The sequence below is a fragment of the Carya illinoinensis genome, chromosome 16, assembly GCF_018687715.1.
Source record: "Carya illinoinensis cultivar Pawnee chromosome 16, C.illinoinensisPawnee_v1, whole genome shotgun sequence".
Taxonomy (NCBI): domain Eukaryota; kingdom Viridiplantae; phylum Streptophyta; class Magnoliopsida; order Fagales; family Juglandaceae; genus Carya; species Carya illinoinensis.
In genome coordinates, this window is record NC_056767.1 from 5,306,931 (window position 1) to 5,378,640 (window position 71,710).

Consider the following 71,710-nt stretch of genomic DNA (forward strand, 5'->3'; position numbering starts at 1 on the left):
AACAGTTTATATATTTTTAATCATATCTACTGGCAGTTGCAATTCAAATTAAGCCATCCAAAGAAATAACATTAACAAATGGACCAATTGTAATTCAAGAAATTTATGTCATAGATCAGAGATAAGAAAATCTCTTAATTTGTGTTTCCAAAATTCTTTTTCAATTTGAGCTTTATAAGATTTCTATTAGTTCTTTTCTTTCATATATTATAGCTTAAATCCAGTTAGTTTAACTATGTGGGGGCGCTTTGTCAAAGATGAATGTCAAAAAATTTCTGAAATAATTGAAACAAAACCAATCATACTTGCAACAAAACTGAAAGTTTGATCATACAATGGTATCTTTAATAATTTTCATTGTTAAATATTTTTATAAATAATATATTTTTGAAATAATAATAATCAATATTTATAATATAGGTTTGTCCTTATTATCGCAGCCAACAAGTGTCTTTACAATTAATCATGTTCTTCCTGAGGCAGAGTAATTACAAAAATGGTAATTAATTTTTAAGCAATTTTTCATTAATTAATTTATTTATTAGTTTCTAACTTATAGTTCCCTTCCATTCATAAATTAACAAACAACAAACAATTGATATTTATTTATGTTAAAAATTCTTGATGTGCATATATTCAATGTTTAAATTATTTCTTTTTTCCTCTTACTAATTTACATTTTCTTTCTAAAGTTTAAGGGCAACAATTAATGATGCAATACTTGATAAAATTATTGCAAAATCATTAACATATCCACCTGCATCATTATCATCGATTGGTTTGTGAGAAATAACAAAAAATTATAATGTTGTTGCATTAATGAAGAGTTTACAATCAATGGAGGTAAAATACTCTTCTTTACTACCAATTTCAAATTTTTGCTCATATATGTTATCTAACATATTGTTTATTACATGATACAGAAAGCAAAATTCTGGATTAAAGCAAAAATAAACATCATCAACTTCCGCCAAATATTTTTTATATGTCTTGCATCAATTGTAATAAAGGAACTGGACATGACCATAATGAAAGTTTCCTCTGTTATCACTACAAACACCAAACTATTGCTCAACCACGGTATATATTTTTAAATTTTATCATCTAATAATTTATTCCAAAAATTTTAGATGTACTTCTTTTTATCAATCTTAACAAAAAATCATGCTCTAATTATTTATAGTTGTTGAGCATATAATGAACTTGATCATAGGACAGGAAAGTTAGCTGCAATGATGTTTGGTGAAATTGCTGCGGAAGCATTGTGTTATTCTACAATTGATTTCATGAATCACAATAGAGAGGTAAAGTTTTTTTATTTCTACAGTTTCTACATTTAACATAAAAAATTTATTTATTTTTATCATAATAAAATACTAATTATTTTTTTACTTTGTTTTTTTATGAATTAATTATTTACACATTTATTGATTCTCTAATCCCATTAAAGATATAACATATAGGAGTATTTACCGTTTATTGAGAATGTTGCAGTACAAGTTTCAGAAAAATAGTGGATACTCTAACTTACTGCAGATCTAGAAATATTCAATCAGTAACAATACAAAAATTTCAATATTCTCTCTATTGGTCCGGTGTAATATGGCCCATAACTACAATGATCATGGAAGAAAAAAACAAAATCCTGTTTATATTTTTGTTTTTTTGTTTAAATTTTGTTTGGACAAATTTTTGTATCAGGCAACAAAAACAAACAACTAAGCAAACATGCACAGCACGTTTATCCTCCACTAGTTATATATAAAAGCATAAATGTTTATATATATATATATAAAAGCATAAATATATGTTTATATATATATATATATATATAACTATAAATATATCTTTATATTTTACAATGTGTATATATAAATATATATATTACAATTTGTTAAATTTATTTACAAAGTATGTATTAGCAAATTTAAAAACTATATAATTTAAAACTACTACACTACAACTTATATAAAATATGCATTAGCAAATTTAAAAATTACATAATTTTTAAATTATAGTCATATTTACAAAATTTAAATTTATAATTTGGATCTAAAAATATATTTTTAATCACTTTTGAATTTAGAAATAATTTTTAAATTTAAAAAAAAAGTAATAGTTTTTTAAAGTGAAAATAAAGCAGGGAGGGGCAGGTATTCGATCTACATCCTATCCTTGGGATGAAAAAACCCCACCTCCGCACTATACGGGGCGGGGTGCCGGGAGGGGGCTACCCCGCTCGTATGGTGCGGGTAGCACCCTTACTATATACCACATTATATATAAATTTTTTTTCTTTTCAAATATGTAGTGTATAAATGATGAGTAGAAGAATTCATTTAATTTAATTTTTTTTTAAAAAGAAGGAAAAAAAAAAAAGGGAGGTCGTGCGGTGTAGAGATTATGTGTGGTGTCGGTTTGGTTGCGGTAGCACACGGGTCGGGTTATTAGCTCAGTCAGAAGAGAACCTAGTTGGATAACAAAAGATAGGGAGGATAAAGCATATCATGAACTCACTCGCGCTTTCCACACAACACAAACCTTCTCAGACCTTTTTCACGCATCATTAAACTGCTCCAACAATTCTGTCAGAAGAGTAGAACAAAGAGAGATAAGCTGATCAGGCAATGGGGTTCTCCTTCCTCTCTACTGTCCCTCGTCTGCTTACCATTGTTCCCGCTCCATCCCTAACCACAACCAGCACTGCTCCCGTTGCCCCCAGATACCCCTCTCATGCAGTAAGTTTGCCATACCTATCTGGGACTCGAGCGTTTAAAAAAGAGAAAAGAAATGGGAATGCAGCGTTTTCATGCTTGTGAGAATCGAGAAATGGGATACAGTTAAATCACTTAAACATGATTCTTGTTTCGTAGCTACGTTTGAAGCAGATTGTCTGACAACTACCTTCCTGCTTGTCCAGCCTCAGGTTTTAATTCGTTGTAATAAAATGGAAACTGATGTTGCCGCTGAGGATGATGATCAGTTCCGTCGAAGAGACATTCTTAAGTGTGTTGGTGTTACCATCGGTCTGGTTAGAGACTCTTCCTCTACTTACAAATAATTTTTTTTTTTTAATCAATTTACTTTTCGATTGTTTCGAGTTCCTTGGCCTTACGTGGTCTCAGATCCTTGAAATGGAAACTTTTGAACTTAGCAGTCTATTCGAATGAGATCTTGGAAAGAATGAGAATTATTTATGATATATTTTTGTGGATTGTAAATTGCATGATGTATGCATGCTAACTTGCCAGAATTGTTATGCTGACCATTATTCCATAAATCTGGGTCTGAGACCACTTTACCTTCACATCTACTTATTAAGCTCTAACAAATACTCACTTTGCTAAAGGAAGCCAGTATAGCCGTTTCTATGATTTTTTAGAAATTTAGTCGAACGCCATAAATCCTTACTCAGTGAATTGCAGTTTAAAAAATAGAATTGCCAAAAACAATGATGACTCTGATATCTATAAAAAAATCTGAACTAGATACTCTTTTCGTAGATGAGTCAATAATGAGTAGGTACACAAGAAACACATATTGAGATGGATACACAATGCTTTGACCTTAAATGATGTTTTGATTAGTTTTTACCATTTGAGATCTCTTTTTAGGAATTGATGGCAAGCTCAGGATCATTTGTCAAAAATGCTAGTGCTGCTGATTTGATACAACGGAGACAGCGTTCTGAGTTTCAATGTGAGTTCTTCAAACACTAGTTTTTTTATTCTGGAATGAGCTATTGATCCATATTCACATGTCCTTCTTTACAGCAAGTATCAAGGGAACCCTTTATACCGGTATAAAGGTAAATCCTGTCAACATGCACTCCTATTATGTAGAATAGTCTTGGTGTACTTCACAATTATGTTGTATTTAAAGCTTGAATATGATGCTTTCATGCTTTCTTATTAGATCTTGTCACATTTCCATGTATTGTTTCAGGGAAATCCAGATCTTATCTCACCCCTATTAACTTTGGCACTGAATGATGCCCTGACTTATGATAAGGTCAGACAAAATCCCTAATTGTTGAAATTTACGAATTCTGGATAAGTCGTTTGCTTTGTTAAACTGTTAAACGAGAAAAGGAAAGGACAGTGCTGATTTAGGTCTGAATTAACTTTGTAGGTTACAAAATCCGGGGGGCCAAATGGATCCATACGGTTCAGGTACATGTCACTTATGACATTACTCCTTTTAAGTGAAAGCATAACCCTTAAGACTTCTGAGTTTTGCCTCCTGAATTCTTAATTTAAACTTCTGGGGCCATGAGTTCCTATATGCAAGTTTAAATCAGTCCAAGTGTGATTACCTGCTTAAAAGTCAGAAATATATGTTCTTTCTAAGCCTACCTGTCAGCCGAAAATAAAAGATGTTTAGAATGCTTACTCTTTCCAGTTTGGGTCTCTTTTACCTGGTTAGTGAAGTGTCAAGGATTTTAGTGGTTGGGGCCTGACTTGGATGGGAAGGGTAATGTGCATATAATTCTAAGTTGTTAAATGTCTTATTTGGTTATGTTAAATATTGTCACTTTAAGATTCATCCCTCTTCGTTTGCTTCACTTTAAAGCATTCTTAGTTTTTTTTCTTGAAAACTCATCTTAATTTTCTTTTCTGTGTTTTTTCTTGCTTGAAGTTCAGAGTCAAGCAGGCCTGAAAACAAGGGGCTTTCTGTTGCTTTAAATTTCTTAGAGGAAGCAAAGAAAGAGATAGATTCATTTTCCAAGGGTGGACCCATTTCATATGCAGATCTCATCCAATATGCAGGTTCAAAATTTTAAATATCACCAAGTTCAAACTATGAACTGTATACATGACCATCATGCTTGTAGTGTGGCCCAGTGCAATGGCCAATAAAATAGGTTCCTAAGCATTCTTTTCATTATATCTCTTGCTTCTGCCCCTGACCAAAATACCTTCATTCCATGTAGCCCAAAGTGCCACTAAGGCTACATTTCTAGCTTCAGCCATTCGCAAATGTGGTGGGAATGAAGAGAAAGGGAACTTATTGTATTCTGCATATGGTTCAAATGGGCAGGTTTGTTACTTACTACTTGTGTCATTGCTGTCATACTCAATGTCATTAATAATTTGCATGCTACATATTGCTTAAAGGGGCAATTCATGATATTCAGTTACTTTATTTTACCATAATCAACTTTATGATTCATTAAATTTCTAAATGCCACTTGGTGAAGCATAAACTGGAGATTTCATATTCGTGGCCAATTTTTACCCTTGAGTAGCTGTTAATATGATAGTGATACTCAGAAAAAATGTTTATCTTTTCAATTTGTGCTAGTAGAAAAACCTGTATTTTCCTAGGGATTCGAGATTTAACTCTATGCAGAGATAGGCCTTGGAATAGAAGAATTTGTCTGCAAAGCATAACAGGAAGTGTGCAGCTACACCAGCCAAGGGATTTCTTCACTAATTGATTCGCCACATTTACTTACATAACAAGCTAACTCCCTTCCTCTCTCTCTTTTTCTGTTTCGCTTTTATACTCATGTAGTTTAAAATAGAGCAATTTTATTTAAGTTGACGTGAAGGGTTGAAAGAGAAACTAAGCATCTGCCTCAACTTCTTTGAGGCAAATATTGAATAGTGTAACCAAAAGTACACGGAAGCTTTGCAAATCCCTGGTGTTCCTCATTGAAGTTCCAATTCTGCTTATCTTCAAGTGCGTCTTTGAGTTCGATTCTCAAATGCATAGTTTTAGATCATGAGAATTTAAAGGATGTATAATACTCATAAGTTACTGAATGTATGCATAATTCTTGTTGCAGTCACTTTAATTTATCATTGAATACTTGTGCTATCTCGTCTCATAGTTTAATTTGGATGAATCATGTTACTATCCCCAAAGCTAGATCAACCTACAACCCATCAGTTAAGTGATCTAGCTTTGGGGATAGTAATTTTTGGTGAAACATCAAGCAACTGGATATGCAATAGACAGAGCTGGAATGTAAATTGATAGATTTTTCATAAAACCGTTATTGGGTACAGTGGGGCTTGTTCGACAGGCAGTTTGGAAGGGCAGATACCCAGGAGCCAGATCCAGAGGGGAGGGTTCCCCAATGGGACAAAGCAAGTGTTAAGGAAATGAAGGACAAGTTCTCAGCTATTGGCCTTGGTCCCCGCCAGGTATTGTATGAAACAATAATGCCTTTGCTGCTGCTGAGTGTAATTCAGGTCTTTTTTCTTTATCCAATAATGTGTCTATTTATAATCTGTGACCCAAAGCAAAGATCCTCAGATATGCAGCCCTCAGCTAAACGTGAAACAGTCACATAAAGTGAAAAAGGTTCTTTCCTTATTGAAATCATGGTGTAAGCTATGTTGTATATCCTGACCTGCAACTTGTAGGAGTTTTTCATCTTACTTAAACTTCTCGGTATTATAGGTTCCATGCTAGAGTGGCATCTTGGATGCATTATACATTCCTTATACATGAACAGTGCACATGGGTTTAAGCTTCCATTCAATAAACAACTCAAAATGGTACCGGAGTGGCTAAAAATTAACGAAATAATAACAGTGAAATTGAAGGGTATTGTAACATTCAAGTTAAAGCTAGCTTGAGGGAGTTTATTCCTTTATCATAGTTCTGATGTTTATTTGCTTGTTTGGTCAGCTAGCTGTGATGTCTGCATTTTTGGGGCCAGATCAGGCTGCAACCGAGACCTTACTGGCCACTGATCCTGATGTTTCTCCATGGGTTCAGAAATATCAACGTAGCAGAGAAACGGTATCTCAGACGGATTATGAGGTCAGAATCATTTTCTTGGATCAAGAACTTGAGGGCCTCTAGTCGTGTGTTTATTCCTCTCCCACTCAAGACGAGTTCGGGCAAGAACTTGAGGGAATTTTTTTTCACATTTTCTTACATACTTTTGCAGGAGGAAAATAAAAAGGATTTAACATGGGTTCTTGATTCTTTTTCAGGTAGATCTGATAACGGCTCTCACAAAACTAAGTACTTTGGGTCAGCAAATCAATTATGAGGCATATACTTATCCTGTCCAAAAAGTTGATCTGAGCAAACTCAAATTGTAGAGGAAGCAAAGAATAGCCTTTGGCAAAGCAGCAGCCTCAACTGCTGCATCGAGACTTATTTCTTCGAACGACTTTTCACTGAAACATGCGCTTGCTTTCAGTTTTTGTGAGGACTTCTGCAGAGTGGTTTGCTTCTAAAGATCAATGAAACTTAGGAACTTTAGTGTATCGAATTTTCTTCTTGTTCAATACCGTCATGTGCCAACTTAAATAAACAAAAGCAGGAGAGAAGGATGGGGTTACACATTTGACATTCCTGCGATCAGAACACTTTCCTAACAAGCAGTTTATGTTCTCTTTCCTGTTCTTACTTCTGCCAAAACTTTTCAGAAAACGATCTCTCAGGTTCTTACATGAATTTTAGCATCTTAAAACGAAGAGAAATAGATATATGGAGTTGGTTTTACTGTATTTATTGAGTACTTAATATTATCCTAAAAATAAGCACGAATATCAATAAATATTGTATGTTCTACTTCACGTGTTTCTCTTTCCACTTAAAGCCCTCAAGAACTGGAGGTGTTTATCAAAACTTTTTCATTTCTCATAGTCTCTTTAAAAGTTAGCAAGCCATTTAGAAAAATCAAACCCCCAATGCAGTAGATAACTTATGTTAATTTATAAAGGTAATATATAGGAAAAGTATTTATATTTGCAAATCGATACGGATGACGAGTAATGTTGTACATCACACAATCATCTTATTTGCATCATATTATATATGATGTAGTGCATTTACTACCAGTTGATGATAAATAATATTATATGATAATTTAATGATAGTAAATATGCCACATCTTATTTAGTAGGATGAAAGTGAGATAGTAGTATGATGTTTAGAATTTTTCATAAATCATGTTGCCCCTTACCAAAATGCATACAAGTTTGACTTGTTATCAAAATGTATAGAGAAATTATATTCGTAGTTTTAGATTGTACAAGTTATGTACACTTCCTTTAAAGAAAGTTGACAAATTTGAAACTCATGCTACTTTTTTTCAAAGAGAATATGAGACATACACATTCTAAAATTATATTTAGCATAACTCAAAATTAATTAATGATGTTGAATTAATCGGTCTAACTTTGAACTTACGTGCCTATGACTTAGCATAGTTATTTGTAAACGAGGAAGAATAAACCTGATGCATGTAGAGCATTTATCCTTTGTATTGGAAGTTTGCGTTTGTCTCTCTCTCTCTCTCAAATGCTGTCCATTCATTCCTCTTCATGATACGATTTAATATTTATGTATTGAATTTTTACCTGTTAAACTCGTTTATTAAAATATTATTCAAAATAAAATATCTTATTAATAGTTTTGGTATAAGTTGAAATGTTAACATATTATTTATAGTGGGATCTATTATAATTTAAAAAAAATTAAAAGATTAATAACTTGAATAATGTTATATATAATTATAAAGTGAGTAAACGTCGTGCAGTTACTTTGAAAAAAAGTGAGGTTCATTATTAAAAAATTAATTTTCTTTTCGTGTGAATCTTATATTTATTCACTTTTTTCAAAATAATTACATAGAATTTGCATACTCATGATTATAAATATCGTTTCTCATTAACTAAATATTCTCTCATATTAATCCCTCTAATATTTTTCTAAACACGATTTATTTTTCTTTAATTTTTTTTAAATACTTATGAAAGACAAATTTAAATATCTCAAAAGAAAATCCAGACCTAAACAAAGAAGAAGAAGAGGGAACAACTAAGTTAGAAGACCAATTTGTACAAGTTGATATTTCATGACTTGAAGGTCAGGAGTTCGAGTTAGGATCTTGTGGTAGTAAAGTCTGATATTTGGGCTATGGAATTGGTTTTGGAGTAGCTGAATATTTTGAGAGTGCGGGCTTGCCTTTTGGGCAGTAGCTATGACTCAATTGGACAGTAATTATAGTTTTTTTTTTTTTGAAGAAAATACCTCAAACTTTCATTTATATCAATCAGCTATTACAAAATTTTTCTTTCTGCAGTACATGTAGTATCTCTATCGGGCCCTCTTCAATCCAGACCCTCTCTGTTGTGTAATTAAAAGCATTTTTTGCAAGTATATGGGCAACATTATTTGCCTCTCTATGTATAAACTGTATCTTCCAAGATTCCCTCATTTTCAAAAAACCCCTTACCTCCTCCATTACATTTCCATAAGCCGTGTATAGCTCCTCCCTGTTGTTGGCTGCTTTCACTATGACTTGTGCATCCCCTTCAAGAACAACGTTAGAGAAGCCGAGCTCATCACAAAACTGCACTGCTCTTTTCAGTGCCAACGCTTCCCCTACAGAAGGATCATGCAGGCAGTCCACCACCTTACAAAGAGAAGCCAGAACCTCCCTCTCCTCATCCCTTACAACCACCCCGATGCCTACTTTATTCAGATCAATCCTTACTGCCGCATCCCAATTTACTTTAACCCATTGACCCACAGGTTTTGTCCACCTCTCTTCCCTATTACAACTCACAGTCTGCCGAAACATGCACCCCCTTTGTTCTTGGGCTGCTATATACTCCTTATATCCCTCCACTGCAGTCCTCATGACACATCTGGGCTCCCTAAAAATGTTTTCAAAAACCCAGTAGTTCCTCCTAAACCATATCCTACGCATTACACAAGCCATCAAGTCAACATCCTCACTTTTCAGACTTATGACTATTTTCCTCCATAAAGCTAAAAAGTTGGACTCGCTGGTGTTCCACTTCTACACTGGACTCCCTACCTCAACCCACACATCAGAAGCAGCAGGGCAAACCCATAGGACATGGACAATAGTTTCTGTATCCCTAAGACAGATAGGACATAGATTAGAATTAACCACTTTCTTCTTCCACAAGTTCTTTCTAGTAGGGAGTATATCAAGGCAGGCTTTCCAAATAAAATGCTTAACACTAGGCTGCACATTAAGACCCCATATCCTTTCCCAAAACTTTTCATTTTCTTCCCCCTTCGAAGTCTCTCCCCTCATCCTTTTACCACGCAAATACTCTAGGTGGTATGCATTCTTAACCGAGAAAATGCCATCATGGGAGAAACCCCAAACTCTCTTATCTTTTTGAAGGGGATCACTTAGCTGAATGCTTCTGATTTGTTCTACTTCATGACCTAAAAAAACTTCTGAAATTAGGTCCAGGTTCCCAGTTATCTTCATGAATCAGAGAACACACTTTGGCATCCCTACTCAGCTTATTTGTTGAAGACAAGATGCTGGAAAAGTTCTTCTTACTAGGTAACCATTTATCTTTCCATATACTTACCCTTTTGCCATCCCCCACTCTCCAAGCTACCCCTTCTCTAATTAAATCCAGTGATGACCAAAGGCTTCTCCATACATAAGATGGACCCCTCCCTAATTTTGCTTGTAGCAACTCCCAATTCTTAAAATACTTTTGCCTTATCACCGTAGCTACTAAGGATGAAGGATTTTGCAGAAACCTCTAGCACTGCTTTGCAAGCATTGCAGTGCTAAAAAACTCCAAGTCCCGGAAGCCCAACCCCCCACCCTTCTTACTCTCACTTATTTTCAGCCAACTTCTCCAATGAATCTTGCTACCATTCTGTTTGTGACCCCACCAAAACTTAGCTAAAAGGGAGTTAATATCAGCACACAACCTCTTGGGAAGTCTAAATACACTCATGGCAAAAGTGGGGATAGCTTGAGCTACAGCTTTCAGAAGAATTTCCTTACCTGCCTGTGAAAGAAAGGAGTTCTTCCAGTTATGGATCTTAGCCCACACCCTTTCCTTTAAGACCCTGAAAGTATTGAACTTGGATCTCCCAACCATGGCTGGCAGTCCAAGGTACTTTTCATAATTACCACAAATGGAAACCCCTGCTTCATTCTTTATAATCAATCTGGTAGTCATGCTTGTGTTGGAGCTGAAAAACATTGTAGTCTTCTCAAGATTCAAGCACTGCCCAGAAGCCTCTTCATATTCCTTTAACAGCCCCTGTATACACTTCCATTCCGTTAGCTTTGCTCTATCAAAGATCAGGCAATCATCTGCAAACAGCAGATGATTGACTCTAACTTTCCCTCTTGCTACAGCTACACCCTTCAAAGAACCAATAGCCTCAGCCCCATTAAGAAGAGACGAGAGACCCTCAGCACACAGGATAAAAAGGTAGGGGGAAATAGGATCCCCTTGCCTAAGACCCCTACTAGGTGTTAGCCATTTACCAGCAGTCCCATTAACCAACACAGAATAGGACACTGAAGATACACACATCATTATCCAGCCTATCCATTTCTGTCCAAAACCCATCCTCTTCATGATCTCCTTTAGATACCCCCACTCGATTCTATCATATGCTTTAGACATATCCAACTTCAAGGCCATACTACCCTTCTTGCCTTTCATTCTTGTTTTCATCGTGTGTAGGGTCTCATAAGCCACCATCACATTATCCGTGATAAGTCTTCCAAAAATGAAAGCACTTTGATTACTCGAGATAATGTGAGGCAGCACCTTTTTAAGCCTATTTGCAAGTACTTTCGAAACCAGCTTATAAAGTACATTACACAAACTAATAGGCCTAAAGTCATTTGCCACGGATGGATTAGCAACCTTTGGGATCAGGGCAATAAAGGTTTTATTAACCCCACTATCCAGCTCACCTTCACCATTAAGAAAGTTCAGCACAGCATCAGTGACATCCATACCCACCATATTCCAATAGGCCTTATAGAAGCAAGCCCCATACCCATCGGGGCCAGGGGATTTTAAGGGTGCCATTTGACTCAAGGCCAACTCCACTTCCTCTCTCAGGACCACTTTCTCTAGTTCTATGTTCATCTCAGCACTAACACTTGGATTTAGGTGTCTCAAACATACCTCAATAGCCCGAGACGATGGGTTACAGCTGCTGAACAGATTATCAAAATATTCATAGAACACCTCAGCGATATCCTCTTGATTCTCCACCTTATTGCCCCTTGGATCAAGTAGCTCAACTATCATATTTTTCTTCCTCCTCTGGTTTGCACAAGAGTGGAAGAACTTGGTATTTTTGTCACCCAAGTTGTACTAGTTTTTTTTGGCTCTTTGTCTCCATTTCAAATCTTCTTGTTCAAGGATAAGATCCACTTTTGTCTGTAACAACTTAATGACTTCCACATTGTTGCACCCTTCCCTTTCCTGCTCATCTTCAAGCTGTCTCAAGTGTTGCCTTAATGCCTTCTCATCTTCAACATTTTGTTTTCTGACCCAGCTCTTTAACCCCCTCTCACACCTACTGAGTTTTTCTTGGATACCTTTCAAGTGTCCTTCACTGCTTCCACCTCTTCCCCAAGCCCTTTCTACAACAGAAAGTCCCTCTTCATTTAAAGCCCAACTGGCCTCAAATCTGAACACTCTTCTCGGTGCACTTCTTCTATGGATCCTCTCATCTATATCCAGCAATAAAGCTTTTATGGTCTGACTGAGTAGCATTCACCACAGCAATGGATCTCTCCTTGAACATCTGAGTCCACCCCCCATTAGCAACCACCCTATCTAGCCTTTCTTTTGTAAATGTACTGTCCTGGTGTTTATTGCTCCAGGTAAACTTACATCCACTCCACCCCATATCAGCAAGAGAGTTTAAGACTAGAGCCTGTCGAAAATCTTCCATTTGAGACTCACTTCTTTGCTTACCTCCCTCTTTTTCAGTTTGAGACACCACTTCATTGAAGTCCCCTATCACGCACCAGGGCATATTTTCAGGGTTTAGTAAAGACAATAGCCTCCACGACTCCCTTCTCTTACTCACCTCTGGATGCCCATAAAACCCAGAAAAAAACCATAGGTTCTTCTTCTACAAAGAACACAGCCTTGCATTTATATGATGAAAAGAGAAATTCACTATTTCCAGATCCACCTCATTGCTCCATAGCAAAGCCAAACCACCACTCCTTCCCCTACAATCAACAGCAAAACAATTTCTCATTCCCAACTTCCATTTTATTCTATCTAGCCTATCACTTTGCAGCTTGGTTTCCATCAAAAAGATCACCATGGGCTTCTTTTCCTTCACTAAGAAGTGAGGGCTCTAAACTGTCCGAGGGTTCTCAAGCCCTCGGCAGTTCCAACTCAAGAGTTTCATAATACTTGGCGGGGCTGTCCAGCAGCCGCCGCCTCATTTTCAACAAATTCCACCTCTATATTTACTAATCTCCTCTTCCCTCTTTTTGACAAGCCCCTTTCAGGGGGTTCTCCTTCATTAACTTTTCTTTTTCTTGCTAGCAAAGTGTCCTCCATAGGTGTCCCTTACCTTCCTCTTGCCCTTCTCTTCCACCTTCTAAAACCTAGAGTTTCACTCAGCAAAAGCCCCTCCTCAGTCACACTCGGGTTAGCCAATTGTGCCCCTTCACCTCCCCCCCCCCCCTCCATAGATTCAGCAATAGCCACCTCGACAAGCTGTTCCACCTCAACCAATTGTTCCACCTCAGCTAAGCTTTCTTTTCTCCCTCTGACCTCTAAAGTTAGATTTTCATGCCCCAAATCTTCCTCACTAATTTTTTCTCCCCCCTCCCCCACACTAACCCTCTCCTCGGATTCCTCTCTCATTTTATTTTCTCTTCTCTCTATCAATGCTCCCCCCAACCTCACTACTGGACAACTCCTTGAGGAGGCATCCCAATTATCCTTTTCACTACTCCCTCTATCACCACCTTTCTCATGATTAAAACCATATGGACCCTTCCTCGCCTCCCCCCCTCTTCCCCTAGGACTAATCTGAGCCCTTAACCAACTCCCATATTGTAACTTACTTCCCTCCACCTCAACCCTCTGACAACCACCAACGTCATGTTTAATTCTACCACAATCAAAGCACAGTTTGGGTAGTTTCTCATAGGTCACTGGAACCCAAATGCGGCTGCCTAGGAGATTTGCAGTCCTTCCCCTCGCCATAGCCTTTCTGAGATCCATAATCACACGGATCCGAAGGTAGTTCCCCCATGCTATCCCATCCACTCCAGTTTCCACCTCCACTACCGTGCCCAGAGAATCCCCAATTTTCATCCCAATCTCCCTAGTCATACACGCCAACGGTAGGTTATGTAACCTAACCCAGAACAATTCAAAATCAAACACCATTTTCTGCGGTGGAGTGAGGCCATCAAAAGGCCGCATAGCTAGGAGATGGTTGTCGAACAACCAAGGTCTCCCATCAAGGATTTTCTCCTTATCAACACGACATTCAAAGGAAATGACAAATAAATTAGAGCATATTTCAAAGAAATCGAAAGACCCCTGAAGCTTCCAAATCTTTGCAAGCGTGGATCTAACAATATCCTTACTCACCTTTCTCACTTGAATTTATTTTGACAGTAATTATAGTTCAAACTAACATTTTACATCAGATAGAAGCTCTTATAATTACGTCCAACAAGGATTATTATGCTCGTCACTCTCACGTTCCCTTTAGCTTAGGAAAAAAAATATAAAAGAAGAAGAAGAGGGTCAAATTATTATAGTTGAATTTAATTATCCGTTGACTTAAAAAAAAATTAAAACAAAATCTTATTTACCAAAGTGAGGTGAAGCTCACCCGTTAATCGTTGGGAAAGGCACAGAGGACTTTTCTTTCGGTCTTCTGCAAATCCACCCAACAGGCACCAGCTTCTTCTTCTTCTTCTTCGTCTTCGCCGTGAAACCCACCCATGGCTCAGACCTTGGCTCACCTACTAGCCTCTGCGCTTCTCATCTTTTCTTCCTCCTTAATCGCTCTCTCCTCTGCCCTCGACGACTCCGATCCTGCCCTCCGGCCGCCGATGATGATTCTTCCTCTTTATCTCTCATCCCCTAACCCTAATATTTCCCGTCATAGTGAACTTCGTCGCCATCTCCAGAATTCGCCCCCCCCAAACGCTCGCATGAGACTCTACGACGATCTCCTCTCCCAAGGGTTGCTCTTCCTGACGCTTTCGCTCTTTTTTATTCTCTAACTCTTCTTGCATGACTTTTTTTGAAGTATTTTATCATAATTGAAGTGCTTTTGGATTTATGGTAGTTACTATACGACGCGGCTATGGATCGGGACACCCCCGCAGAAATTCGCGCTTATTGTAGATACGGGTAGTACTGTGACCTACGTTCCCTGCTCTAACTGTGGACACTGTGGGAAGCATCAGGTTCGGCTTCGCTTTTGATTGTTCTCTAGAGCTTGTAATTATTGTTTGGACAGCTTGCAATCTATAATTATGCATCGTCCTTTTTTTGTCATATAAAAAGTATCTTAATCTTCATAGACTAGCAAATCAGGAACTCTGAGAGGCTCTTACGAATACCTATAACTGGTTAATGTACGAGAAAATAATGTTTAATATCAAGATTGTTGGTTGCTGAGAATGTCGGCTAAGCAAAAATAAAAATTGTGACTTTTGTGTTTCTGTTATTAATTACGATGGAAATGGAAGGTCGCTGATGTCTTTATGATTCCTATTTTTCTATATCTGGTGAATGTTGGATTCAATGATATAGTTCTACTTGAATTACCCGAGGTGCACAAGTCAGAAACTCCTTGCTGAGGGGCTATGGCCCTGGGATTAGTCATTGCTTTCGGACACCCAGTGCCAATAAAAAAAATGATATTTTTCTCACTCAAGATTTAGCAGAGGATTGATTGAAGCTAATGTTATGTTGATGACATCCAGGACCCAAGGTTCCGGCCAGAATTGTCTAGCACATATCAACCAATGAAGTGCAGTATTAGTTGCAACTGTGATGAGGCTGGAGCTCAATGCACTTATGAGAGACGGTATGCTGAGATGAGCTCTAGCAGTGGCGTGCTTGGTGAGGACATAATTTCCTTTGGCAATGAAAGCAAGCTTATTCCCCAGCGTGCTGTTTTTGGTTGTGAAGACATGGAAACTGGTGATCTTTACACTCAACATGCTGATGGCATAATTGGTTTGGGTCGAGGTCGGCTTAGTGTGATGGATCAACTTGTTGACAAGGGTGCTATTAGTGACTCATTTTCGTTATGTTATGGTGGGATGGATGTAGGCGGGGGTGCTATGGTTCTTGGGGGTATTTTGTCTCCCCCTGATATGGTATATACCAATTCAGATCCTTTTCGCAGGTAAAACTCTTTTAAAATGCTTTATCTGTATTGGTTTTTAGTAAGACTACACTTAGTGCATCTCACACCTATGATTTAGTTTTGGGATGTCAACAGTCCCTATTATAATATTGAGTTGAAGGAAATACATGTTGCTGGTAAGCCATTGAAGTTAAAGCCAAGTATCTTTGACGGAAGGCACGGAACAGTCTTAGATAGTGGAACTACATATGCTTACCTTCCAAAAGAAGCTTTTCTTGCATTCAAGAATGCTGTAAGACTTTGTGCCTCTTAAGTTTCATCTTCTCCCATAGTCCATTTACTTTTATGGTCAAATTCATTTGCCTGACAAAGAAAAGGATGAATGTTTTTATGTTTCAATTTCAGGTTGAAAATGAGTTATATTAACTAATTTAATTCGTTTGAATATTGGTTTATATGTTTGATGCTCAAACACATATATGCTTGCCTCCATTCTTTACTTTAGCCAATGAACTATAGTTCTCATTAAACTTCTCTCTATAAGAATGGAATGGAGGCTAAGGCCATGGGTTCAAACCCCACCAAGGTTGGAATTTCTACAAGATTGTTAAGCATTTAGGATTTTGAGATAACTTGAATAGTGAATGTTGGAATCATTATAATATAGAATTAGAATGTAAATTAAGTAATTAAGCTTGCCAGTGTACCTTGGCTATGCCCATCTTTATTTCAATAAAATTACTTATTACTTATCAAAACAAAAATTTCAAGAATTCAAGTCTTTGGGATAATTGGTGATGTAATATGTGTGGGAAAATATACCCAATTTCAATTAAATGTCTTACATGTTAAGTTTGCTTATTACAGGAGTTTGCTCATATATGCGGGAAAGTATTAGAATATGCATTTTAATAATTGAACTTGTCTCTTCCCAAAAGCTTAAACTTTTGGTACAGTTGGTGATTCAATACATAGTTTGGCTATTTAATATCACTGAGTGTAATATCCATTATTTCCCAGATTGAGTGGGTTAAGAAAAATAGAGGTGAATGAGTGTGATTTTAACAAGCTCCACTTGTAACTTTGACACTTTCTGAGTATGAGTCTAGATGTGGCTTGGGCTTTCTTAAGGTCAAGCAATCATACAGGTGACCAATCATGAGTTTCTTGTATCACTAGATTTTCATGCATAGCTGATGCTCTTGTATATGTCCCGTGTACTTGGACTCTTTCCTATTCTTGTTTTCTATGAAGTTTTGTTTATCTATGAAGAAAAAATTTATCTTTGCTTTTTTGATTCTGCTGTATTGAACTCTCAGTTTATGGGAATTATATGTGATATGCAGGTGATCAATAAAATTCGTTTACTCAAGAAAATCCATGGTCCAGACCCAAATTTTCATGATATTTGTTTTTCTGGTGCTGGAAGGTACTGGTTAAACCACACAGACATGAGTTTTTTTTTTTGATGATTGGTTGTCTTGAAGTTACATTTGATTGTCTTTTCTTGTATTTTGCGTAGGAATGTTTCCCAACTATCAGCAGTTTTTCCTCAGGTTGATATGGTATTCAGTAATGGACAAAAATTGTCACTGTCTCCAGAGAACTACTTGTTCCGGGTAAGTTGACAAGTTACTCTTCTTGAGTTTTTTATTTTTATTTTTCTTGCTCCTAAATGGAGAATATGGAATTTTTTTCATAATCTATTTTTGTTTCAATGGTATTAAGCACATAGTGTTGTATATTTACTTGTTCTGTTCTTTCTTAAAGCATACGAAGGTTAGTGGTGCATATTGCCTGGGAATTTTTCAAAATGCAGATGATCCAACCACTCTTTTAGGAGGTACGCTAAATTGTTTATCGGATTTGCCATGCTTACTCTGTAGTCAGCTCTTGCATTTGTTCTGACCAAAAGCTGCATTATGCTCAAGCCTGCCTTGTGCATGTCAATATGAAGTCAAAGAAATAATTTCCTTCTCTCCCCAAACATCTGGCATGCATCTGCATCAGCACACAAGGGATGTCTCAGTTAATTTTTCATCGTATGTTACAGGGATTATCGTTCGTAATACCCTTGTGACTTATGATCGGGAGAAGGATAAGATAGGCTTCTGGAAAACTAATTGTTCTGAACTGTGGAAGGGCTTGCATTACCCTAGTCCTGCTGCTCCGCCTCCTACGGATTTACGTAGCCAAAATAAAAGTGTAGGAATTCCTCCTAACATAGCTCCAGGTGGATTGCCTCCTACAATGGCCCCAGTTGGATTGCCTCATGCTGATTTTCCAGGTAGAATGAGTTTCAAGAGAATACATTCCTTTTATGATGTATTTTCAAATTCCACGTCATCCTCAATTACTTTTCTCATGTTCTTGCTGGAGAGATATAACTTTATGTTATGATTTGCAATGTGTTGATCTTCTATTTTTGCAATATAAAACTAGATCGACACATTTATTTTTAGAATGTTGAAGAGAAGATTCTTCTGAATGTATGCTAGTTCTTCTCTTCTGTTATTATGAGCAAGAATCACTTACCAAAAAATGTTGAGCAAGAATTTCCTTTTGGTTTGTTGAATGTGTTTTTGAAATTCTTGCTGTTATTACGCAGTTGATTGTGTTGCTACTTGGACTGTTATCTCTGATGTTATGTTTACCATATATTGTACGTAGGTGAATTTCAGATTGGATTAATAACATTTGACATTATCATCAACTCTTCTATGAAGCCCAATTTCACCGAGCTTACAGAGTTTATTGCTCATGCACTGGATGTTAAAGTTTCTCAGGTATAGTTGAGCTATTTTTGCTTTATTGGTTTAAGATTTTACCGGTACCTCAATTTAGGTTAGCAGTTGGTGACACTTAGCTGAACAGACCCTCAAGTATAAGTTTGTATCCATGCCATCATTAAGTTGTAAAAATTTTATTGAGAATATATGAATGATTTGCAAGTTAAAAATCTGTGTGTATGTTATACTTGCAGAAGGAAAATCAATTGAATGTGCTAGGAAAATACGGGCCCAGTTTGTTGGGAATGTATTTAGTATTGATTTTCTGTGGTTTACAGCTTTTATTCATAATAAATGCTCTGGATCTTCTAAATAATAATAATAATAATAATAAAAGCAATTGATCTGGGGTGATAGCATTAAAATAGGTGCTCAACTAACCAAATCTATTGCTACCTCAGTTTCACCATTTGTGCTTCTAAAGCCACTAATGCAGTGTGTCAGTATCAGTTAATTTTTCACTGCTTTTGTAGATATTAAGTCAAATAAATTGATCAATTAGTAATGCTGACTGTTTAATTTCAGGTTCATTTATTGAACTTCAGTTATACTGCAAATGCTTCCCTTATCAAATGGGCAATCTTCCCAGATGAATCTGCTGATTACATTTCTAATACCACGGCAACGGTAATGCTATTCATGATGCTGAAGTATGTTACACTGGAGCCATTCCATCAATTAATATTGTGCTTTACCTTATGGTTATTTGCTTTTGTGCAGAGCATAATTAATCGTTTAAGAGATCATCTGCAGCTTCCTGAGAAATTTGGAAGTTATCAGTTAGTTGAGTTGAATGTCAAGCCTCCAGTGAAGTTGTATGTTCTTTTCCTTCTCTCTACTTATTATTTTCTCTTGACTTGTATACATAAGTTTTTTTCACACACTGCTGGATCCAGATTCATATGTAGTCAAAAGCAGGAATTTCTGTGTCATCATTAACATGTGGAGTTCGGATTTTGACTAGTCACAACTTAAAAATGATTATAAATCAATTGTTAACAAAATGTGAAGATAAATACTTCTTAGGTAAGATGGAGCGACATTGAAAAAAGACAAGCTTTTGCTCTGAGAAAAACCTTCTGTGAATTAACCTGAAATGGCAGTGTGTGTGTGTGTCTTCCCTGAGAAAATCATTTGGTGAATGAACCTAAATCACACTGAGTTTGTGTGTGCGTGTTATTATTCCTCTTATCTTTCTAGTAATGCCTCCAACATTCAAGCAAATTCAATCAAAAGTCCCTCAAGATTCCTGTATTATTATGGCTCTTATCTTTCTAGGAACACCTCTTAACAGTCGAGCAACGTAAATCAAAGTCCTTCAATTACTTCCTTCTGTATAAAAAGCGTATTCAATGTCAGCCACTTTATAGTTCAAGCCAGGAATAACAATCCGTATGGAAGGGATTTAAGGCTCCTCCTAGATTTCCCACTTCATCCTTTTCTTTTTTTGGGTTAGTTATTTGCAGCTTTATCGTATCAAGTTGAAATCCAAGAGAACTTTCAGGGAAGTTATAAATCCTCTGAACAATTTAGACCCTTATGACATTCTCCCACTCATTCCCATTCCATGACCTCTCCTTGGAAAGTTACTGAGAAAGGAATACAGATGGCTCTTGTTTTATTTGCTTTTTCTTTTTCCTCATCTAGTTTCTTTTAAACTTGTAATAATATCATCATTGAAAGTTTTGTAACCTAAAAGAAAGTTGATGAGACCAAGTAGTAAACTTTAATGATTTATGTAGAAACAAAGGAAGTAGCCTTTGGGTTTGTGGTAGAAGAGAAGAGGAGAAGGGAGGGAGAGAGGGTGATATCGGTCAGTCCTTGAACTTGAAGATTGGGACTTTGTAGCCTAAACTAGGTTGATGAGGCTAAGTTGTAAACTATAATGCGGGTTTATGTAGAAACAAAGGAAATAGCCTTTGGGTTTGTGGCAGAAGAGAAGAGGAGAATGAAGGGAGAGAGAGTGATATGGGTCAGTCCTTGATATAGGTGGGGGGACTTTTTTTTTTTTTTTGATAAGTAAAAGATAGATATTATTGATATGAATGAGATAGGCCAAAGCCGTGTACACCGGAAGTATACAGAAAAAGACCTAAATACATTCTAACTTTGCTGAATTAAAGACAAAAAATCATGAACGTTGTCCCCATTTAGTACAATAGCAGAAAACCAAAGCATTAAAGTGTGGAGAAAAAAAATCTTCAGTTCCTCCCTTGTAAGTTCCTTATCATCAAAACAACGCGCATTCCTTTCTGACCAAATACACCACATGATACATAGCTGAATCATCTTCCACATCGCAGCCACTTGAGATCGACCTTGTAGCTTCCTCCAGCATCCCAACAAATCCCCCACCCTTTTGGGCATCACCCAAGAAACATCCACCCTTCGAAAGATCTCCTCCCATAACCCCCTTGCTACCTCGCAATGCAATAGAAGATGGTCCACAGTTTCTCCATTCTTTTTGCACATATAGCACCAATCTACCACAACACAACCCCTCTTCCTCAAATTATCCAAAGTCAAGATCTTCCCAAGAGCTGCATTTCATACAAAAAAAGCAACTTTCGATGGCACCCTGGACCTCCATATATTTTTCCAAGGGAACGGAGCATGATCTTGTGATGTCAAGATTTTGTAATATTCCTTAGCCGTGCATTTCTTATTATTAGCCCTCCACTTCAATCTATCCCTTTGTGTCGAAAACAACCCCCTGGAATATGGTAGGCTGAAAAACTCTGCAACAATGGTTAGTTCCCAATCATGAAAGTTCCTACTAAAAAGAATATTCCAATGGTGGGAACCATTCGAGAAGAGTCTCATATCTGCCACAGAAGCCTCTTTATTCACTGCAATACTATAGAGAACCGGAAATACCCTTTTCAATGCATGGTTTCCCCACCACAAGTCCCGCCAAAAACTGATGCGATTGCCCTCACTTGCTACAAAACAAATCTGGTTTTCAAAACATGACTACCCCCCCATTATAAACTTCCATAAGCCCACTCCATACCCTCCTCTCACTTCATTAGAGCACCACCCACCCCAAGCCGTCCCATATCTAATGTCGATGATTGCTTTCCACAAAGATCCCCCCTCCGCATAATATCTCCACAACCATTTCCCGAATAACACTTTATTTAGGTGGGGGGACTGAAAACAGTTACTTGGATCAGAGGCTGTATTGATTGAATTAATGATGGAAGCAAGATTCTAAGGTGCTCTCCATGGTTGTGAGTACTATTTGTTGAACTGTAATTTTGTGTTCTTTAGGCTGCTACCCAAATTTTGGCTCCTACCTCAATGTTGTGTCACATATCTTCAAGATTGCCTTCTCTAAGGTGCCGTCCAGGGTTGAGTACTATCCGTAAAATATATGTTTTGTCCTTTGGTCTTCTACCCCAATGCTGGCTTCACAAATCTTCTAGATTTCTTTCTGCTTCACACACGCATGCACCCACTCATACAAACATTGTCCTTCTCTGCAAATGTCTATATGTGAATGTCACATATCAAAAAAAAAAAAAAATCTGTCTGTGGTTGTCATATACTTGAAACGTGGAAGTACTCTCCAGGCCAAGCACCCTGATCTAGCTTAACTTGTTGTATGTTGATGTGTATTTCTTGATTAGTCTTATATTTTTGAAGTATATACAAATATGTTTAATCAAGCTTTTGGTAACCAGTCTTCTATTTACTTATCCATATCTGCAATTCTATTGACATTCTTTCTGGAATTCTATATATTCGTTACCCTTTCTTTTGACTAGTTTGTGTTTTAATAAATCTTTCCTGCATTTTCCTTTCATATTCACAATTGGAATCCTTTGGAGCATTGCAGAACATGGTGGAAACAAAATTATTGGATAGTGGCTGTTGGAGTTTTGGCTACCTTGGTTCTTGGACTATCAATTTCTGGGGCATGGTTGATTTGGAGATCTAGACAAGAGAATGTATCATATGAACCTGTTGGTGCTGTTGTTCCAGAGCAAGAGCTTCAACCACTTGAGACTTCACCAGGGCCTGACGATTTGTAGCGTTAAGTTTTCTTAAATTTTAGTTGATTTATGAGGAAATTGTGTTGTATGTGACTTCAAATCTGAATAATCACCCTTCAGCCAAATGATTTTGAGAGGATGAAATCCGTAATCCTTCCATTGATGTACGATCAAAAAGAAAAACGAAAAAGCAGAAAGAAAATGTAGAAAGTGTATGGAATACCCGTAGTTTTAGATATCAATGTACGTAGAAAGATACATTTTCATCGGCTAAAACATTGCAACATATGGTAACCATTGAGCCTTCCTATGCATCTTTGCCATGTGATATTTACTATCTCCTCTTTAACTGGCTGGGTTCAAGCACCAGCCTCAAAAGCATATGCTGCATGCATGTGATACATTCCTCGCATTCTGAATGAGATTGTAATCATGATTTCAAGCTGACTTTATTTTGTGGTTGAATGAATGATTCGAAGGCCGTGAAGGGACCTTGACAAGTTACAATAATTAGTTAGTAATTTGTCATTTCCCCTGGTGACAAAACAATCGATGCAGAACTTTATATTACGTGCCCTGCCAAGGTCAGGGACATGATGATTTGTACGAAGGTTATCGCTAATCTAATCTAATTAATTAATTAATTTACGTTCTAATATTTGAGGTATATTGCTTAGTTTGTTGAATGTTAAAACTAAATTGAACCTAAAAAACTGGGGAAATGACCCAGCTCTCAGTTCTTTTTACAATTAATTAAATGTTAAATATCATAGACACACTGCATCATGTCAATTCATCCATTTTTTTTTAAATTTATTTGAACGGTTAAATTTTAATGATGGATAAACTTATATAAAAATGATAATAGAGTAATGTTAAAAGGGTGATGCCACACCCATCGAGAGTCTCCACCAATAAGGCCATTTTAAAAAAAAAAAAAAACATTTTTTAAAATATTTTTTTAAAATTCACAAAATCATTACAAAAATACTTTTATAATCACTAAGTAAAAAAGAAAATAAAAAAGAAAAAATCAATCGGTAAATTATACAGTTTTAAAAATATAAATTTTACATATTTTCTTTAAACAAAACATGAATTTTACACGTCTTAAAATTATAAATATAACTTGTCACGATAATAATTAGAGAAGTAATTTTTATAATAGAAATAATATTATAATAAGTTGGGCTCTCATATTATGAATTATCGGACGTTATGATAATTGTCAACTTCATAAAACTCTTCCCATGCCACCTACTATTGATGAAAAACATTTATGAAGACTGGCTGTAGCCTAGCTAGCTAGCAGCTTGTACCCCTGATGAATGAAACGCAATGAATTCCGCTTGCTTAAAACCTGGAAAACACAAAAAATAGAAAAGAAAAAATGTCTCTCTTTGCGCCGTGGGCAGCTAGCCAGCCATGGATTCACCTTATAAATTAATGATATTGAGTTGCAATTAAAAACGTTTATTTTTTTTAATAATCTCATATATGTAAAGTTTATCGCAAGGTTGATTGAATTAATGCTTAATGCATGTAGCAGGTACGTAAAAATTGATCACTTTTGAAGGTATTGATCATGTGTGTATAATTATATTCATCACCACACACTACATACTACACGCCACACTTATTTTATTATTTTTATTTTTAAGTTTTTTTGTTTTATTTTTTTTAATTAATTAAATTCTTCTATTCATTATTTATATATCACACATTTGATAAAAATAAAATAAAATATGGTATATGTTATGTAGAAATGATGAATATAATTTTTCATAATTATAATGTCTACATGATGGCTCACTTGAAATTGTTGGAGATAATATCGAATCAAGAATTTGATAATATTATGATCTTGATTTGATTTTCATAATTATCAAATCATTTTGATTGAATTTTCATAATGAAATATTTATCTTAACCTATCTTTATATAATTTTCCTATAAATTGAAATTTATGCGGCCTTATATTCTACAACATTAGTACTTGAGAATAATAAAAAAGTAATTCAGATCAAAGTCTATCTTTCCTCTCCTCTTTTCTTCATCATCTTTTCTATTATATTTTTTGTATATTCTATCATAGATCAATATATAGGGATATATATCATAAATGGTAAGTAATTGCTGACTATTTTTAGTAAATTGAAATCATTTTATTTATATTAAAAATCTAATGGGAAAAGTAGCACAAAATACACGACAATTTTCCAACAAGCATAATGGGACAAATCACGTTCACAAAGACACAATTGGCCAATCTGCATGCATGGGACCCTATATTTATTTAATGCATTCCATATTATTCCAATTTCTATTACCTAAATGTCTGTAAAACACTGCATTTTTCTTTCCCTCTGGCTCTGGATATTAACAGTGATTAATCGTTTGAACGAACGGTTCCATCACTCAAAATCCCACAAGAAATAAACATTAATAGTCAAGCTAGCTGGTGGTGCATGCAGAGAGATCGATTTCAAGGGCACTTGGATTTGCCCTTGGAGTTCTTGAGGTCCCTGTAGCAAGCGCATTCATGCTTGTTTCCATAAGTCCCAGATGGAACACACTGGCATTTCTCACAGCAAATACCGCAGTACTTCAAGCACCGCTCCTGCACTCCTGCCTTTGCGCACCTTTCCCCGCACTTTGAGTCACAGAAGCCTTTTATTTATAAGAAGAATCATAAAAAATATTATCGGTTAGCATAGCACATTATCAAACTAAACCCAGCAAATTTTATAGAAAAATTAGTATTTTTTTTTGAGGGGGGAAGAAAGAGTGCTGCAAAAGAAAGAAAGCGTGGATGAGAAGTTGATCATGGCTTCTTACTTGAACCAGCTTCCGTGGTCTGAAAGAAAGAGGAGCTGATGAGGGCAAAACACACAAGCAGGAAAATTGCAAAGACGAGCTTCATTTTCTGACGGTTTAAGGATCACAATATACAGCAACAAAAGGAAGTAGAGAGATGTCTGGAAAGGTAGTTTAGCAAGAGCGTTTACAAGTGAGATGGTGGAGAGAGTTGGGAGTGTTGGGGTATTTATAGTGGAAAAATTTGGAGTACTAGGTGAGGTGTTAGAGGGTGTTATTTGGGAAGGTGCTTTTAGATAATACGAAGATAAATTGATATAAAAATTAAATAAAATATTATTATTATCGTTTTAAAAAAAAATAAATTTTTTATTATATTTTATGTAAAAAATTAAAAAAATTATAATAATAAAATAAGATTAAATAAAACACTTCTTATATCCAAACACAATCTAAAATATCACCTCCTTCTAGATTACAATAGGTTTTCACAATCCGCAGTCCGCACCTAGACATGCATCTTTTAGCAATGACATTTTGGTAAACTTTTGATGACATGTCCAGCAACTCCGGCAGCAATTGACAGCTAGTTATTTCTATTTGTATTTGTATTTTTATTTTTATTTTTTGTCATTGGTATAAAGTGTCATGACTCTCCACTAATGTCAGGAGTCCATATATTTAAAGAGTTTTTTAAAGTGCACCTTTAAAATGTCAATGTAAAATTTCGAATCAAGTAGGTCGATCTAATTTTCATTGCTCATAAGACCACTACACTGACCACTGGCTTTAGGTTTAATTGCTAGCTAGCTGTTGGTAATTAAGTAGGCATGCATGGGGGCCTTTGTTGGGTTGGTAATTCATTGGATTCATTTAAAGAATGATCTGGAATTCACTTAAGGAAGACAAAAAGCAGGAGGCCAGGCTATATGTACAGCTTTTGCATGAATATTGCTGTGACGTACGTTAATCTGTCGGGTCACCATTCATAGTTTAATTTTACTTCTGGTTAATTCTGCTTTGTCCATGCATGATAAAACAACGGCTAATTTGAGACGAAGGCGGTGCTCAAAAGGACGATGGTCGGCCCCGTCGTTTTGCCGGCTCACATGACCTGTCCCCCAATATATATATACACACTAATGGGGCTTAAAAAAATAATAAAGACCATCTCTCCCGTTGTGGTGCAAAGCACCTTCCTGGCATGGCCTCTGTTAACTCTCCTCGATATACTCCAACCCTTTTAAAAGATAATCGGCCTTGTGTTGGCACGTACTGATTCCTCAGTTTTTTATTTTTAATTTAACTTTGAGATTAAGGGAGTGCACGTGAAATTTTCGAAGAGAGATAGGTAGAAAACTGTGTGGGAAGTGTTTGAATAGCTGACACTTTTGGGTACTTAAAAATTTGCATGTGAGTTGATTATAAAGTCCAAGAGGAGAAGTCATCTCGTGAAAGAGTGATGAAATCTTTGTGAGAGCCAGAGTGCAAATTAGGTGGTGTTAGTATATAAACTAAAATAAATAATAAAATCTACATTTTTTATTTAATTTAAACTTTTGAAACAATTAGTGATTTACATGGTATAAGAATAGAGATCCTAAATTCAAACCCTATTAAGACAATCATCCTCAAGAAAGAAGATGATGCAGACCCAGCTCCAGATGGTTCCCTGGATGCTCAACAAATAGCAGAATTGAAATCCTCTGAAAAAATCCTGACAGTCAACCAATAAAGCCTTGACACATGGCTTGAGTCTAGAATATTCTTAGGTAACCAACTGCTGATGTGTAATCATAGGAATGGTGTATGCAGAATACGGTCTGCTATGAAATGTGTATAAATGAATGCAAAATTGCTTGTATTCGATACCAAGAGAGGAAATGAAAAACAAAGTCTGAAATTTTAGTAATACATTCTAGCATTTTGTCAAGCACCTTTAGTGCCTTTCTTTCTTTTAAGCTTTTAATGTTTTATTATGGTATCCAGAGCCTTTAAAGTACCAACGTCCAGTTCCTACCTCTGCTAATCACCATGGCTACCCCATAAAACTCCAATGTCTCACAATCTTCTCACCCAACCACACCCAACTCTTCTTTCATTCATTCCTCCACCCATTTTGTCACAATGATCAAACTTACACTAGAAAATTATTTACTCTGAAAGGCACAGATTGTGATCCTCAACTCTATCGCAGTATTGTTACAGTTTACAATATCTAGTTTTTACTCATCCAAATATTTCCTTTGCTGTTAATAAAGTATGTCAATATATGCATTGTCCTATAATATCTCACTGGCAAGCAGTAAAACACATCCTTAGATATATGCGTTCTACTCATACTTATGGTCTAAAATTTTATGCTTCTTCTTCCTTTTCTCTGTCTGCTTTTTTGATCCCAACCCTGTTGACCATAAGTCCACTGGAGGATTCTGCGTGTATTTTGGTTCTCAAGTTATATCCTGGGGTTAAAAAAACAACTCACGATTGACCAATCATCGACTGAGGCTGAATACAAACTTGTGGCTAATACCACCTGCAAAATTCTTTGGCTACAATCATTACTAAGTGAACTTGGCATTTTCTTATCGGATCCACCTACTTTATGATGTGATAACCTTGGTGCAGCCTATATTTCAATCAACCTTGTTTTACACTATCGCACCAAGCATATAGAAATTGATTATCACTTTGTACGTGATCGAGTGGCTACCAAAGCTCTAAAAGTTGCATTTATTTCAAGTAAAGATCAAATAATTGATATTTTCATTAAGCCATTGTGCATTGCCCGATATAGTTTGCTACAATCAAGTCTCACCATGTCAGGGGGGCTATTAAGGCAATCAACCTCAAGGAAGAAGATCATGTAGCTCTAAATGGTTAATTCCCTATATGCTCGACTGATAACAGAATTGAAATCCTCTGGAAGAATCTCTGACAATCATCCAATAAAGCCTTGACACATGGCTTGAGTCTAGAATATTCTTAAGTAACCAATTGCTAACGTGCAACCATAGGAATTGTGCATTCAGAATACGGTTTGCTATGAAATGTGTATAAAGGAATGTGAAATTGCTTGTATTCGATACCAAGAGAGGAAATGAAAAATAGAGTTTGAAATTTCAGTAATCCATTCTAGCATTCTTTCAAGTTCCTTGCATGCATTTCTTTCCTTTAAGCTTTTAATGTGTTATTAAATCCTGACTCTACATTCTATCTAATTTAATTTAATTAAATATTTTACATGTTGAGCCAACCATTGATGAGGAGTCTAGCCCACATGTGAGGGGAAGTATTAAGATATAAAATAAATAATAAAATCTATCTCTTTCCATTAACTTAATCTTTTGGAACAATTGGTGATATCACATGTGGTAACATTGAGAGATCAATCTCCTTCAAGCATGATGCTGTTAATTCCAAGCTCATGCGTATGGATGACAGCAGCAAGTATTGCCAAGTTTCACTTTACCAATAGATCGAGGGGTTTGCCGGGTGTAATCGTGTTAAACACCAATCCTTTTTTGAAGGATATTAAATTATATTGGTTATAAACTAGGAGGAGTTGACGTCTTGATTTCCAGTTAGCACCGACGTCCCATGCATGCATGCATACTTGAGATCATGATGAATGCGCGCAGGAAGTGTCGCCAGGCCAAACGTACGACCATTTTATTTAGATATGACTAGAAACTTGCATGTATAGATCAACTTGCTTGAGGTGTTGGCTCCTAAAAGATAGCAACATCACGTGTGAGCTTAATTACTCGGTAAACAGCACATAGAGCAAATTAAGAACGGGACATCAAAGGAATATGAATAATCTAGTTAAGGGACAAAAAACCTTTTAATATCAAACAATATATATAATAAGCCTAGCTTTAACAAATGATGATCATGGTTTAATCAATATATTTTGGGCGTTTACTGCTTATAATATATATATACACACACACATATTTATGCAATAATTTATGCAAGTAAGACCATCCTCAGTCACTTATGAATCTTAATGAGTTTAGTTTTATTAATATTGTCAATTTTCTATTAAATATGAGTTGCAACTTGCAGGCAATATTGTGAAGGAAGCTAGCTAGCTACAAGCTTGCGTTCCAGCTTTTTATAACTTGCCACTTGATCCATTAATGGTCAAATGCACCAAAAATTGAAAAAAAAAAAAAAATGAATTGAAAATCCAATATCTGCCAACTTGCAGTACCGTAGGGACGATTAATTGGTAAGAGGAAGCAAGCTAGCTGTATGCAGGTCATGAGTTTTTGGTGGGAAATTTCTAATTTCGAGGGAATCTGCTTAATTCTGTTAGCTAGGTTTCTCGAACTCAAAGGAAGTATATCCATGCATTCATGCATGTTTCATTACAGTAATCTGAGTCACCATTCACTATTAAGTCAACGTTGATGAAGTCAAGTGGCTTGCACTAACGTCGTTGGAGCTGGTGACCTTCGATCGCTTTTACCCTAAAAAACAAAGGAAAAAGTCATTACTTAACCAAAACACACTTTCCAGGAAATTTCTACCTAAGACAGCACACAAATCAATGAGTCTTGGATTCGAATTCCATGAGTCTCACCTACCATGCACCAATCGATTTGACTTAAAACAATTATCATTAACAAAGAAAAAAACTAAATGTCTGCAATACCAAGAGACATCAACACCACTAGAACGAGAATAAGACAAGAGGATCATGAAGTGGGCCAACATATGGACTGGGCAGTCTTTGCATGCATGCCTTACACATGGACTAGGCATGCAGTACTATCTCTTGATGGGCCCGATTTAGCAACAGATCTAGGCTCAGTCTCACAAAAGCCCAATTTCCAACCAAGAAATGGATTTAATTACTTCTGCCATCATGTCTTTGCAAGGGGAGCCTAACCATATATGTAGAAATGAGATTCTTGTTCGATCGACAACATATATTCCTGCTTTTGATCAGATTCTAGATTTTGGTACTACTTCTACTTGTTTGTGCAAGACTTGTACCTGGTGATCAAACGATGCATGCATGCTAGCAATTTAAAGAGCTAGCCTTCTCGCAGTTTAATGAATCATATTTTTATTGGCTCCACAATTTTCACGACCTAGAACTAGAAAAATCTTCAAACGATCATCATAACTACACTGTCCTTGCAACCAGCAAGGGGGAGTTATAAGATAGAAAGAGGAAAAAAAAGAAAAATTCGAACGTATATATGGGTCAACATGTTCGAACGTATATCAGTAAACATTCGAATGTATATTATACAAGCTCTGAACCTATAGAGAAAGAACTATTTTTTTCTTCAGAGAAAATATATTTGATTTCCCATTTTTTTTTTCTTTTTAATCTATTGTAAGAAATTGAAAATTCATGAAACTCCTTCTAATTATATGACAGGTCAAATTCCTTTTGGCCCAAGATCCATCTGGTAGCAGCCATTAATCATGGCTCAAGTTTAGCTTCATGAATTGGCAATCCTCACGACGCGAATCAACATGAGTTGCAACTTCTTAATTAATACTTTAGCAATGATCGAGAATATATATATATTTATTAAGTAAATATCGAGTCGGAGGACTGAGGATCATATATATGCGCGCGATAGAAACTGCTGAATAAATAAGGGTTAGGTTCGTTGCTTTGTCCTGTCACCGTAAACAATTAAGACTCAATGACCCACATATGGGAACGAGAAGGATCCACAAATGAAAAATATACCAGCAGGCCAGCCATGCCAGCAGCAATAAAAAAGGCTGCTAATTAGGAAAGGCCCAAAGCATGTCTCGTCGTCTTGTCTCTTGTCTGTAACTCCTCTCCAGTTACACCACTTATGACTGTTCACCATCAGCATCGCCATCCACACCCAGATTTATCCCAACCCTAGAAATAGTATCGGGAAGATCATGAGCCCTTTATTCGTAGGTCAATGTGAATAATTCATTTATTTATTTTTTCCCTTTTATGTTATTTGCTTAATAGAATTTGGTTTACACAAATTTTGATATATCAAAAGTATACCAAAACTCCAAAAGTACCAGAAGTGATAAATTTATAAAAATGACACTATAAAAATAAATTTACAAATAAACATAACTTAATCACGCGAGATGTAATTTTACATTATAATATAAAATGTTTTACAATCTGACGTCTCGTGTCATGAAATCATATCAATCTCAGAGAATTCTATATATAAAAACTCTTTCTATCCTCAATATGAAAATATTATTAGATGTAAAATCTGGAATCTGGATGTGTTCTTTATGCAATGGATCAAGAAATGGCAACTGAATATTGTTTTTGAAGAAATCTCTTTTGAGTATTGACCTGGGTGAATTGTCACTTTCAATTGGTGCTCAGTCTACATATATAGATGGATGGGGGGACTACGGGCCCCTAACTAATTGCGATACACGCCAGAGAACACATATTGATGTCAGTACTTGTCTCAAAATATCAAGGCTATTAAAAGCATCAATGTCTGTTAATATTTTAGTTAACCTCTCCATTCTCATAAACATCATAGCTATGATATTTTAGAAATAATATTTATAGTTTTAAAATAGGTAAATTCTCTTAATTTAGTTTTAAAAAAAGAGTAACTTTGGGATCTAAATAAAAAAATTATTTTTTTAATAATAAACTTACTTTTAAAAAAAAAAAATAAGTGTACAAGATTTATACACTCTAATATTGTATTTAACATTACTCACCTCTTATTATTTTTAAAAAAGTTGGTGACTTTAGGACTTATGTGAGAAAATTATTTTTTAATAATAGATCTCATCTTTATTTAAAGAAAATATAAGAAACTTGTATATTCTAAAATAATATCTAGTAATATTCATAATATTTTAATAATTTAAAAGAAAATCTAAAAGGGAGACACAAATTAAGGGCAATTAAGAGACCAAAAGTTTCGCTCTGCCCCTTTTCTCTCCAGCGTTTCGCTCAAAACCAAAACCCACCCAACAAAATCCCATCTTCTTCGCCCATAGAATGGTAGAGTTTTAGCTTCTCCCTCTCTCTTTCCATTTAACTAGACTAGAAACTGTGCAGTCTTTTATCTTTATTTTTTTTTTATTTTTTTTTTTCGTTCAAAGCATAGAGAAACGTCGATCTATTGTTTTTTAGAGCTTAGTGACCATCAGAGGCCTTACAGCAAGATTTTCAACCCACCAATCCTTTAGATGGTCGAAGATTTTCGTCGAACGGACGGGTGCGTGGGTCAAAGTTGGGACCTCCCAAACTGTTGACTATTGTATCATGTAATATATATATATATATATAATATCATTGCTTAGAAAATAAAAAAATTAAGGGCAATTAGTGGTTTGCAAGTCAAACTTGGTTCTGTGCAGTGCAAATTACGCCAAATAGAAACTTCAACCATCATTGTCAATAACAATAACTAGAATATTACACACAAATTCTGATGCCAATTTTGAAAAGGAAGTTCGACCCTTTTTTGTTTCCGTGATTAGCGACGTGATTTTGAGAATTAGTTTTGCCCTGCGCCGTCATATATAGGTAATGGATAAAGATATCTTCTTCTATATGGAAAAGTACTTAAGGGTTAGTTTGTTTACACAAAATCAATCTATTTTATTTATATTTTATTTTATATAATTATTATAATTTTTAAAATTTTTTACATAAAATATAATAAACAATTCAACTTTTTCAAATCTCAAAACAAAATTAAGATTAATAAATTATATTATAATAATATTTTATTTAACTTTTAACAAATATCTCATTTAATCTTATTTGAATTGTGTAACTAAATGAAACATAAAGAGAAATTATATTTATAGTCGAGTAATGTTAAGTACAGTTATAAGTTGTATAAGTGCCGCGTATTTCTCTTTATTTTGAAAAATTAGAGAAAAAAATTAAATAAAAATATCATAAAATTAAATATTATTTGCATATAAAATTTTTAATATTATTTTTGTTTTAAAATTTTAAAATATTGTATCGTTTTTGTATTTAGTTTGGAAGTTTGCAAAAGTTATAATGATTAGGTAATGATTATATGAAAAAAAATTAAAGATTTAAAATTAAAAAGTATTTGTATTTAAGTAATGTTTGGTAATGAAATTATAAGAAGTTTTAAGATAAGATAAGACGATTTGTATTTCCAAATAAACCTTTAAAACTCAAATTCAAATCTAGATCTAAATCCTTCTATCCAAACACAATCTTGCCAACATGGGGGCATTAAATTTGTTGTTAGAATAACTAGAGTCGCATTTAAAAGTTGATTGGCCATCTAGAATTAATGTGTGAAGGTGTTCGAAGGGGACTCCTCATCTTATGGATGTTGGTTTGGAAGCTGAGTTTTTCTATGAGGCTTATATTTGCAAAACAAGCAAAGAGATAGGTGGGTGGCTCGGCTTGTAATTTTCATTATTTTTATGAATGCATTTTTATTCTTCCATCTTTTAAGTCAACCAAAAAAGAATGATTGGATCATTAATTTCCTTCAACAATTAGCATTTTGAGATTAGAAAATAGCATCATGGATAAATATCCTCTTTATTTTACTCAAAATTGGATCATATCTATTTAACATGAAAACATTATATATATATACACACATATATATATTTATAGGAACTAAAATTTTCATTGATAAGAAAAGTTATCGATATTAACAAGCCGAATGGCCTAGAAAGAAAGTCTATAAAACAATCACATCATATATTAATTTTTTAAAATATACATTGTTGATGTGGATTGATCTACAACTTATGTTCGCAAAAAAATAAAAAAATAAAAAAAAAATAAAAAAGAAAAAAAACCTAACCATGCATATTTTCACATCCTAAAACTTCATATTTACAAAAGAAAGGAAAATTATAATATAACTATTAAATATGTTTATTAAATTTGCCGACTTGTATATTTTTATTTTATTTTTTATTTTTTTAATAAATAAAGGAGTGACTGTTAATAAATTTATACATATTTTTATTTATTCTTAATGGTTAAGGGTGTTTAAAAATGATTAAAAAAATATTTGTACCTAGTATGCACATTTGATGTGTACATTCGGTAGTTACCCTAACACTATCATAAAAGAAAAGTCAGTTTTTTATAAAAATGGTTATGTAAATATGCTTTTTTTTTTTTTTTTTTTTTGAGAGGCTATCACAATAACGAATTTTCAAAAGGAAAATAATATTCAATATTTTTTATATGATATTATTTTTAATGAGGGTTATTTTTATAAAAATAATATCATTTTATAAAAATAACCTCAATTTAAAATCATAAATATGATTAAATAATGCCGGTGAAAAAGTTGTATCCGGATAATTACTCTTTTTAAAAAAGAAAATAAATAGAAAAAGAAAATATTAATATATTTAAAAAAAATATATTTCTCTACATGTCGATTATTAATAGACTAAATATCATTAAATTTAAAATTCAAAATATAAATTTTATAAGAAAATTAATATAATAAATATTATAAATAAAATTATAAGTTTATGTAATATTTAATAAAAAAACATAAAAAGCTATTTAAAGTAAAAGAAAGAAATTAAGAAACAGCCATTTTTGGCGCGTGCTTTAGAGTGCTGATTGTGGTACAGAAAACCCAACACGTCAATATCCACTCTGAATTCTTTACAAAAGTTTCGTTAAAGAAACCAACCATTGTTTGTTCTTTTTTAATTGTCCTTTAGACTGAACAGCCGCTGCTACCTGCGGTTTCATCGGACTGATCAGGGAGAAAAGTATTATTTTTTTTTTTTTAAAAAAAAAGTTTGAAGATTTTCCAACTCTTTTTCCGTCGCGAGAAAATATTTTCCCAGGGCTCATGTCGTCCTCTTTCGTAACCCAACCCCACGAAGAGAAAAAAGTAATAGAATTTAATACTAGTAGAAATTATTAAGAAAAAGGCGCAGAATAACAGTCTACTGGCCTACGTATCATTGCCCAATTTTCCTCTTCAAAACGGCATTTCTCTCTCTCTCACTCTCTCTTTTTCTCTCCCACTCTCGCAGTTTGGCTTTTCAGTAAGCTTTGTTCTCACTGTTTTCTCAGTCTGGTGCTCTTAAGAGCACTCCAATTCGCTTCAATCTTCCTCACTTAGTTCTTTATCAGTTTTATTGATTTGTGGGTGGGCAGAGTTTGTGAAATGGAGAAGAGGCAGGGGTTCTTTTCGGCGCTAAAGGAGGAGGTGGTCAGAGGGTTGTCTCCAGGGAGGTCGAGGGCGAAGAATCCAGCGAGCAGTGGGTCGCCCATGTCGAGCTTCGTACGGCGGAGGAGGAAGGACCGCCACGCGTCGGTGGCAGAGCACTTGATCGCAAGATCCGGGACCTTGAGGCCGGTGGAGGCATTGTCGCCGTTGAAGGAGGGGCCGGACGGGACGGACGGTGAGGATTCGAGGATGGAGGGGAGGTGGGGACAGTGGATGAAGAAGAGCCAGCTCTCGAGGGCACCATCTGTCTCGTGCCCCGCCTTCAAACGCTCGGATCTGAGGCTGCTACTTGGTGTCTTGGGTGCGCCGCTCGCCCCCGTGCATGTTAGCATTGCCGACTCTTTTCCTCACCTTAGCATCAAAGACACCCCTATCGTTAGTTCCCTAAGCCTTTCTCTCACTGTTGTACGTTCTGTTGACAGTGAATAGCGTTATCTCTGCGTTTAATGTTAAGTTTGGTTTCTTTAATGTTACCTATAAAAAAAAAAAGTTTCTTTAATGTTACCTGTGGAATATGAAGATTAACTTCTGTAAATGATTTATTTTGCATTCCTTTTGGAACTTTAATATTTAGCTTCTTTAATAGTTGTTAGGAATGGTATAATGAAAGTAGGTCACTTTTATAGTTTTTTTTTTTCGCGTTTGTTGAATTGTTTATTACCAGCACTCCGAAAGAGTTCTTTGGAGAGCCATCCTTCCTTTTTCGTTTCGTTTTTATGTATACAACCGCCCTGTCGATTGATTGTACCCGTTACTTTATAGTGATTACTTGCTCAAGAATTTGAAAATTAAAATTGTCCTTTTCGATGTCTGTTGAGGAGATTGGTTCATGTGATTGAATGCGAAGAATTTCGTTTTATAGGTTTGATAGTTTCGTATAATTGAGGCCCCTGGGATGAATGCCATTTGAAGTTCTCTCTGACTAGAATCATTGTCTTATCTTTCTCGTGAGAGACAAAAGCTGAGCAATTTTGTACTTTTTCTGCTAATGAAACCCATGGTTTTGTGTTGATGTCTTGGCAGGAAAGTTCATCAGCTCAATACATATTGCAGCAGTATACAGCGGCTTCTGGAGGCCAAAATCTTCAAAACACCATTCACAGTGCTTATGCTATGGGAAAGGTGAGGATGATAGCTTCCGAGTTTGAGACAGCTAACAGGGTCATAAGGAGCCGGAATTCATCCAAAGCTGCAGAGTCAGGTGGGTTTGTTCTGTGGCAGATGAATCCAGACATGTGGTATGTAGAGCTTGCTCTTGGTGGCAGCAAGGTTCATGCCGGCTGCAATGGGAAGCTTGTCTGGAGGCACACACCGTGGCTTGGTGCACATGCTGCTAAAGGGCCTGTTAGACCGTTGCGCAGAGCGCTTCAGGTGAACCAGCTTGTGTTTAAATCCCCCCACTGTTGTTTCCTCGGAAGCCCTTTCTCCCCATACCACATTGGTACATTATGATTTGACAATTTATATATGTTTTCCATATCAGGGACTTGACCCCAGAACCACTGCAACTATGTTTACCAACGCAAGATGCATTGGAGAGAAGAAAATTAATGGGGAGGAATGTTTCATCCTCAAACTCTGTGCAGATCCCGTGACGTTGAAAGCCAGGAGTGACGGGCCGGCAGAGATCATAAGGCATGTCCTGTTTGGCTATTTCAGCCAGAAAACAGGGCTTCTTGTGCACTTGGAAGATTCCCATTTGACCCGCATTCAGAATAATGGAGGCGACGCTGTGTATTGGGAGACCACAATCAATTCATTCCTTGATGATTACAGGCCTGTGGAGGGAGTCATGATTGCTCACTCTGGGCGTTCAGCTGTAACCCTTTTTAGGTTTGGAGAAACAGCAATGAGCCACTCGAAAACTCGGATGGAAGAAGCATGGACAATCGAGGAAGTGGCTTTCAATGTTCCGGGACTTTCAATAGACTGTTTCATTCCTCCTGCCGAAGTAAGATTTGCATCTGTGAGTGAAGCCTGCGAGCTTCCTCGGGGTCAGACACTAAACACGGCTGTGGCACCAGCACATCGTGCAAAAGTTGCAGCGCTTCAGATTTCTCCCGACAACAATGTTAAAAACAGCATTTGGAAAACAGATGTTTAGGAACAGGTAAGGTTTGCTGGCAAATGTCGCATAGCTAGCTCGGTGTTTAGTTCGAACTGAAGAACTGATTAGATGATAGTTTGGTAAGGTCCTCATTTGTTTGAGCATTCTTGGTGTCGGCATGGGAACAGTGCCTTTGCAAATTTGTAAATACAGCACGATCATTCGAGCACTCTCCGTTTCCCGAGTGATTTTTTAATCTGGTAGTGGAGAATCAGATTGTGGAGGTGGGATTTGGTTTTTGTGATATTCTCAGATTGCAATCTAACGGTGATAACTAAGATCAATTAGTTTGCCTGTAATATCTCATTCGTGAAGATATGTAACATCATACAATATACATAGTCGTGTGATGAGAGTTTCAATCCAAGTAATGGCTTTCTGAATGTTTTGAGTACTATGCCATTAATGTACAACATATTAATGCATTTTATCATTTAATTTTATCAAGAATTAGGAGATATGCTGTGTTCTGCATATTACATATTAAGCTGCGTATCAACTCAAGATTGCTTTTGCTATGTTGGGAATGAAGTCGGAGTTGGAAAACTTGAGACATGTTTCTCGTGGCTTTTAGATGTGAACACCTCTGGCTACAAGGAGCCAATATGGTGGGTATCAGTATCACTGTAAACCTTGATCTTAATTCTTACGTTGATGGTGTAACGTTCTAGCGGTGGAGGTAAGATAACCAGGGTGTCGACGGCGCTGTGAAGGGCCGAGGGTTGTTGTGCAGAGGCTAAGGGATGAAGTGAAGTGAAGTGATGAGTGATGACTTTAGGATTAATTCTTCTGAAGTCGTCGGGAGGTTATGGGTCACGATGGGCTGAAGGTTATGAGGTTTCCTTATGTTTCGTAGTTGGGCTTTCCTAAGTTAGTTGTTATTGGGCTTACTTATGTAGTTGCAGTGTTGTTATCTGTAAGGACTTCGGTCCAGTTAGTAGATGGGCTGCCTAGACTTAGTCGTTACTAGGGATGGGCTCCATCTGAGCGGAGTAGTCACCTCCAACCGCATCGGAGGAAAAATTTTACTCGGAACTCTGACCGAAGTGTGATTGGGCTAAAGCCCACCTCCGATTCAGAAGGCCTATATCCAAAGGTCCATGCCCAATTTCGAAGGCCGAAGGACCAACACCCTAATGGGCTTCCAATTTCCACAAAAATGCTATTAAAATGATAATAAAAACTTAAATACAAATTTCAATTATTAAATTACATGCATTATAAAATCAAATAGTATTAATATAATATGACAATATAAATTAAAATCGAGAAAGGAACAAAGTCTTGAAGTCATTACCACTCATCTTCATCAGCTTTTATCTATAGAATAATACATTAAAAAATATAATAAGAATTATAAAATAGTCAACAATATTTTAATTGATTTGAATATACTAATATGGTATCCGAATAGCATAATTACAATATACGAGCACAACTCAACCATGTAAAACTCTCGATGATCACTCATCCGCAATTATGCTATGATTCACCACTTATGCACACGACGACTTTTGGCGTTTTTGGTCTGAATAGAAGGCCGTAAGGATCTTATCTCTTTGCACTTTTTGCTTTTGACTTTTTGTGCTCCCACACTTATGCATGCTCCATTCCCAGTTTGGGTGATCTTGAATTATGAGTTCCTCTCTCTCTCTCTCTCTGTCTCTCTCATCTTCTTTTTAGCAAGATAGTGATTGCATTAGGTGGGTCTCAACCAACATCCAAAAACAGCATATTCAACTCAGAAAAGTACTAAACTGAGAAAAGGAAAACTAACTAGGAATTAGAAATGGTACCGAATAATAATTTATATGCCTTCACTTCAGCACAGCCCACCCTGGAAGTTAGAACACATTTAACAGGCGTATACACCCCTTGCTTGTAATTATTAAGTTAAGTGGTGTGTTCTTTTCTCCAACACTAAACTAATGTTGCAGAAACAGGACCTAATGTTAAGTGCTATGATTTAAAATAATGTCGTTTTACACATCATAGTACTTAAGGAAAATAACAGTTACCCGTAATTATCCGACCTAACTTGATCAGAATAAAAACGGTTCGGAAGCTCACCATTCTTACCCGTTTAAAAACGGTTCGGGTATTTTCAAGTCGGCATAATCCATTATTCGGGTCAGGTCGGGTATTTCGGCTTAAGTGTTCAGCCCTAGCTACAATTGATGCAACTTGTTTTTGTGTGTATGTTGCTTTAGATTTTAAAACTTGACGCTCTATATTGTGCACTAAGGTTGATTCTGTAAATTTGATATTTGTATGTGTTTAGAATCAATACGGATTGTTTTGTATTTTTTCATAGTTTTGATTTTTTTTCTCCTCCAAATTTGTATCAATTTACTAATGTAGGCTATGTTTTGACTTAATGGAGATAGGATGCATGTTGCATCTTGAAGAAATTGGAATGGCGTGCGGGACATCGGAAAATATGTGGTAAATAGGCACTTGTATACTTTTCTTTTTCTTGAATCTTCTCTTCCCTTGAATATTTCCTTTCTTGGGTCCATTTTTCAGATCTGTCCATTTCATGGCTAGGTTTCTTGTAAAGCTAGAGATAACGTGCTGTCAGCTTTGTGTTCACTACATGGTGCTTGAGAGTATTTCATTTAGTGCTACAACCCATCCCATAAAAATAACTTCACAAACTAATATGATTTCATATAATATATTAGATCTACTTTATAATAAAAATAATTTTATAATCTGATATAGTATATCAAATTACGTCAGTTTGTGAATTTACTTCTATAAAATGTCTTTATATCTAAATCATTACTCTCTACACTTTGCTCAGAGAATCTCTCTCTTGGTCTTCCTTACTGTCATTTGCATATATATCTTGCTAAACCTCCCAAAAATATGTGGTAAACAGGCACTTGTATACTTTTCTTTTTCTTGAATCTTCTCTTCCCTTGAATATTTCATCTCTTGGGTCCATTTTTTAGATCTGTCTATTTTATGGCCAGGTTTCTTGTAAAGCTAGAGATAACTTGTTGTCAGCTTTGTGTTCACTACATGGTGCTTGAGAGTATTTGCATTTAGTGCTACTACCGATCACATAGAAATAAATTTACAAATTAATATGATTTCATATGATACGTTGGATCTACTTTATAATAAAAATAATTTTACAATTTAACGTACTATATCAAATTATGTTATTTTGTGAATTTACATTTATAAAATCTCTTTATATTTAAATCATTACTCTTTACACTTTGATCAGAGAATCTCTCTCTTGGTCTTTCTTATTGTCATTTGCCATATATATCTTGCTAAACCTCCCAAAAATATGTGGTAAGCAGGCACTTGTATACTTTTCTTTTTCTTGAATCTTCTCTTCCCTTGAATATTTCCTCTCTTGGGTCCATTTTTCAGATCTGTCCATTTCATGGCTAGGTTTCTTGTAAAGCTAGAGATAACTTGTTGTCAGCTTTGTATTCACTACATGGTGCTTGAGAGTATTTGCATTTAGTGCTACAATCGATCACATAAAAATAAATTCACAAATTAATATGATTTCATATAATATGTCAAATCTACTTTATAATAAAAATAATTTTATAATCTGACGTACTATATCAACTACGTCAATTTGTGAATTTACTTCTATAAAATCTCTTTATATCTAAATCATTACTATTTACACTTTGATCAGAGAATCTCTCTCTTGGTCTTCCTTACTGTCATTTTTCATATATATCTTGCTAAACCTCCCAAAAATATGTGTTAAACAGGCACTTGTATATTTCTCTTTTTTCTTGAATCTTCTATTCCCTTGAATATTTCCTCTATTGGGTCCATTTTTCAGATATGTCCATTTCATGGCTAGGTTTCTTGTAAAGTTAGAGATAACTTGTTGTCAGCTTTGTGTTGACTACATGGTGCTTGAGAGTATTTGCATTTAGTGTTACAACTGATCCCATAAAAATAAATTTACAAACTAATATAATTTCATATGATAAGTTAGATTTACTTTATAATCTGATGTACTATATCAACTACGTCAGTTTATGAATTTTCTTCTATAAAATCTTTTTATATCTAAATCATTACTCTTTAAACTTTGATCAGAGAATCTCTTTCTTGGTCTTCCTTACTGTCCTTTGCCATATATATCTTGCTAAACCTCCCAAAAATATGTGGTAAACAGGCACTTGTATGCTTTTCTTTTTCTGGAATCTTTTCCCTTGAATATTTCCTTTATTGGGTCCATTTTTCAGATCTGTCCATTTCATGGCTAGGTTTCTTGTAAAGCTAGAGAATCAGAGATAACTTGTTGTCAGTTTTGTATTCACTACATGGTGCTTGAGAGTATTTTCCTTTAGTGCTACAATCGATCTCATAAAAATAAATCTACAAACTAATATAATTTCATATGATACGTTAGATCTACTTTATAATAAAATAATTTTACAATCTGATATATTATATCAAATTACATTAGTTTGTTTACAATCTGACGTACTATATTAAATTACGTTAGTTTGTAAATTTACTTCTATAAAAGCTCTTTATGTCTAAATCATTACTCTTTACACTTTGATCAGAAAATCTCTTTCTTGGTCTTCCTTACTATCATTTGCCATATATATCTTGCTAAACCTCCCAACACCTTTACCGTTAATATTTTATTTTATTTTTTTTGTAATGTTAAATTCAATCCTAATGTGTGCAAATCCTGCCTGTAAAAAACAAAATGGAGTCTATTATTAAAAAAAAAATAATTATTTTTATATAGATTCTTAATTTATCAATTTTGTTTAAAGGGAATATGTGGGGTTTGCATACCTATGGACTGAAAATATCTTCTTCTTTTATTGGTCTCTAATGTATTTGCTACATATTATTGGCTTTGGTCTACTAAAGATTTGTATATGCATGTATGTCCATTATATGTGTTTGGGAAAAGCTTCAAACCAGGTGGGTGTCATTTTACGTTTTACACTGTCCAATAGACTTATAGGAGATTTACTTGTTTTACCGTGGAGCCTATTTCATTCAACCATTTCTCTCTTCTCTTTCATCTCTCCATTCTCACTTTCTCTCCTCTCTTCTCCCTCCTCCTCTCCCGTTCAATTGCTCTCTCTCTCTCATCTATCACCATGCCCACCTTCCTTTTTATTTGCATTCTGTTATTGTTCATGGAAATTTGCATTCTAGTATTGTTCTCTCTCATCTTCCTTCTCATTTCCCATTCATAGGTCTACAACATATATCAAAACAGTAGAATCCCATATGTTTTTCTGTCATTAACAGTATATATCAAAACAGACATTGACAAGTTTTTTCAACTCTTACCTATGTCACATGAATTGATTTTGTTGTTTCCTTGTCTTAAAGCATTTTGATGAACTAAGAGCAACCCTTTGATGCCATCGTTGTGACGCCCCCAAATCTCCACGCCCGAACACGGGGAAATCGAGACGTCCGAATGGTGACAACCCGGGTCACCATCCCATCGACGGGTGCCAAGTGTGTGCAAAGGCAACAAATGTGCAAAAGGAAACGCAGCGGATAACGAAAGTCATATAACTAAGTACCAGAATTTTTTTCTTAATGTAATACAAGCTGTTTAAAACATACGTAAATAAAATATTACAAAAATCCAAATACAGTTTTAAACAAATATAAAACATATCATCAGCAACCCGGCGGAGCCGCATCCTCGGGCTCAGCCTCCTCCTCCTTATCCTCATCACCTGCACCAAAAGCTACGGAACCACAAATGGTTCCGCAGGTAAGTAAACCCAAACGCTACCAGATAAAAATACATAGGACTCAAACAATATGCATGAAACATGCCCAATGCACAAAGCCCATAAAACATAATTTTTTTTCCACACACGCCAAAAATCCCATTTGGCCCAAAAACATATCCTTTCCGAAAAACATGCCAAAAGTCACATTTGGCCGCCAAAAGTCCATTTGGCCCAATATCTCGCCAGAAGTCCATCCGGCCCAATATCTCGCTAGAAGTCCATCTGGCCCACGCCAAAAGTCCCATTTGGCCTCACAAACCATTATCCAATTTTAACCGTATACACCATGACCTCCCCTAGGGGTCATCCGCACACCCTGGCTCCAATGTCACGCCGTAGAGTACCACCACGCATGTGACACCTAACGAGCGATGCCTAGTTCCGCGCCCCGCGCGTTCGTAGCCAAGCATCCTCTAGCCCTCGCCAGCGAAGGGCCACGGAGTCGGTGAGTAGGGCGATGCCCGGTTCCGCGCCCGGCGCGTTCGTAGCCAAGCATCCCCTAGCCCCACTCCCGTCATCGCTCTCGACAACTCAGGGGACATCACTCAGTTTATTCCGCTCCCGAGTGACCAGAGGAGCTCCACCGAGATAATAACCCATCCCGGCTTGGGCTCGTGATACACACGCACCCGCAATACACTTACGCCAATACACAGTCTTTTCACATAAATCCACAAACACACGTGCATGCACCATGTAATTCCATAACAATGCATAATAAAATAATCCAACAATCATAAATCAAATAAACAGGCAACTCCGTCCTCCATCCATCCGACCCCCGAAACTCCTCGGACTCAGTCCGGAATCAACAACCAACAACAGTAAATAATTGAATGAGCAATATATATTAAAATCTGAAAATAGGGTTTGGAAAATACTTACAGCGCTATATGGCAATTTTAGAAAACAAGCGGCGTTGCAAACGGCGGAGGAAAAGCAACGTAACAGTGTAATTTACACTGTTGCCGTGGGTAATAAATTACCCACTTTCGAACGAGGACAAACCAAAGCTCGGGATTGATAGGGAAGGGTCTTGAGATATTTATGAAGCTAAAGGAAACGAGTTTTGGCTGTGGGTGGTGGTGGAAACGGCGGTCGAAGGCCAAAAAGGGGCTGAACGGAGATGAGCTCGTGGGAGCTACTCCGGCAACGGATCGGGGCCGAAATTAGGTGGGTTAGGTCGGCAAGAGGTAGGGGAAGAAGCTGTGAAGAGATGGTGGCCGGAGGTGGTGCGACGGCGCTGGAATCGGTGAAAAACCGTGTGGCTTCAAAGGGCTTTTCCGGCCAAACGGCCGGCCGGATGGGGGAGATATTTGGTGGGAAGGTGCGCCGGAGGGAGGGGGTTCGAACGAGACCGGCGGCGAGCCAAACGGTGGCCGGACGGCGGCGGTCTGGGCTGAAGAAGATTCCGGCGACAGGGGCAAAAACAGAGCAGGTGCAGCGACTTCCGGCGGCTCTCGAAAGCTAACAGCTGGTCCAATGGATCTGAAAATTGGTGAAGATGATCTATGGTGGAAGGGGAAGAGAATGGTGGTGACGGTGCATCAAACGGTGGCCGGACGGCGGAGAACCGGCCGGTCAAAGGGGCAGCGACGGGATGAATAAATGAGAGAAAAACGCACGGGGGGAGGGGTCGACGCACGGGAAGAAAAGCAGGAGAAGAAAAAAAAAAGAAAAAAAAAAGAAAGAAGAAGAAAAAGGAAAGAGAAAAAGGAAAAAGGAAAAAGATGTGAAAAGAAATGAGGTCCAATCCTCACTTCGGGAAAACAAAACAAACCGCCGAAAAGAGATTAAAAATCACAAAACAACTAAAAGAAATAAAACACAACATCAAGTAAATTAAAAATTAATTTTAAAACGCATGTAAATTAAAATAATAAACTAATATATTAATTAAAATAAAAACAATCATTTCAGCGAAAATACACTCAAAAGCGGATCGTCACAATCGTGGTGTCTAAAAGATTGTGATAGAAAAGGTTGTGGTTGATAGAGATCGACTAAGAGGAGAGCGATTGAATGGAGTTGAGTGCTTGAGTGAAAGATGGGGGGGGGGGGGGGGGGGGGAGAGGAGGGCATCAAGGGGGGGGGGGGGGGAGAGGAGGGCATCAACTCATGCCTTCAAAGGAGAGTGTATTTTAGTGTGTGTGAGAGAGAGAGAGAGAGAGAGAGAGAGAGAGAGAGAGAGAGAGATGGGATCGTGCGGGGGAGAAGAAATTAATTGAATTATGTGCATGCAATCCTATTTAATCTTTTTCTAGAATCTATATGTGTAATTATGTGATTATTGATAAGGTAAATTTTTTTTATTTTTTTTTATTTTTTTCTCTCATTTTTTTATATTCTAAAATATTTTTTTTTTTAAAAAATTCACAATAATACTAAAAAACACTTCTTTAATTACTAAAAACAAAACGTTCATGACATAAATTCGGATCCCAAAACATTTCTCTTTTTCATTTACCATATGGCAGAGCTTAATTTTTTCAATTATCATCTCATAGTAATTAATATACTATTCATTTTATTTTTATGAGATTTCTTTTTGGTTGTTGAGAAATTTATATATATCATAGGTTAATTTAAATAGTTGCCCTTTATTTTCGTCTCTAGATTGTGGTTACATGAAAGATGAGGAGATATAACTATATTAATATAATTATATTCCCCTTGCATAATCCTCCTGTTGTTAAAGCATTGACACTAAATTCTCTATAAATTTTTTTATAATTTAGCTAAAAATCATATTTCTTAAAATTTTTCTCATCTTTCCAAAACCTCCTACATTACATTCTCTATCATTTCTTTATTCTATTAAAATAATATTTCTTTATTCTTTTTTTCTCTCACTTCCCTCTATAAAATTAACTACAAACTTAACTTTAAACTTAAAATAATAGTTTGGAGATTAACGGTGGATCCTGGGGATCCTCTGTAGCAATCCCGTCCATTCACCACATAATGGGGAATGGGATGAGTAGGGGTTTAGAGTGAAATCTCTAATTTTTGTTTGTTTTTTTTGTTTTTTTCCAAAATTTAGGGAATTTGTCATTTTACGGTATATGATGTGAATGCTCTTAATAAAACTAATTAATAAAGTTATATTTTTATTTTTATAGAATTAAAAGAAGACACACTCGTTTCTCCTAATTTCCTAGATATGATTGTTTTAACTATTAAAACATTAATTTGATTTTATTTAATATGCTAATCCTTATGATTGGACCAGTTTTTTTAGATAATGGACAAAAAAAAAAAATTATTAGATGGTCTTATTTTTAAATAACTCATATCACATGGTGTTATTTCTAAAAACAATCCACTTGAACCTAGTCCTCAGCATGTCAAACCACAAGAGGATGACCAAATTTACCTAAAACTTTTTCAAAAAAAAATCTCAGAGGTAAAAATGTAATTTTATATAAGGGATCATGATACAATTTAATTAATGCAAAATAGACAAAAGGACAAAGATTACAAAAAACAAGAGGCACTAATCACCTAAATAAACATCTTGGTAAGTTTACTTGCCAAACAAAAAATATTTTAGAACCTAAGGACAAAAGGGTAGCCCATCAAACACAAACCTCAAGGATAAAGAGGTAATTAGAACCTCAAATGTGTCCACCAAATATTCACATTGGTATAAATGAGTTTATTTATTTATTTATTTATTTTTTGTATTTTTTAAACATTTTTAACTTTCAAATATATATTTATATATAAATTACTAATAGTCATTTATTTAATTATTAAAAAAAATATAAAATTGTTTTACTATTATCGGAGTAGTCACCTCCAACCTCATCGGAGGAAAAATTTTACTATGATTGGAGTTTAGCACTCCGATCGGAGTGTGATTGGGCCAAGTCCCACCTCCGATTTAGAAGGCCCATATCCAACAAGAGGTCCACCAAAACCCACATCCCAACTTCCTCTAACTTTCTAGATAGCAGTTGATTTTCCCTTATATCCTCCCAGACAGCATCCTTGTCCTTCATCATGATCTCCACCAGGCTTACGTTCTCACCCTCGTCCACCCCATAATCATCAATCCCAAATTGCTCAGCCAACACTTTCCATAAGTGTTTCCACCGGAACACGTCCCCGTTGTTGCAATTAAATGCTTCGTTCCTTGCATTCGGATCCACTGCCGCCCATATCTCCTGCTCGGCAATAAGATCCGCGTCGGAAGACACCCAGTAACCGTCCCACGCCGCTTTCGTGCCGGGGAATTTCAAGGGAAGCCGCTCGTGCTTGCATATAGCGGCGTACACGCAAAGCATGCCGATGATGTTCGCCAAGCTATACGGCGAGAATCCGAATATGGAGTTGGGTCTGTGAACGGACCAAGTCAAGCCCTCTTTTTTGTTTGCCTCCTCGAACAGAACATCTTCGAGAGTGTAATAGAAATTCGGGGCGTCCAAACGAGGCAAGTCCTCCGTGAAAGGAGGATCGTGCGTTTGAAATTTGCGGAACGCCTCGAAGGGTCCGAGGTATTGTTTGGTTCCCGTCTGAAGGCAGACGTGGCGGAGACTGGGCGTTCGGAATCACCGTATGGAGCACATTGCGGAACATGGTCTCGTTCGCCTCGCAGTTTTCGGCCTCGGTCGGTCGGCTGGTCCAGGTGACGTAGAAGACGTGGGTGACGTCGGTCAAGGGAGAAAGTTTGGCTTGGGTATCCTCCGGGTCCGAGACGTCGCACTGGATGTACTCAATCGGGTGGTCGGCGTTCCAGTCGGGACGGGGGCGGCGTGCTACTCCGTAGACCTTCCATGGCCCACCTGGGGTGTCGGAGAGAGGGAGAATTTCGGCTAGGCTGTTGCCCACAATGCCAGTCACGCCAATCACCAGTCCCACACTCTGAAAGCTTCTTGGCTGCTCATCTTCCTCGAGTTTCTTCTGCAAAACGAATAACAGAAACAATACCATCAACAAACTTAAAACCAGAAAGAGTTAATAAGCATAGAAAGAAATAGATTATGATCATTTTGTGGGTTGCATGTGTTAATTGGATGTATCTTGCCTTGGCAGCGCCAATAGCTCCAGCCCACCACCTGCTCATTTTCTTGGTAAAGATCGATGGAGAAGATCAATGACAACAAAGGGAAATTGGAAGTGGCACGGTGCAGGAGAAATGGATAAGAAAGGGTTGGTTCAGTATGGATCCGTAGCATACAGGTTCTGTCAATGTTATATGAAGCCTCGGTTACGCACTTCGATAAGATAGAGATGTAATGTTTTGATAACGGAAAAATATTCTTGCAAGAATAATTGTGCATTAATTTATATATTAATGTAATGTGATTGGTTAAAAAGTAAATTTTATTAAAAATAATATTAATTTAAATTTTAAGTATGAATAAATCAGTATTGATACATATATTAATACGTGACTGTGCTTGTATATAGTAAAATTTTACTATGCTTCAGCCACTGTTTATTTTTACATCACATATATATAGTTTTTTCATAAAGTGTAAGGATGCTTTTCATAAGATATATAGATATTTTTTATAAGATGTGTAGTGTGAAGTGGTGAATAATAATTAATGAGAAGATTTTTTTAATAAAAATTAAATAAAATATTATTATAATATAATTTTTAAATATAATTTTTATTTTAAGATTTAAAAAATTTATATTATTTATTATATTTTATATAAAAATTTTAAAATATTATAATAATTATATTAACAAAGATAATTTAATTTTATATAATCAAAATTCTTGCGTTGCATTTTTTGAGTTTGTACAGGCCCAGCTAATATTAATGACACTTAAGACAAATGTTACGTAATAAAGAGATATTTTTTGCGAATTTATAAATTATGGTAATTTGATTTAAGGTGTGAGATCTATTTAATTTTATATAATTATTATGAAATAGGGTGAGATTTATTATTAATAAATTATTTTTATATAAATTTAATATTTTTATTAAAAAATATTATAAATATAAAAAAATTAAATAAAATAAATCTATAAATTGATATAATTTTATAAAATTTTTTAGATCTATTTTATAATAAAAATAATTTTATAATTCTATTAAATTTATTTTATAATATAATATGCATATTAAATCATATTAATTTATAATTTTATTTTTGTGTAATTTTTTTATAATTAAGTATTTTTTATTTTTATATATTTTTTAAAATAATTATACAAAAACTTAAGCACTACAAAAGCCGTGCCGGATAGATATGGCTGAAAACAAAAAACCATAAACGACAGAAAAGAGAGAGATTTTGTCATGCAATTGCTTGAACCTTCCCATTCTAGATATTGTTGCCTGATTCATGGTCAATGGTAATAGAATGACGTTAATCAGATAAAAAAGAAAAATACATAAATTAAAAGATGAAAGTTAACTTTGTGTTTAGTAAGCTTTTAGGGCAGATTGTTTAGTTGGATTAGATCTAGGACTGTTCATTCGGATCGAATTTTACTTAGTTCAGACTGAAACTTAGATAACTGAATTTCTAGATATGATTTTCGACCAGGTATGAACCGGGCTGAAAGCCACATGTCTAAATCCAGGCAAACACGGGCCGGATACTGGGTTTAAAACCCAGGTTCTTTAAAAACAAGTAAAAAAACCACACGGAAATGAGAAACCAACATCCTTTAGACCTTCTCTCTCTCGCTCTCTCAATCTCACTCTCACCCACACAAAAACCCTAGCCGCCTCTGCCGATTGAAGTTCTGCTCCGTCGTCTTCATCCTTGTGCGTCGATTGAAGTGAGTTCTTCTCGTTCTCTCTCTCTGGGTCTTGGTTTTCATTCTGTCTTTTGATATCTTTTAGTTTTCATATTATTTTAGTAGATCATAATATGAACCTAGGAACTGATTTCTTAAGTAGAGATTTGGTTTGATGATTAGAAATTATAGACAGAGCAAAGGAAAAAGATTTGATAACTTAAACAAAAAGAAATTGAAGGAGAGAAAGCAAATGGATGTGCATTGGCCAAACATGAAATAAACAGCCACCAAAATAAGTAGAAATATGAAACTGCTATCCTAGTAATTAATAAAATAGCATTTTGTATGACCATGTTCTACTTTAATACATCATTAGATATCTCATACCGAAACCCTAGCCTCCTCTACCAATCAAAGCGTCATTTGCATCCTCGTGTCGTCGTCTTCATCCACGGGTGTGTCCCATTCTCTTAGTTTTTTTTATTTTTTTTATTTTTTTGATTTTAGGTTTGTTTTGATGAGAATGTTTGAATGTTTGAAGAATATTTTTATGGGTTAGATCTGTAATGTTTTTATGAGTGTGTTTATACCCTCTATAATGGAAAGATTTGTAATGTTTTGTCGAATGGGATTTTTGGGCAAACTTGGGGATTGGGTAGCAATATTTAGGTAGAAAAAAGTCAAACCCAAATAGAAATAGGGTTACTGTGGTGGTTTTGTTCTTTGTGTTAAATATGATTATCTGTGGTGGCTCATCTACCAGAGTGTGTGCCAATGTTCAAGTTCAAGTTCAGATTTGAAGCAATTTTTTAGGGTTTTTTTCTTTTATTACTTTGTTGATTTGGGTTTTTTTTTTTTTTTGTTATTTTGTTAAACATGGGTATAAAATATATGCTGATATTTTGAATGGACCATGATACTTGCATTAGTGAGTTTAACAACCCATCCATTATGACTCTGGTTGTCGATTAGTCTTTTTGCCTGAAGTGTGGTGTGCACTATTTTGCTTGTATAAATGCCACTCTAGTTGTTCTGCAGGTAAGAGATCTAGGGAGACAAAATCTACTTGGGCTACAGTTTGGGTCATATTGATAGGCTTGGCTATGGCTTCTAGTAGGGCATATCTTGTGTACAAATATAAATTATGGATAAGCTTGTTGCATTACTTTTATGTTTCCTGACTTCATATATTCATGTTGATAGGGATCCTTTACTTTTCGTTTCAGCATTGGTTTATACCTCTCTTGACAGTCATATGAGATCCATAAAATGCTTAGTTACTGGGTCCTATTTGGTAGAAATTTTATACAAAAGTGGGTTCTGTTCAATTGGTCTCTTTATAAATGTTACTTGTATTAATACATAGAAAGGGAAAAAAGAAACTGAATACTCAGTTGGAAACAACCATCCTTATATTCTATTCTATTCTTCGACATATTAGTTATGATGATTACTTTTTTAGTGATTATGTAGACAACACATTTTTAGATTTGGCTTCTAAATTTGCATAAAAATCTAGCAACTAGGTTATTGGAATTGAACAATAGTTAGTTTTGTACAAAATGATTCAACTGAGGCCTAGTTGGGGCTATGAGATTGGACACATAACATTTCAAAGATGAATGTTAAGATATCACTCTAGTCTCTGCATTACAATATTTTTTACCTGACACTTTTGTTTTCCTTGATTGTCAGTTGTCAATTTAACCTTGATTGATCTACCGAGTTTGACAAAAGTTGATGTTGGTATGTCATGTACTTGATTGAAATTATGTATAGTGTGTTATACTATAGTCTTCTAGTCTTTCTTTTTTCAATAAGATAAAATTTTCTTACAAACATGGAACTGACTCACTCAAAAATTGAGTAACACTAAGGCTATTCTAAGTACAGGAGGATGTTGTGTAATACTTAGAAATAGATTCCTAGATCGTCTCTTCAGGGAAAATTTACTTAAAAATCAAACTCGTTGAAAAAGGTGAAAACTTCACAGATAGAAAATAAAATGATTGAATGTGCAAAGGATGGGAGAGGACGCTAGTCTTGGACTAGATTCATATTTTTGGATTTTGATTGTCGGACTGGAATGTAAAGGACTAATAGATTAAACTCAGAATTTAATAAAACTAAATTAAGAATTAAGCTAAATTAGAAAGTAATTGACAAAACATGCACTGAAAATTGAAAAGCCCCAAAATCAATGTTCTAGGGTTCATCATTGTATTCAAATCACAAATTCTCAAATTAAACCACAGTAATTGTAATCACTATTAAAATGAAAGCTTAACGAAACGATAAAAATAAATAACATGAATTAAATGAATAACAAATAAATTACTCAAACGTCTAAATCAAAATTTTTCAAAATAATTCATAAATTTAAAACTAAAATGAAATGGCAAGTAGGGAATTGAAAAGATTAAGCCAATTGAATGGAGATGAAGATTCGAAGTGGTGGAGGAGGCCGAGCTGCAGTAGCAATTGGACCCCTCAAGGAGTTCTTCAATTTGCTGCAGTGTGAGTAAATGATCTAGTGAAAATTGTGTAGCTGCGTGAATGATCGCTTGTATGAATCCTCTTCTCCGAATCTGAATGAAAATCAATGGAAAATAATGAATTCTAAGTGTTTCTCTACTCAAAACTGAGTTTTTCAGGCCAAGCCTCTGCCACAAGATGTAAAAAATCATTTATATACTCTGACAGCGGAATAAACTTTAATCTGTAAAATACAATATTCGCTTGAGCGGAGTGTCGAGCAAACATCGAGCGTTCGACTCTGCCTAAATTCGCTCGAGCGGAGGGTTGAGCGAACATCGAGCGTTCCACTCTGCCTGACTTCGCTCGAGCGGCCAAATGCCTCCGCTCGAGCGATCTCCTTTCCCGCACACCCGCTCGAGCTCACTGTCGAGCGGTAGTCGAGCGTTTGAATCTGCCTGAATTCGCTCGAGTGGCCAAAAACTTCCGCTCGAGCAATATGTACTATAATCCATAGTAATCAACAGTTGATAAAATTAAAGTAGAAATTCATGCTTTTAATCAGTTAAAATTACAACTTTGATTTATTCATTTTTTCATATAAAACCAATAATAAAATAATGAAAGAATTAATATATATGGGTTCCAAAAGTATTAAAAATGCAATAATTCAGCTCAATCACACCCCCAACTAGAATTTTCCTAATCCTTGAGCAAAATAGTGAAAATTAATTGAGATGAATATTGCATAAAGATCGAAATTCAAACAAAAAGAATCAAACATAATTCTGAATTCTCACAAAAGTGACACGTTACTACTCAACCCCCAAGGGTTATACCCACCAAGACTATCTCAACAATCTTTCACATAGAATTAAGGCAAATGTCTCAGAACTCAAATGTGTGTGTGGAGCTAGACCGGTTGTGTGTTCCTCATTACTAGCCATGATTTGCCATAGGATTTTTCAACCTTAAGATTAATCATTATTGATTCTAACTACCTCAAAACCCAAGGGACTAGCAGTTTTCACGTAAGCTCTATTTTTAAAAGTTGGACACTCAACCCCCAAAGTCTTGGGTAACTGTTTCTAACCCTTTTTACTTAGGAAAGTTCACTAAGTTGCCTTTATTCATTTTCTCTCTCTCTCTTTTTTTTTTCTCTCTCTTCTTTTTGTTTTTTGCTTTTTTCTTTTCTTCTTTTCTTTTCATTCTAATCTTTTCAAATCCTTTTCTTTTTTTTTTTTTTTTTTTTTTTTTTTTTTTTTGGCATGGCTCGGTAGTCATGCAGTTTACTTCTCTAGTGTTAAATCAATGAATGGTAAATAAGGAACACTACAAGCGTAAGCATGTGCAAAATGTCCTTCAAAATTTACCTTTCGTTTTACAAAAATTTTATCAAGTTTCATCTCAATAAGCATAATATCCCGGTATTTCAAACCACATATCAACAAAATATGATGCATCAAAAATCATGCTTTATGTTTACGTTTGAAAATAAATTTTCACAAATGATCCCGCTCAACTACTCTACCAAGATGCTCAAATTTCACAAATCTTATTTTTTTTTATTTTTTTTAAACTGTGCACACATGCTACCCCCAATTAGTGAGAGACATAGTCCTCAATGAGTCGAACGAAAGAAAACAAAGTGCACAGAAAAAAAAAAAAAAAAAGCAAAACAAACAAACAACAAGAAATATAAAATCAAAGCAAAAGAACAAATAAAAACAAAGCAAGTAAAGAAAACTGTAAAGAATGAGAAGCAAATCAAAACACTTCCTTGGGGTCTTGCACAAGCAAGATCTCTTCATGTGAGTAAAAAACCTTTAGAAATGACTTTAGACGTTGTCCATTGACAGTGAAGCTATTACCATTTTTCGGATTGACAATGTCTACCGCACTATGAGGATGAATGGTCTTTACAATGTACGGCCTACTTCATCGAGATTTCAACTTTCCAGGAAAAATGTGCAAGCGAGAGTTGTAAAGAAAAACTTCCTGACCAAGTGTGAAATATTTTGGATGAATTTTCTGATCATGCAGAATTTTCATGCGTTCCTTTGCAAGCTGAGCGTTGTCATAAGCATTCCGACGAGCTTCATCCAATTCATTGATCTGCAATTTTCTCAACCCTGAAGCTTCATCAAGTGACATGTTAACATGTTTTATAGCCCAAAGAGCTCGATGCTGAATATCAACAGGTAAATGACAAGTTTTACCATAAACTAATCGATAAGAAAACATTCCTAGATTTGTTTTAAAAGCTGTCCTATAAACCCACAAAGTATCAAGAAGTTTAACCGACCAATCTTTCCTATTAGGCTTGATGGTTTTCTCTAAAATAATTTTTATCTCTCTGTTTGCCAATTCAGCTTGCCCATTTGTTTGAGGGTAATAAGGGGTAGAAACTCTTTGTATGATGCCATATTTCTTCATAAGTGTAGAAAATAGTTTATTGCAAAAATGAGAACTCCCATCACTTACAATAACTTTTGACATGCCAAAACGAGAAAACAAAAATTGTAAAAATTTCAGGACAACATGATGGTCATTTGTTTTGCAAGCAATAGCCTCTACCCATTTTGAAACGTAATTCACTGTTAAAAAAATATATGTGTTTCCAAAAGAAACCTGAAAAGGTCCCATGAAGTCTATTCCCCAACAATAAAAAATTTCTAAAGTCAGAATAGGGGAAAGAGGCATCATGTCTCATTTACTAATGGATCCTAATTTTTGACAAGGCTCATAAGTCTTGCAAAAATTATAATCATCTTTAAACATAGAAGGCCAGTAAAAACCGCTTTGCAAAATTTTTGAAAACTGTTTTCTTTGCTGAAAAATGACCACCACATGCACCCATATGACAAAATCTCAAAACCGAAGAAAACTCATCATCAGGAATGCATTTTCGAATCAATTGGTCCGAACAATATTTAAAAAGATATAGATCATCAAAATAAAACTGTCGTACCTCAGAGAGAAACCGACGCTTATCTTGGGTGGACCATTCAGAAGGCATTCGCTCAGTCACCAGATAATTGATTATGTCAGCATACCAGGAAGCTCTATCAACTACAAACAGCTGATCATCCGGGAAACTATCATCAAGAGGAAGGCTGACATTTGAAGAAGGAGATGATGATAATCTAGAGAGGTGGTCAGCTATCACGTTTTCAACTCCTTTCTTATCCTTTTTGTTGATGTTGAACTCTTGAAATAATAGAATCTAGCGAATCAAACGTGGTTTTGCATCTTTCTTAGCCAACAAATACTTAAGAGTAGAGTGGTTAAGGAAAATAATAACAGGAGAACCAAGAATATAAGTTTGAAATTTATCAAGTGCAAAAACCACTGCAAGCAATTCTTTTTCAGTAGTGGTATAATTTTTCTGGGCATCATTCAAGGTTCTACTAACATAATAAATCACAAATGGCCTATTATCCACCCGCTGCCCCAAAACAGCTCCTAAGGCATAGTCACTAGCATCTGTCATAATCTCAAAAGGAAGGTCCCACTGCGGAGGTTGCACAATAGGTGCAGTGGTAAGTGATTTCTTAAGGGTATCAAAAGATTTTTGGCACTCATCAGTCTAAACAAATTCAATATCATTTTGTAAAAGAGTGCACAAAGGTTTTGCAATAGAACTAAACCCTTGAATAAACCGCCTATAAAAGCTAGCATGACCAAGAAAAGAACGAATATCCCTAACCGTCATAGGAATAGAAAGTTTAGATATTAATTCAATCTTTACCTTGTCGACCTTTATAACCTTAGAAGAAATAATATGTCCCAAGACAATGCCCTGAGTGACTATAAATTGGCATTTCTCCCAATTAAGTAAAAATTTTTTTTCCTCACATCTCTAGAGAATACGTGCCAAATTATGCAAACAACTCTCAAAGGATTTTTCAAAAATAGAGAAATCATCGATGAATATTTCACAAATATTATCAATCATGTCAGAAAAAATACTCATCATGCATATTTGAAAAGTAGCTGGAGCATTACACAAACCAAAAGACATTCTAGTAAAAGCAAAAGTGCCAAAAGGACAGGTGAAAGTGGTTTTCTCCTGATCCTCAGGCGCTACATCAATTTGATAATAACTAGAAAAGCCATCCAAGAAACAATAATATGCATTACGAGCCACTTTTTCTAAAATTTGATCCAAAAATGGTAAAGAAAAATGATCTTTCCTACTAGCTGAATTAAGTTTTCTATAATCAATTCACATTCTCCAGCCAGTAACCATTCTAGTTGGAATCAACTCATTTTTATCATTTTTAACAACAGTCAATCCAGATTTTTTTGGTACCACTTGAGTTGGACTTACCCACTTACTGTCTAAGATGGGGTAAATGATACCCACTGCGAGTAGTTTAAGCACTTCCTTTTTCACAACTTCCTTCATGGTAGGATTGAGCCTACATTGAGCATCACGAACCGGTTTAGCATCATCTTCAAGATGGATTCTGTGGGTACATACAGCGACATCAATGCCTTTGATGTCGGCTATTGTCCAACCAATTGTGCCTCGATGCTTTCTTAATACTTCAATCAACTGGGCTTCATCCTTCTGATTTAGCTTTGAGGAAATCACTACCAGAAAAGTGCCTTCTTCAGGACCAAGAAACACATACTTTAAATCTTGAGGAAGTGGTTTCAGTTCCAACTAAGGAACTTCTTCCTCTGAAGACTTAAGCATGTCTGGTGGTGGTAGAGTTTCAAACTGAGGTTTCCATCTTGCTCCCGCAAATTGTACTTCAAGTGGTAAAGAAGAATCTGCAAAACAATAAAAAAAATCAAAGTCATCTTCATTGATATGATCAATTTTCTCATCAAGTAAAAATTCAGGTGTTTGAAAAATATAATCATCATCAGAGAAGGGAGAAGTTGAGCAAATAAAATCTGTTGGTGTCAAACTCTCCACAGTATTCAAATCACTTGTGTCATCAAAATGTTCTGGCATCTTGCAAGCGTTGAAAATGTTCAACTCAAGTGCCATGTTCCCAAAGGTAAGCTTCAAAACTCCACTTTTGCAATTGATCAAAACATTTGATGTAACTAGAAATAGTCTTCCTAGGATGACAGGAGCTTGGTAAATAGTGGAGACCGGCTGCTGCATGTCAAGAATCACAAAATCCACTGGGTAGTAAAATTTGTCCACCTGGACCAACACGTCCTCTACAATACCACTCGGTACCTTAACTGATCTGTCAGCCAACTGTAACATGATGGAGGTCTTTTTCAGCTCACCCAATCCCAACTGCTCATATACTGAGAACGGTAGCAAGTTCACACTACTCTACAAATCAAGTAAAGCTCTCCCAATGCGTGATTCACCAATTATAATAGAAATGTTGGGAGAACTGGGATCTCCAAACTTCTGAGGAGTCTCGCTCAATATCAATGCACTAACTTGCTCCGTTAGGAAAGCTTTCTTCTTCACATTCAACTTCCTCTTCATTGTGCACAAGTCCTTCAAAAGTTTTGTATACGAAGGCACTTGTTGTATGGTATCCAAGAGTGGAATATTGATTTTCATTTGCTTGAAAATCTCTTGAATCTCCGTGTGGTATTTGTTCTTTTGGCCAGCTGCCAATCTCTGAGGATAGGGAACCACAGGTTGGTATCCCTTACTAGTCTCAGCATCTACACTCACAGGCTTATTCAGCTTTGATCTCACTACCTTTGGTTCTTTCTCAACTTCATCAGTCTCTGTTACATCTTCAGGTGTAGGACCAATTACCTGTGTGTCCATAGACATCTCTGGTTGGGGAACTTCCTTCCCACTTCTCAAAGTAAGAATTGTCTTCGCTGTCTCAATAACATCCCCTGAAACATTATGCACTTGCTGTTGTTATTGCCTATATACTTGAGGATTAGGCTGAGGCTGTGCTAGAAATTTCCCTTTCTCTAGGGTGCTCAAGGTCGTGCTCATCTTATTTATAGTGCTTCTCATCATTTATGGCCTGAGTGTTCTGATTATTTGTGGTGGCCTGAATCTGCATGAATTGCTGAAGTGTATTGGCCATTTGAGCCATACTGTCATCTAGAGTCTTCTTTGCAGATGATGAAGGCTGAGAACTCTGTGCAGCTACATGAGGCTGAAATCCAGGAGGAGCTACAAAAGGACAGCTCTGAGGATTCTGATATGGTGGATACTGGTGCTGAGGAGCACCTTGATTAAATGGCTGCTACTGAGGTGGTGGAGACCAACCAGGCTGATCATTTCTCCATGAGAAATTTGGGTAATTTCTCCACCCTGGATTATATGTGTTGGAGCAAGGCTGATTTTGTGCTCTATTAACCTAGTTAGCTGATTGCATCTGCTCAGGCCCACCTTCTTGAAATACTGGCATAATCGGGCAGTCTTGAGTTTTATGGTTTGAATCTGCACATATAGAACATGCCTCTACTACTTTCACATCTTTCACTTTTTCCATTTCCATGACCTCTAGTCTTCTAGTCAATGCAGCTATTCGGGCTTGAACATCGGTGTCTTCTTTAAGCTCATATCTACCCCCTCCAGAAATAGCCCTCAGTGGCTGTGCTGCTAATGGAACTCGACCAGTACAAGTGTTCCACTGTTGTGCGCTCTCAGCAAGATAGTCAGAAAATGATAGTACTTCATCAGGTTGCTTGTTAAAGAACTCCCCATTGCACATTATCTGAACAAACTGCTTGCATTCTGGAGTGAGACCATTGTAAAAATAGCTCACCAGCCTCCAAGATTCAAAACCATGATGTGGACAAATGTTCACCAAATCTTTAAATTTTTTCCAACTGGCCTGAAAGGTCTCATCAGGTCTCTGATTGAACTGGCTGATTTGCTCTTGTAAAAACTGAGTTCTCTGAAAAGGAAAGAATTTTTGTAAGAATTCACGCTGCATATCAGACCAACTAGAAATAGAATTAGGTCTCAAAGAATTAAACCAAATCTTCGCTTGATCCTTTAAAGAGAAAGGAAATAAACGAAGTCTAATAAATTCATCAATAACAGCCCTAGTAATAAAAGTAGTACAAGCCAACTCAAAATCTATCAAGTGCTGGTAAGGACTCTCAGAATCCATCCCGTGGAACTGAGGTATAACTGACATCATGCCATGCTTAATAGAGAAATTAGATGCATTTTCAGGTAAAACAATGCATGAAGGTGTAGTGGTGCGAGTGGGTTGCAAATAATCCTTAAGAGTGCGTGGTGCAGGTGCAGCCATATTTTCTGGTTCAATTTCAATTTCCTCACCTGACTCACTCATAGAAAAGATAGAAGAGCTATCTATCACCAAACTGTGTATACTACTCTCAACACTCGATGTGACTCTAAGCAACCTATTTGAACAGTCTCTCACCCATGACATGAAACATCAGTTTAAAGAGCATAACAAAAATAACGAGTTTAAATTTAAACTAAAATACTTTTCCAGGCAACGGCGCCAAAAACTTGACTTACTCAAAAATTAAGTAGCACTAAGGCTATCCCACGTGCAGGAGGATGTCGTGTAAAATTTAGGAATAAATTCTTAGATTGTCTCCTCAGGAAAAGTTTACTTAAAAATCAAACTCGTTGAAAAGGTGAAAACTTCACAAAGAGAAAATAAAATGATGATATGTGCAAAGAATGGGAGAGGACACTAGTCTTGGACTAGATTCATTTTTTTGGATTTTGATTGTCGGACTGGAATGTAAAGGACTAATAGATTAAACTCAGAATTTAATAAAACTAAATTAAGAATTAAACTAAATTAGAAAGTAATTTACAAAACATGCACTGAAAATTGAAAAGCCCCAAAATCAATGTTTTAGGGTTCATCATTGTATTCAAATCACAAATTCTCAAATTAAACCACAGTAATTATAATCACTATTAAAATGAAAGCTTAACGAAACGATAAAAATAAATAACATGAATTAAATGAATAACAAATAAATTACTCAAACGTCTAAATCAAAATTCTCCAAAATAATTCAGAAACTTAAAACTGAAATGAAATGACAAGTAGGGAATTGAAAAGATTAAGCCAATTGAATGGAGATGAAGATTCGAAGCGGTGGAGGAGGCCGAGCTGCAGTAGCAATTGGACCCCTTAAGGAGTTCTTCAATCTGCTGTAGTGTGAGTGAATGATCCAGTGAAAATTGTATAGCTGCGTGAATGATCGCTTGTATGAATCATCTTCTCCGAATCTAAATGAAAATCAATGGAAAATAATGAATTCTAAATGTTTCTCTACTCAAAACTGAGTTTTTCAGGCCAAGCCTCTGCCACAAGATGTAAAAAATCATTTATATACTCTGACGGCGAAATAAACCTTAATCTGTAAAATACGATATTCGCTTGAGCGGAGTGTCAGCGAACATTGAGCGTTCGACTTTGCCTAAATTCGCTCGAGTGAAGGGTCGAGCGAACATCAAGCGTTCCACTCTGCCTGACTTCGCTCGAGCGGCCAAATGCCTCCGCTCGAGCGATCTCCTTTCCCGCACACCCGCTCGAGCTTACTGTCGAGCGGCAGTCGAGTGTTTGAATCTGCCTGAATTCGCTCGAGCGATATGTACCATAATCCATAGTAATCAACAGTTGATAAAATTAAAGCAGAAATTCATGCTTTTAATCAATTAAAATTACAACTTTGATTTATTCATTTTTCCATATAAAACCAATGATAAAGTAATGAAAGAATTAATATATATTGGTTCCAAAAGCATTAAAAATGTAATAATTCAGCTCAATCAGGAATCTCATGATTTTCTGGAATGACAAGAGTTTAGTTTTTCATTTTTATACAAGAGTAATGCTAAGATTTTAGTCCATTTTTCTTCAGCCTTGTCATGACCTACTTAATTATAAACAAGAGCAGTTCTTGTTAAGTTGAGAAGTCTAAAATTTAGCTTCATGTGATGTTCATTAGGCGAGTCGACACTTTGACTATGAAGATCCAAATGGAGTAGTGAAGGAGATCTGGATTTGGCAGAGTATTGCAGAAGCTCTTCCTGATCTGAACTGATGATACAATGGCTTGTAATTTGGATTTTGTAATGTAATTAAATACCAAATACTGTAATATTAAGTGGGTTGTATTATGTGTTGCATGCATTTTATATTATAAATATGAAATTTCTATTTTTTAGATGCATTTAGGTAAAAAGATAATTAGTTTTCTATATATAAAAAAAATGTTTTTCAAAATGTAACATAATATAGGCTTTAGATTAAAAAAAAAATTGCTTTACAACATCTATTTCTATAAAAAAAAATTTAGTAGTATAGCCTTTGTAGAGGAGAAGTAAAGAGAAGAGAGAGAGAGAGAGTGAGAGAGTGAGAAGGGGTAAAAACCAGGATTTCCAGGTTATAAAAACCTCGATGAATCCAGGTTTTGGCCCAAGTCATAACAAGGAAATATCTGGGCCGTAACCTGGCCCGAGTTTGGAATCTGGGTTCCAGGCCAGGTATACCGGATATTCGGTCTGAAACCCAAATGAACAGTCTTAATTAGATCTTCACTTGAGCTGGATCCTGAGGCAAGAGAGGGGTGGTCTTGTAGTAGCTCGAGAAACCTCTAAAGCTAAAATTAGTATAGAGATTAAAATGTTTTAAAGAAGAAGACAACAGTGGAGTATAATTCACAACAGACTTGGATTTAACCTTCTTTACCTTGCAGTTTTGGGTAATCTTTATACTTGGTCTTTTAGGTAGGTGGGCCATGCCAAGTGTTTTGGGGCAGAGAGACGCCTCCCCCCGGAGTCTCCATCGCCATGCTGCATTTAATGCAACTCAGTTTTCTTGGTGTCGGTCATTGAATGTGGCGTGAGCCTCTAGCAGAGTTGCTTGGTGTCATCTCTTCTCCTTTTTCCTGATTTTGGTTTCTCGTGTCTTTCTGCAATATCTTATCTCAATGTTGATAATTACCTCTGACTTACACGGGTCTGGGACTCGCTCTCGACTACCAAAGGGGGCCTTTTTGGGCTTGGGTGGATATTCCAACGGCTCACGGGGCCTGACGACGTAATAGGCTTGAGACAATATTATGGGCTATGAGCACTGACGAAAATACCCCCTATTAAAAATAGGATCACAAATAAAATAATAATAAAATATAATTTTTTATTATAATTTTTAGTTAAAAATTGAAATATTAAATTATTTATTATATTTTATGTAAAAATTTAAAAAAATTATAATAAATATATTGAAATGAGGTAATTAATTAGTTTCTACACCAAAAGTACCGATAATTGTGATGCTCGACATTTACTAACAAGACACAGTCCTCCAACCTTTGGCACACTTGGGACTCATCCATTATTTTAAAAATTATTAAGCGATTTGCACATCTTAATACTATATTTATTCTCATACACTACATACTATATATTTATATATATACATATATATATATATTTTTAATTAAATGTATAGTATATGAACGATGAAATGATGGTTTTGCAATAACAACAACTCTCATTATTAATAGCAGTACTACTTCTGCAAAGAAGTTTCCTGCATCACGCTAGAATCTATACAAAACCTAAATCTAGTTTCCATTAAAAGAAATCTACACCAATATAACAACCCTGATTTAATTTGTGAGTATAGACCATTCATCACATACAAAGCTGAAACCACCAATTCAATCAGTTAATATTTAATCAATTTAATACAAAGCCAAGCAAATAGACTGCAAATGGACTTCATTGACAATATTGTCTGATTAATTAGCCTTTTTAAAGTATCAAACGAACAGTTAAAAGACATGGGGAGAGGCTAGCAGCCAGATAGGTGAGTTTGTTTATTTTACACCCACCAATAATCTCATTACATGTATAGATTCTAGCTAAATATTAAATAGGATTGCATGCACAGAATTCAATTAATTTCATCTCCTCCACATGGGCCACACCATCCCATCACTTTTCATCTCTCTCTCTCTCTCTCTCTCTCACACACACACACACTAAAATACCCTCTCCTTTGAAGGCCTAAATCGAAGCCCTCCTCTCCCTCTCCTCCGATTCTTGAGCCCCCCCCTCTCTGTCTTTCACTCAAATATCTCAACTCTACTTAAGTCACTTTCCTTTCAGCCGATCTCCGTAGGCCATAACCTTTCCTATCGCAATCTTTTAGACATCGAGATGGCATTAAAGGTTTGCTCTTAGTTTATCAAAATGCTTTAAGACAAGGAAACGACGAGATCAATTCATGTGACATAGGTAAGAGTTGAAAAAACTTGTCAATGTCTGTTTTGATATATAGTGTTAATGGCAGGAAAACATATGGGATTCTACTGGTTTGATATATGTTGTAAACCTATGAACGAGAGAGAAGGGGGGAGAAGAGACAGAACAATACCAAAATGCAAATATCTATGAACAATACCAGAATGCAAATAAGAAGGGAGAGAGATCAATTATAGCAGATACACCCAAATGCAAATGGGCATTGTGATAGATGAGAGAAAGAGAGAGAGCAATTGAACGGGAGAGGGGAGAGAAGAGAGAATAGAGAAAGTGAGAATGGAGAGATGAAAGAGGAGAGAAAGGACTGAATGAAATAGACTCCACAGTTAAACAAGTAAATCTCCTACAAGTCTATTTTTATTGGAGGGTGTAAAATGTAAAATGACACCCATCCGGTTTGAACCTTTTCCCAAACACGTATAACGGACACACATGCATATACAAAATCTTTAGTAGACCAAAGCCAATAATATGTTGAAATAACATTAGAGATTTAAAAAAAAAAAAAAAGTTGATATGTTTAGTCCAAAGGTACTGTGCAAACCTTACACATTCATTTCAAAAAAAGTTGATAAATTTAGAATTGGTATAAAAAAATTATTTTTTAGTGGTAGACTCTATTTTTTTCGCAAGCAGGGCTTGCACACACTAGGACTGAATTTAGCATTACAAAAAAAAAAAAAAAAAAAAAAAGAAAAAAGAAAAAAGAAAAAAAGAAAATAAAAAATTAACGGTAAGGGTGTTGGGAGGTTTTGGCATTTTGCAAAGTATATAGCAAATGACAATAAGGAAGACCAATAGAGAGATTCTTTGATCAAAGTGAAAGAGAAATGATTTAGATATAAATTTTTTTTTATAAAAATAAGCTTACAAACTGACGTAGTTTGATATAATACGTCAGATTGTAAAACTATTTTTACTTTAAAGTAAATCTAACTTATCATATAAAGTCGTGTTAATTTATAAGTTTATTTATATGGAATTTGTGGTGTCACTAAATGCAAATACTCTCAAGCACCATGTAGTGAATACAAAACTAACAACAAGTTATCTCTAGCTTTACAAGAAACCTAGCCATGAAATGGACACATCTAAAAAATAGACCCAAGAAAGGAAATATTCAAGGGAAGAGAAGATTCAAGAAAAAGAAAAATATACAGGTGCCTATTTACCACATATTTTTCCAATTTTCCATCATTCCAATTTCTTCAGGATGCAACATGCATCCAATCTCCATTAAGTCAAAACATAGCCTACGTTAGTAAATTGATACAAATTTGGGGAGAAGAAAATCCCTTACTTTCTATCATAATTTGTTTGCAGCAATTTTTTGAAAACTATAATATTATTACTAATTAAGATATAATCGGTAAAATATAATAAAATTAAATATTTTTAAATTTTTTAAAAATAAATTAATATTATTTTATTATTATATAAAAAATATATGAATAACTTAATATGAGAATTGAACGTGAATAGAATAGATAAAAATAAATTCATATCATATTTACTAAAACTTGAGTTTGAATTAAGCACCACTATCTGGGAGGGAGGCTAGATGGATACAAGGCATGTCTTGGCAAAGAAAAATTCTATACACTATATTATCATCTTACTTACATTCCACTAAATAAAATGTGACACATTTATCACTATTGAATCATCATTTATTATATATTTTTTTATAATTAAATGGTGATAAATACATCACATCATATCTAATATAATGCAAATGGAATAGTAGTTTTGTGTATAGCATTACTCTGATTTAAATATAAATTTATAAATTAACATAATTTAATATGGGAACTTAGGTTATAAAGTTAAATTCATCTAACACTTAAATCAAACTAAGGTAATTTATAAATTCTTGAAAAAAATCTATTTCTAACATAGCACTTGTCTCACGTGACGTTATTGATTTAGTTAAGGGTACAAACCCAAAAAATGCAACGCAAGATCGAAACCTTATACAACATCAGTAATGCTAGATGCGTTTAAGAAATGTGAAAGAGTTACGCAGTCGATTTAAAAAAATTGAGTCTTTTATTAAAAATTAATTTTTTTATATAAATCTTATATTTATGTATTTTTTTAAAAATAATTATACAATAATTACTACTAGAGCATTATTTCGCACCTAACATTCACAGAACCGTTAAATTTTGGATCCATACTGAACCGACACTTTCTTATACATTTATCCTCCACAGTACCGCTTCCAATTTCCCTTTGGTGTCATTGATCTTTTCCATCAATCTTTACCAAGAAGATGAGCTGGTGGTGGGCTGGAGCTATTGGCGCTGCCAAGGCAAGATGCATCCAATTAACACATGCAACCCACAAACCGATCATAATCTCTTTCTTTCTATGCTTATTAACTCTTTTTCTGGCTTTAAGTTTGTTGATGGTATTGTTTCTGTGATTCGTTTTGCAGAAGAAACTCGAGGAAGATGAGCAGCCGAGAAGCTTTCAGAGTGTGGGACTGGTGATTGGAGTGACTGGCATTGTGGGCAACAGCCTAGCCGAAATTCTCCCTCTCTCCGACACCCCAGGTGGGCCATGGAAGGTCTACGGCGTGGCACGCCGCCCCTGTCCCGACTGGAACGCCGAGCACCCGATTGAGTATATACAGTGCGACGTCTCGGACCCGGAGGATACCCAAGCCAAGCTTTCTCCCTTGACCGACGTCACCCACATCTTCTACGTCACCTGGACCAGCCGACCGACCGAGGCCGAGAACTGCGAGGCCAACAAGGCCATGTTCCGCAACGTGCTCAGTACAGTGCTTCCCAACGCGCCGAATCTCCGCCACGTCTGCCTCCAGACGGGAACCAAACAATACCTCGGATCCTTCGAGGCGTTCCGCAAGATTCAAACGCACGATCCTCCTTACACGGAGGACTTGCCTCGTTTGGACGCCCCGAATTTCTATTACACTCTCGAAGATGTTCTGTTCGAGGAGACCGACAAAAAAGAGGGCTTGACATGGTCCGTTCACAGACCCAACATCATATTCGGATTCTCGCCGTATAGCTTGGTGAACATCATCGACATGTTTTGCGTGTACGCCGCTATATGCAAGCACGAGCGGCTTCCCTTGAAATTCCCTGGCACGAAAGCGGCGTGGGACGATTACTGGGTGGCTTCCGACGCAGATCTTATTGCCGAGCAGCAGATATGGGCGGCAGTGGATCCGTATGCGAGGAACGAAGCATTTAACTGCAACAACGGGGACGTGTTCCGGTGGAAACACTTATGGAAAGTGTTGGCTGAGCAATTTGGGATCGATGATTATGGGTTGGACAAGGGTGAGAAAGTAAGCCTGGTGGAGATGATGAAGGACAAGGATGCTGTTTGGGAGGAGATTATAAGGGAAAATCAATTGCAATCTAGAAAGTTAGAGGAAGTTGGGATGTGGGGTTTGGTGGACCTCGTGTTGAGAGGGGAATCTACGATGGATTGTATGAACAAGAGCAAGGAGCATGGATTCTTGGGGTTCAGGAACTCCAAGAACTCCTTCATTTCCTGGATAGATAAGATGAAAAGCTACAACCTTGTGCCTTGAAAAGCTACATAAGATGTTCATGTTTGCAGTGAATATATATTGTTAAAGATATATGTCCCGAGAAGTTTGCTAACAAACCAACAGATGAGGATAAGCTCAAGGAATACAAAACTATTGCAATTACTTAACTTATCCTCAATTATGTTCTCTTATCTTCTGTTATTTGTTCAAGTATTTAGTTATATGTAGCTATCTACATTTATCTGTATGCTGTAAGTCAAAACTTTGTAATCATCTATATATATATACACAATGCCTCGACTTACAATAAAAAAAAGTTTGTATCTCTAGACATGTCATATTTGAAGAGTTGAGTTTTCCTGCTCAGACTACACAGGGTACAACTATTGCTTCATCACCTTTGCAGGATCATTTTCCTTCTTCTGTCAGTTCCTCACAATTAGGTTCTATTTATAATCCGTTACCTTCTATTTCAGTTCCTTTATTCTCTATTTCTGATTCTCATAACTCATCCATATCAGATTCACCTAATCATAATTCCTCTCTTGCAGTACCAACTAAAATGTCTCCAGCAAGCCCTCCATTATCTCATACTAAACAGATCAATGTTAGAATCCTAGCGCTTCTAATAGAATTTCTGCTGGATTCCTTAACAAATTAACTTTGCTGTGTTGTGATTGATGTGACAGGGTGGACTGGAGAAGATGGGAATGGCGCTGAAAACAGAGTAGAAGAGATGCACACCAATTGTTTGAAGGAATTGGTAGAAGAAAAACATCCACTGAATTGTATTGCTACGGGAGTACCTCGAGGGCTCCCAACCTCCAGAAAATTCTACTTTTTCCAAATGATCCTTTTACGTGTTTCTTTCTTTTTATTCTTTTTTTGACATGTAACTCACTGCTTAAGAAAAAACTAATTGACCAGAGAAAATAACAGGAGCTGAAGCGCATCGTTTGGTAATGAACCAAATGCTGCATTTTTTCTTAATTTTCTATTTAACCCAGTGACCCCAAACGCACCGTTTGAAGTCTTTAATCTCAAACGGTGCGTATTACAAATGATAAGCCCCTTTCCAGTTTATTTCCTATGCGCCGTACAGGACTCTTCTTCAAGACACAAGGTGCTGTTTTCTCCTCGCACCGTATCACTTCTCACACAAGTGCAAGACGTCGTTTCTCTTTCACACTTAGGCTTCGCTTCACTTCACTTTACTTCTCTTCACGCACACTTCCAGTTCACTTCACACACTTCGACTTCTTCATAGTTTCTCCATTCTCATACTGCGGCTGCTTCTCCTTTATTATCACTTCCTGCCGCCGGGATCCTGACAATCAATGACTCAGCCTCATCATTTGTTCCTTCTCCTAGTGAGTTAACACCCAATTCTTCTGCTCTTGATCCACTTCCTCCTACATCTATACTTGATTCCTCATCTACTCAAATCATCACACGTTCTAAGACCAACTCTTTAAAACCTAAACAATTTCTAGACTATCATCTCTACTATTCCACCAAATATCCACTACAAGCTCTCTCTACCATAACATTACCCTCTGAACCTCATACCTATAAAGAAGCAGTGAGGGACCAACAATGGATTAATGCTATGCAGGCTGAAAACAATGCTCTACTAGCTAATCAAACTTGGACCTTATGTCCTCAACCTTGTCATAAACAAGTTGTGAGAAACAAGAAGGTGTTTAGGTGTTTAAGATTAAACAAAAATCAGATGGGAGTATTGATCGATACAAGGCCAGATTAGTGGCTAAAGGCTTTGATCAAATTGATGGGGTTGATTTTACTAAGACCTTTTGTCATGTTATCAAACCAGCTACAATCAGACTAGTGTTGGCTCTAGTTGTGCACCATGACTGGTTTATTCATCAACTTGACATATCTAATACATTTTTTCATGGTTATCTTAAAGAAGAAATCTATATGGAGCAACCCAAGAGTTTTAGGATCCTCATTTTTTTGACCATGTATGCAGGTTGAACAAGTCCATCTATGGACAAAAACAAGCTCCTCGAGCTTGGTTCTTGAGATTGTCCCAAGCACTACTAGCTCTCGGGTTCAATTGATCAATTGTTGACACCTCTCTATTTACTTTTCATCACAACAACAACTTAGTGTTTGTGCTTATTTGTGTTAATGACATAATTGTTACAAGCAATTCTTCTTCCTATATTAATACTCTTATTACTAATATTGGATGTGAGTTTGCTTTTAAAGATCTTGGCCCACTCTCTTATTTTTTGGGCATTCAAGTCACATGGAAATCTGATGGCCTACATCTCAATAAAGGGAAATATGCTACTGATTTATTGCATCTCACCAAAATGGCTAGTGCTAAACCAGCTCCTTCACCTTGCAACTCAAGTGCAAAACTCTCCATATTTTCAAGTGATTCATTATCAGATCCTACCGAATATCGTACCTTGGTGGGAGCTCTACAATATTTGACCCTCACAAGGCCAGATTTCTCCTTTAGTGTGAATCAATTATGTCAATTCCTCCATTGTTCCACCACAGATCACCTTGGTGCTGTCAAATGAGTATTAAGATATCTTAAGGGTACCTTATATTTTGGTCTTCAATTCAGCAAAGGCACACTTTAGCTTAATAGTTTTTATGATTCTGATTGGGTTGGATGTCCTGATGATAGGAAATTCACCTTTGGCTACTGCATATATCTTGGACCCTGTCTAATATCTTGGTCTGTTAAGAAGCAACCAGTGGTAGAAAGGTCAAGTACTGAAGCTGAATACAGGTCTATGGCTTTTATAGTGGCTGAACTTTATTGGATTATAATGCTAATAAAGGAACTCCATATTCCACTCACAGGTGCTCCTTCTCTCAGGGTGGATAATGTTGGTGCTTTAGCACTTTCCTCTAATCCAATTTTCCATGCTCACACTAAGTATATAGAGGTGGACTATCATTTTATTTGAAAAAAAAAATTCAATAAGGATATTCAGGCCAAATATATCTCTACTACTACACAACCTTATGATATATTCACTAAGGGTCTAACTTCATCATACTTCCTACTACTTCGTGACAAGCTAATGGTCCATGATCTTCCCATCATCTTGAAGGGGGATGCTAAAGATATATGTCTCTAGAAGTTTGCTAACAAACCAATAGATGAGGATAGCTCAAGGAATACAAAACTATTGCTATTACTTAACTTATCCCCTGTTATGTTCTCTTATCTTCTATTGTTTATTCAAGTATTTAGTTATATGTAGCTATCTACATTTATCTGTATGTTGTAATTCAAAACATTGTAATCATATATATATATATATATATAAACACACAATCAATACACAATGCCTGGTATCGTTTGAACTGGGTAGACCTTTTTTGAAAGTCTGACTTATATAAGACACTACAACACAATTGGCCTTTTGTGATAGAGGAAACCATCACAAAAAATGGCCAAAATGTTACAAAATACATTTGGTGACGGTTTGAAACTGTCACCACGATTGTCACCTAATGTGCGTCACAGAAAATAATTGGAGACAGTTTACTATGCAATCGTCACTAAAAATATTTTTAGTGATGGTTGGAGGTGTTCGGTTTGATATAATGTTTGAATGTTGTATTTTCTATGACGGTTGAAATATATCACAGGAAGTAGCGTTTCAACGTTAATCCGATCGATTGACATTCGAACAACAGAAGTTGATGTTTGTTGATTATTGTTCGAACGTATCATATTTACGTTCGAATGTTTATATGTCCGAACGTTGACTGCATTATACGCTCGAATGTCTGATTGAACCTTAACGAACGAATGTTCAAACGTAACGGGTATGACATTCGGATGTTAGGTTCAATATCAACGGATAAGCATTCGAATGCAACTGGTACGTGCAGAGGTTTGTTTGAACGTTAATCTTTTAAACATTTGAATGTTTTATTTTTTTGGGGGATTATAG

At 35.9% G+C, this 71,710-nt stretch overlaps 6 protein-coding genes and 1 pseudogene across 7 annotated transcripts; 4 read left to right on the forward strand and 3 right to left on the reverse strand.

The window, feature by feature from the left end:
- The first annotated feature begins 2,507 nt into the window (after window positions 1-2,507).
- On the forward strand, window positions 2,508-7,475 carry LOC122298401 (thylakoid lumenal 29 kDa protein, chloroplastic). Its single transcript, XM_043108124.1, has 11 exons — window positions 2,508-2,738; window positions 2,921-3,031; window positions 3,615-3,699; window positions 3,774-3,808; window positions 3,946-4,011; window positions 4,132-4,172; window positions 4,639-4,769; window positions 4,934-5,040; window positions 6,015-6,152; window positions 6,643-6,777; window positions 6,954-7,475. The coding sequence occupies exons 1-11, from the start codon at window positions 2,628-2,630 to the stop codon at window positions 7,062-7,064; spliced, it is 1,071 nt and encodes a 356-aa protein (XP_042964058.1). The 5' UTR covers window positions 2,508-2,627; the 3' UTR covers window positions 7,065-7,475.
- A 1,550-nt stretch (window positions 7,476-9,025) lies between these two features.
- On the reverse strand, window positions 9,026-9,697 carry LOC122298728. The gene has a single exon (XM_043108595.1). The coding sequence runs from the start codon at window positions 9,695-9,697 to the stop codon at window positions 9,026-9,028; it is 672 nt and encodes a 223-aa protein (XP_042964529.1).
- Window positions 9,698-14,590: 4,893 nt separating this feature from the next.
- LOC122299425 (aspartic proteinase 36-like) lies at window positions 14,591-23,202 on the forward strand. The gene is made up of 12 exons (XM_043109697.1): window positions 14,591-14,964; window positions 15,070-15,190; window positions 15,713-16,140; window positions 16,237-16,393; window positions 17,448-17,530; window positions 17,624-17,720; window positions 17,872-17,944; window positions 18,155-18,388; window positions 18,772-18,887; window positions 19,416-19,517; window positions 19,611-19,705; window positions 22,732-23,202. The coding sequence occupies exons 1-12, from the start codon at window positions 14,720-14,722 to the stop codon at window positions 22,925-22,927; spliced, it is 1,947 nt and encodes a 648-aa protein (XP_042965631.1). The 5' UTR covers window positions 14,591-14,719; the 3' UTR covers window positions 22,928-23,202.
- Window positions 23,203-25,083: 1,881 nt separating this feature from the next.
- Window positions 25,084-25,917, reverse strand: LOC122299585 (peamaclein-like). Its single transcript, XM_043109967.1, has 2 exons — window positions 25,727-25,917; window positions 25,084-25,558 (listed from the first exon to the last, which is right to left on the reverse strand). Exons 1-2 carry the CDS (start codon window positions 25,809-25,811, stop codon window positions 25,374-25,376), a joined length of 270 nt encoding a protein of 89 aa, XP_042965901.1. The 5' UTR covers window positions 25,812-25,917; the 3' UTR covers window positions 25,084-25,373.
- Window positions 25,918-35,402: 9,485 nt separating this feature from the next.
- On the forward strand, window positions 35,403-38,415 carry LOC122299712. The gene is made up of 4 exons (XM_043110133.1): window positions 35,403-35,740; window positions 35,853-36,300; window positions 36,949-37,296; window positions 37,409-38,415. The coding sequence occupies exons 2-4, from the start codon at window positions 35,863-35,865 to the stop codon at window positions 38,027-38,029; spliced, it is 1,407 nt and encodes a 468-aa protein (XP_042966067.1). The 5' UTR covers window positions 35,403-35,740; window positions 35,853-35,862; the 3' UTR covers window positions 38,030-38,415.
- A 9,203-nt stretch (window positions 38,416-47,618) lies between these two features.
- Window positions 47,619-49,028, reverse strand: LOC122298411 (annotated as a pseudogene).
- Window positions 49,029-66,385: 17,357 nt separating this feature from the next.
- On the forward strand, window positions 66,386-68,747 carry LOC122299431 (3-oxo-Delta(4,5)-steroid 5-beta-reductase-like). 2 transcript variants are annotated; one of them, XR_006239690.1, is made up of 4 exons: window positions 66,386-66,539; window positions 66,666-68,200; window positions 68,309-68,364; window positions 68,447-68,747. XR_006239690.1 is itself a non-coding variant. In XM_043109715.1 (2 exons), the coding sequence occupies exons 1-2, from the start codon at window positions 66,501-66,503 to the stop codon at window positions 67,794-67,796; spliced, it is 1,170 nt and encodes a 389-aa protein (XP_042965649.1). In that variant the 5' UTR covers window positions 66,386-66,500; the 3' UTR covers window positions 67,797-68,747. The 2 variants fall into 2 exon arrangements, 1 of the variants encoding a protein (XP_042965649.1); XM_043109715.1 differs by having other exon boundaries at window positions 66,666-68,747.
- Window positions 68,748-71,710: the final 2,963 nt, after the last annotated feature.

Coding starts and splice junctions, on each gene's coding strand:
- LOC122299431 (XM_043109715.1), top strand. CDS start 66,501: ATGAGCTGGTGGTGGGCTGGAGCTATTGGCGCTGCCAAG. Junction 66,540..66,665: donor GAGCTATTGGCGCTGCCAAG/GCAAGATGCATC, acceptor TTCGTTTTGCAG/AAGAAACTCGAGGAAGATGA.
- LOC122299585 (XM_043109967.1), bottom strand. CDS start 25,811: ATGAAGCTCGTCTTTGCAATTTTCCTGCTTGTGTGTTTTGCCCTCATC. Junction 25,559..25,726: donor GACCACGGAAGCTGGTTCAA/GTAAGAAGCCAT, acceptor TATAAATAAAAG/GCTTCTGTGACTCAAAGTGC.
- LOC122299425 (XM_043109697.1), top strand. CDS start 14,720: ATGGCTCAGACCTTGGCTCACCTACTAGCCTCTGCGCTTCTCATCTTT. Junction 17,531..17,623: donor TGTTTTTCTGGTGCTGGAAG/GTACTGGTTAAA, acceptor TATTTTGCGTAG/GAATGTTTCCCAACTATCAG. Junction 18,888..19,415: donor TGGATGTTAAAGTTTCTCAG/GTATAGTTGAGC, acceptor GTTTAATTTCAG/GTTCATTTATTGAACTTCAG.
- LOC122298728 (XM_043108595.1), bottom strand. CDS start 9,697: ATGGCTTGTGTAATGCGTAGGATATGGTTTAGGAGGAACTACTGGGTT.
- LOC122298401 (XM_043108124.1), top strand. CDS start 2,628: ATGGGGTTCTCCTTCCTCTCTACTGTCCCTCGTCTGCTTACCATTGTT. Junction 6,153..6,642: donor TTGGCCTTGGTCCCCGCCAG/GTATTGTATGAA, acceptor TTGTTTGGTCAG/CTAGCTGTGATGTCTGCATT. Junction 6,778..6,953: donor TATCTCAGACGGATTATGAG/GTCAGAATCATT, acceptor ATTCTTTTTCAG/GTAGATCTGATAACGGCTCT.
- LOC122299712 (XM_043110133.1), top strand. CDS start 35,863: ATGGAGAAGAGGCAGGGGTTCTTTTCGGCGCTAAAGGAGGAGGTGGTC. Junction 36,301..36,948: donor GCATCAAAGACACCCCTATC/GTTAGTTCCCTA, acceptor ATGTCTTGGCAG/GAAAGTTCATCAGCTCAATA. Junction 37,297..37,408: donor CGTTGCGCAGAGCGCTTCAG/GTGAACCAGCTT, acceptor TTTCCATATCAG/GGACTTGACCCCAGAACCAC.